This window comes from Pinus tabuliformis, chromosome 4_2, assembly GCF_031772625.1.
Source record: "Pinus tabuliformis cultivar Carrire ecotype Pingquan chromosome 4_2, CPIR1, whole genome shotgun sequence".
NCBI lineage: Eukaryota > Viridiplantae > Streptophyta > Pinopsida > Pinales > Pinaceae > Pinus > Pinus tabuliformis.
This window is the reverse complement of record NC_142304.1, coordinates 1,040,010,210-1,040,082,298: the sequence shown is the minus strand read 5'-3', so window position 1 is coordinate 1,040,082,298 and position 72,089 is coordinate 1,040,010,210.

Below are 72,089 nucleotides of genomic sequence, written 5' to 3'. Positions count from 1 at the left end.
CTCTTAGGGAATCTTGAGTCTTAGAGATCTAATTTTTCCAGTTATATATTGGTAGTTGTTTTGAGCAAATCTTCTCACTCCAAAAGGGCGAATAGTAGATCCAACAACCCAGTGGAGGGAAAGAGGGAGTTTTCAAGCAAAATCAAGATGGCCATAACTGGGCTTAGAGATCAGAATAGGTTGTAGGGAGCATCCAACTATGTCATTTGGAAGGCTAGGATGCCCTTCCTTTTGGATGAATATGGCCTGAAAGCCTATGTGGAGAATGTGGTTGTAGTACCCTAGGATGTCGATCAGCTCAAGGAGTACATAAAAGAAATGGAAAAGTCAAAGAGGATGATTTTGGATGGAGTCCAAGATCATCTAGTCTCACATGTGGCAGACAAACGTATGATGAAGGAGATGTGGGATGCTCTCTCTGAGCTATTTCAGAGTTGTTTCGAGCAGCATAGGATGTTTCTCCAAGAGAAGCTGAGGAGCATAAGGATGCAAAAGAGCGAGAGCATATATGGCTTCCTCACTAGGATTCAAGAAGTTTGATATCAACTATCAACCATTGGGGAGGCACTCCAACCCACATAGCTGGTACGGCTGGCACTGAATAATGTATCAGATGACTGGCAAGTGTTTTTCCAAAGTATCTTGGGAAAATACACATTACCGGAATGGGACAAGATGTGGTTTGATCTACAACAAAAGGAATTGAGGTGGGATTTAGTAAAGAGTTCCATTAGTGGAAACAGTAGCAAGGGCATGAAGGGTTAGAAGGAAGAAGAAAATGTGGCCTTATCATCTAAGGGTCCCAGTCAGGGGCAAGGGGAAAACAAGAATAAGAAAGACCTATCAAAGGTCAAGTGCTTTAGATGTGGTGAGTTCATTCACTATAGTACGCAGTGTCCTCTCAGGAATAAGTACAACCAGGAGAAGCGGGACTAGAAAACAACGTTCGCTAAGATAGATAAGTTTTCCTCCAGGCTGGAGGAATATTTCACGATGTTTGCAGTTATACCTCCAGGAGAGAGGTGGGGCGATCTAGATCTATAGTCCTAGAGAAACACAAACATGGGCAGGGTCCATTGAGGTGTCCTCTTCATGGATCATTACCTTGCTACGAGGGCCCATAATATTCAATAGCAGGATGGATCAATGTCAATTGACGCAGTCTTATTCCAGGGTGACAGTTGCAAACTAGTAGCGGTTAGGTGTTGAGGAGTGCAGTGCAGTGTTGGCAACAATGCAGAGTGGCACAGTGCAGAGTTAGTAGCAACGTAGATTATTCAGTGAATAGTGCAATATATAGTAGCAGTTAGGACTCAAGAGATAGATGCATCATACTGAACACAATTAATTTAGTATTTAGGATGCTTCTTAGTTGTAGTAGTTGCAGTGGCAACAACAACAGATGAGACAGAGTTGCAGTGTAGATGTAGGGTTGCCAGCAGTATGGAAGTGTCAGCAACAACAAAAATGTAGCATAAAAGTTTTCTAGTGGTTGGTGGGTTGTATCCAAACATCAACAACATGACAGAGGGTGGTACAAAGACAGAGTGTCGTGGCAGAGTGTGCAACACTAGAGAGAACACCTTCCTCGCTAAGAGGGATTGTTAATTTTTGTAGCATCGAAGGTGTTCTAGTCTCAAAACTTTTTGGAGAGGCTAAAACACAAGAGTTCTCCATAACTTAGAAATCGTTTCTAAAAATTCCAACTAGAAGTAACTCAATTAGATTATTATCCTATTTTTAATTATTTCCTAAGTCTAAACTTAGGAAAAGGGGTTAATTAATTAGAATTAATTGAGATAAGGTGTGAATCATCTAGAATTTCACACAGATTAATAAGGAATTAGTATGGGCCCTTGATTAAGTTTTAATATTGGTCGTTGGAGGTCCAATAGATGATTATAAGAAGAATTCAATGGGTAGATGGAGGATACACTTGTGAGAACCATAGAGAGTTTGATTTCCTTGGAGAGTCTGATTTTCTAGAGAGCCAACAGTGTTGGAAGAGTTCGAGCTTTAATAGGGAAGAAAAGATAGAGAGGGGCATAGAAAATGAGGCCGAAGGAAGTTTTCCAGATCTGGTGAAGTGAATTTCAGAGAAAGGCCAAAATTTCTCTAAGAAGTTGCATAGAGGCAGTGCAGAGGCTTCATTGGGTAGTTCGATTTACTGAGGAAAGAAGATGTTTTCAGTTCTAGAGGTTGGGCAGAGGTTCCAGAGTGCAAGAGAAGTGTTTTCCTAGTCAACGGTACGCAAGACATATTGATTAACAATCAGTTTAGGCAACACATGCGACATGAAACTTCAGATTGACGCAGAGCCTACATAGACCCAATTGGATGACTTGCTTTTCAGTGGAAGTCAAGTGATGGGATTACTCAGAGTGATGGTAATTTCCCTCTAGATATTTTTGCCAATATTTTTCATTGTAGGATAGTCAGATCCAACATCTAGTTGCACTCAAAATTTCTCACTATTGCATAATAATATAAAACCCTTAGTTGTTGCACTGATTTTCCCAAGTTGGGTTTTTCTGGGGATATTTGTCTAAAAATAATTGTGTCAATATTTATGAGTGTGTGTTAGCATTTTTCAGTTTCCAACGCTATTATTTTTCGTAGTTTTATTTGTGAAGGTTGCAATGTGAATTATTTGGTATTTGTCATAGCAGATAAATTGTTAAATTAATTAACAATTAGAAAAATAATTTCTAGTTGCTGCAATAATATTTCAGTAGTGAAATTTTCACATCTTTGATAGAAAAGATTGTCTTTTGTTGTTGATCCAGGTGTATGTTGGTGGCCACCCGCCTATTCCACTTGGACCCCCACCACTATCTCTTTTAGTTTTTCAGTTTCCTTAATTGTAGCACAATTTACTATTTTTGGGAGTTTTTCGGGTCCTGAATTTTCTTAGCCATTTTGAGGCCCTAAACAACGTGTTTTGGTAAAAACAAGGAAAACATGGGTAGTAAACTAATGATTTCCACTCGAAATTTGTATTCCTCGGATATATATTTCTAACAAGGTATTGTGCGTGTCAAACGAAGATTGTATGCCAAAGTTACGACCCCAGGAAGTTGATGTACCAATTTACCCAAACAGGGCCCATAATTTTGGCGCTTCATCTCCTAGGGTTAGGTTTTTGGATGTTTAGGGTTTTCCATTATTTCTCAATAATAAATAGGGCTTCAAGCCTCATTGTAACATAGTTGAGAGGCATGTAGCCACCACATCTCTTCTCAGAGATAAGCTACCATTGCCCAAGCTAGTCTTATTTACATTATGTTTGTAAGCATATTTCAGTGTTTGATATTAATGAAATGAAGTGTTATTTTTTCTACATCTCTATATTTATGGTTATATTTGTAATTTGTTGCATTCTGAATTAAGTTCAGATCAGTTGTGGGCTTAATCTGGCTAGTGTTCTATGAATTTTTGAGTGCACTAGTTTCTTCGTTCTAGGGGTATTTTTTGGTGTACTTAATGGTAAATGGGTCAAATATTTGGTCGATAAGGAGTTGTCTATATTCTTTCCTGGTGGGTTTTCTAAGAATCAATTCTTCTGTCTGGTGTTTTTGTGATGAACTGAATTGGTGGTATCTGGGTCTTGCCAAGGTCGAGTTGACTCGGTTTTTTTGTCCCTTTTCAAGTATAGGTTGTTGGTGCACTAAGATGACTATGTAAATCAATCTTAATTCCTACATTACATTATCAACCTAGGATTCGTCTGTTTATTTCAAGGATGTCGTCACTATCTGTGCAATAGAGATCAGAGGTTGTTACGTAACTAAATGAATCTAACACTTCATCAAATCGTTGCAAGAATGTATTAACAAATCCTTAATTCTCAAAGTTCAATCAAAGACAATTCAAAGAATAAATCTCAAACCATACTCAAACCATAAATCTAGATCTAATCATAACTTATTTACAAAGGAAATGAATTTCAAGCATATGCACTAAAAGAAACCATATCTAATGGGCTACTATCTGATCTAGTAGATGGAAAGAAATACTACAGCAATAGAAAAACAAGTAACTACTTCAATCTTTAACATGAATCAGAAAGAACATCAATCAATTGTAACACTTGGCTTAATCTACGCAACTCATTAAAAGAACAACATTAAAGTAACAACGTTTAAAGATCTATTTCAAATGCAAATGTAAACTGTAAAGAATAACTTGATTCTGTAAAAGAACAGTAATAAAGATTTGCAGAAAATAAGGAAATAATTATGACACAAAAGAGCAATGAATCTTCTAGTGACTGGGCCCAAAGCCTCCAGAAGTTACTACTGATAAAGCTCAGAACGCGATTAAGAGAAAATCTCTATATTTCTCATTAATTGAAATAATAAAAGTACAAAATTACTGTAATGTCAAAATATGCTTTGTTTAATGCAAATATACAATAACGAGTAAGAGTCAATGTCCTGATCCTTTTCACCCATCGGCATCATATAATCTAATGGAAAACTAATGGATGAAAGTGAATCCTGAGGATCGAGAGATCCTCAGGATTTCGTGGCTAAACAATCGGATTTCTGTTTGCCGAATTAACACTTTCTTTCCTATCTTTCACTAGCTCGCGCAACCAAGGAACAATTTTCTCCCGGTTTGGCGTTGTCGTTCTATCAACTGAACAACAATTGTCCAATTCTAATTTCCTGTGCATGAAAACAAGCAAAAGTGAGCCTTTTCGTGCTAAAAACATGAAATCTGTTAATGATTGATTTTACCTAACTTTCACAATCTTTTCTTCCAAATCCTTTCCAAGAATGAAGACAAATACATAAAAGTAAGTGATTTATCAAGTAATGTAAGGGTACAAACATACCTTTTCTGTGACCCAACATGGGTAACCCTTTCAAGGAAAATGAAGAACCTTCATGTGACTCTATGATGTTGCCCAGGCAGAGAGGGAGGAGTAGAATTGGAGGAGGTGGCAGATCTGAACAAGGTCAACATGGTGGAAATAAGTTTTCCCGTGACTCCATGGAAACCTATTTTAATGTTATTCCACCTGAGACTCGCCAAGAGATATGTGAGCTAGAGATTAAAGCAAGTGAAGAGAGACAATCTCTCTCGGTCTCATAAAGGAAGGCTGTTGAGAAAATGGCAACAATAAATTCCAATTTAATTTGTCCTTGAATTAAACTGTGAATTAAAATAGAATTCTTTTCTCATAGAAATTTGAAAATAATTAATTAAGTTTAAGTAAGTTAATTAATTTAGGAAATTCGTATTGGAAGTATTTTAGAATACATGTATATGTTCTCCCTAACTTATAGGAGTTTAGGATGAGTTATGAATGAGTTTTAATGAGTTAACTCATTTTATTGAGTTAAGTCTAGTTAAATTAGTTCCAATCAATTTTAGGAACTAATAGTGAGTAAACAGTCAGTTGGGACACTAGTGACCTAATTAGTGCTACTCTAGTTAACTGAAGATTCCACCATCAAAAACTCATGCATGTTGATTCTGAGAAAGACCCAGTTGAGACTGGAGTGCAAGGCAATGTACTATTTGTTTTAGATTTTTTTGAGTTACACTGACAGTGCATGCAATCAAGAACTGATCCTTGAGGGATTGCACTATTTTTAGAGGCTTTATTTCCCTTTAAATACAAGTTATCATTCATAGGAATTACACATTGGAATAGAGACTTGGAGAGCTTGTGAATTGGCTAAGCTTTGGCCTTGAGCTTGCTTATGAGTTGGAGATTGAATTTGCTGAGTGTTGGGATTGTTCTAGAGAGAACAAGCATTGTAATTTCATCTTTATTTTCTGGATTAATACAAAACAGATAGTGGGGTTTTGAGCTGTGGCTTTCCCCGGATATTTATTGTGTTATGTGCCTTTGATTCTCTTCCTCTATTGATTATTGTTTTCTCGATGTTTATGGGCTTCCGCTGTAAAGAGTAGAAGTAGATTCTTGTCTCTTGTTTTAGTAGATTACATGAGCTTGTGAATCTACAAGTTTTTCTACAAAGGCATGTGAGGTTTAGTTCTAGAACTTGGCCACACCAGGGGGAAGGTGCAAGTAATACTTGAACTGAGTGATGCTCCATTGGAAAATGAAAATGCTTCTAGGGTTGGTTCTGAGAGACAAGAAGGTGTAAAAGTATAACATCTTTGCCTCTATTGAATATGTGAAGAGCATGTTGAGGAACCAAAGTTTTATGTGGACAATATAGCAACCTATTTGATGCATGTGAAGAGCCACATAGCTTGTGATTTAGAGCGGGGGGGCAGAGAAACTGGATCCCTTGGGTTCTAGTACATAGGCTCCGACCAACATCTCTTCCTCGGAGAATGATTAGTATGTGTGAAAGGTGGTGGGTGAATTCTTGGTCTCTCCTATTTGTTTTGATGAGGATCGTGAAAACCTGGTGGCAGTCTTCTTATCTACAAACGTCAATGCTTAGTTTGTTAATCTTATTATTTCTAAAGCTAGTTTTTATCTTCAAAGCATTATAAGGATGATGCTCAATGACTGGTGTGAAATTTTGGGTAAAGGAGGTTCACTCCTTATGTTTTCATTCAATGTTTGTTACTCATTGACTGCCTCTCTATGATCTCTTTTGTGATGGAGGTGTTAGGCCTAAAGCCCAGATACTCGTCTATGTTTTGGGCTCCTCTTATAGTCTTTTAATGTTTATGGTGTTTTCTTGGACTATGTCAGAATTGAGGAGTATATGTCTGTTCCAATTAGTAGTTTTAGTCTCTATACAACAAAAAAAGTTGAGATGTTTTTCCTCCCTCTGTCCAACCTAGTGTCTATGATGTACTTTTTTTTTGAAGTAATATGAAGTATTTTATTATACAAAAAAAAGACTTGAAATTATCTTTGAAGTTAGATTATTCTATGCTTCCAAAACTTTCTTTTAAAAATATATCCACATATTAATCATGGATTTGGTTTGAATGCAAGGAAAAAGAAATTAATAATATTAAACAATCAATCCTTCAAATTCCATCTCATTCCATATCATTACAAGTTTTTTATGTTCTTTCCCATTAGTTGTAGTAAGTACAAATTTTATTTACGATTCATTTATCTAATTGAATTTATGTTATTTATGCATATGCATTTGTATAATTGTTCATTAAATTTTGCAAAATTATGATTCATGATCAAGTTCTTTTGTGTAAGATGTTCAAATAGTCTAGAAATGCTGCAAGATATTATTAAGAGAAATATACCACAAGTAGATGCCTGACGAAAGTGAATAACCATTTTACCATGCCAATTATAATATGCTATCTTCCAACAACTAGCCTAGGTCAATGGTTCTACAACATGAATTCAATCTCTTTTATGACACCCCAGTAGCATGTGGTTGCTTAAAATGTAAAGGGTTGAAGGACAACTTTGACCATGTCACATTATCCCATTATATTAATCATCAACTACCTAAAGTTTACTATCTAATACCTTCTAATTTGGCCATAAATTTAGTAAGTGATATAGAAAATAAATATAGGAACACTTCCATATGCTTATTTTTTGAAAAGTTGGAAGCTAGATTAACTAAGTTTCATCCTAAATAGAGAAACCCATCTCCTTTTGTTGAGTCAATTAAGAGTTCTAGTGAACCAAACTATGATACAAATACTAACCAAAACATATACACTAAGAGATCCAAAAGGTGGTATGAGTTCAAAGCTAAAATGTCCAAGTACACACCAAAACCGATTCAATTGTTGGAAGGTAGCAGTAAATTCCCTCTTTCTATTCACCTATAAAGTAAATACCAAACTAATTACTACCATGATGTGCATAGCGCTTGGTGATCTTCCATGTCTATGCCCGATGTCTTTATGTGGTAATGCTTACACTTTTCCAAATTTAAAATAGATGTTGCAATTCTCGGGTTATTTATCCTTTCGCATATATCCATTCCTCCCAAACAATAAATAGTGGTTATGAAAATTTGTGGTCCTCTTTATAGTTAGCTTGATTGCATGAATATTATTAAATATAAAAATAACTTTTCCATGTATAGTATGTTCATAAATAATTATGCTTCTAGAAACTTTAATACGAAAAACATGTTATATTAATGTTTGTAAATGCCAATTGAGTTTACCTTGGGTGATTGAATAGAATCATTTTGATCCCCCCCACCTAGGATCAAATCTTGTAGGTTGACATGTTTAAGCTTTGGAATATAGTAACTATCATTGCACTCTTAAGCGAGTATATGAAAAAAAATTGTTGATGCAACATCACCTTTTTTTATTTCAAGGTTTTTTTTGTTTGTAATATCCAATACATGTTTTCTATTAATTTCCAAAAAAAGAAAAATTACAATTGATATTATTTGAAGCATAGTGTTGAACTATTTAACATACCACAATGTTATTGTCGACAAAGTAGAAACCACACGATAAAGAATAGTGGTTATTATAGACCATACATAGAAAGAAAAAGAGGCTTAAAGAGACAAGCCAATGGCAGTTTAAACACTAATTTCATATAACGCACATTGGAGATGATGAACAGCCAAAAACTTAAGACCATTGTTAACTAAACAATTATACCCCATGAAAGGAGCTCCTGATATGATAAGATCTGAACATGATTCAATCATCCAATATAATCACCAGATGATCTGGCGGGGAGGTTGCATTGACCATGTCTATAAGAGGAGCATTTATCACTACTTCTCCATTTTGTGGTGCAACAGACTGGGTGTCAGAATCTGAGACAATGTACTATTCCATTTTTCTTAGGCAAACAACAATGTCATCCATGTCATAGCGAATATCCCTCAATATCCTTTTTAGCTCTTCCTGCCAAATACCCCTCAATATCCTCTTTGTCATCTTTAACTCTTTTTGATTTCAAGGTTAGAATTCCAACATTTTTCAACCATGGCTTTAAAATCCAAATATCATGACTAAAAAAGACATGAAAAATACCTTGAAAATGCAAAAGTGGTGATGTAACATTATTCTTTTTTCAGGGTTAAAATTTCAACTTTTTTCAACCATGGCATTAAAGATAAAATATAATGATTACGAAAAACTTTATAATTCAACACCTACCTAAATCAAAGCTTGGTTATATATATATATATATATATATATATATATATATATAAGTTAAAATTATAACTTATTTGAAATCCTAGCCTACCACAATTTAACCCCCTTTTCAATTGGGCATTAAAATTGCAACATTTTTTAAACTATGGTTTATAGAATCATTACTAGTTGGAAAAAAATCATAAAGAATCATCATTTTTCCCCACACACACATACAAAACAAAACAAAACATAGATTTTTATTTTAATTGGAAAATGAAGAATTTAAATCTAGAAATAAATAAATAGTAAAAAACATATTTTTCAACCCATTTTTTTAATCAATAAAAAATGATTAATTTTTTTTTGTTAGGCAGGTGGGACCAGTCATGGAGGATTTGGACTAGTGATCTATCACAAGATGTTCACTAGTCCAAATCCTCCATGATAGTGCACTCATTCATCATTAATAAAAATCTAAAATTTAAAGCTATTTAGAAAAACAATTTAATGTATTTAGTTTTTATTTATTTATGGTAATGTTATTTCTAGAAATTTTTAGTGCGTGGATGGTACAAGGATTTTGTCCAACGTTTCGAGCGGATAATCCACCCATCCTCAAGGACCGAGTGAAAGTATGGGTGGAGTATCCACCAAAAATGTTGGACACAATCTTCGTACCATATACATAGTAAAAACCTCTAGAAATATCATTATTATAAACCAACTTAGATCCATCTTAACTCCAGATCTACCAAGCACCGAGAGGGATCAAATCAATCTCTTCCGAGAGGGATCAAATCAATCTCTTGAGGTGCAAACCTATTTTAGAGTGAAAAGAGATATGATCCCTCTAAGCTTTTGGTACATTCGAAATTAAGATGGATCTAAGTTGCTTTAATTATTAATTACAATTATTAATTTTTTCATTTAATTTAACTTAATTTAATTGAAATTAATATTTATTTTTATGTAATTTGTCTAAGTTAAAATGTTTTAATAATAATAATATTTTATATTTTTTTGGGAAAAAGGAAAAACCTATGATAAATCTTGGATTCTAGGACATGAGGTAATAAATGTATTGTCTTGTAGTGGGTGATCTAGAAAATATTGCATGATACAATATGTTATTTTGAGGTAAAATAGAAATCAACTTACAATATTTTTTTTAAATTAATTTTTTTTAATTTTAATTTTTATGTAATTTGACTGAATCAAAATATTTAGAGGACATGATGATACATTACAACATCTCTTCCATACTAGGTTGGAGAGCACCTCCAACGTAATAAAAATACATTAAATTATGAAATTAATAAAAAGTAAAAAATAAAAATCTATATTAAGCAAAAGAGAAAAGTTAAACAAATTAAAAAAAATAGATATAACTTAAAACTTTTTCATTTTTAATTCTTGTTTTTCCATTAGTTTTTAAGGGAAAAGTATGTTTTTTTGTTTTTTAATAACTAAAAAGTGTTATATATATCAAAGAAAAAATCAAATAATAATTAAAAAAAAAAACATATAATAACACTTTTATATTTAAGGTTGATTTTATGTTTTTTGTTTTTGTTTTCAAGGATCCATTTAATTTGTAATTATAAACCAAAATGTAAAATAAAAATTAAACAAAATTGAAAATCCCTTAAAGAATAAACATTTGAAAGAAAAAAGAAGAAAAATTTTAGGGGTTGACTTTTAAGTTTTCCGTAATTATGATATTTGGTCTTTACCATGGTTGAAATATGTTGGAATTTTAACCCTAAAAAAAGGGTTATGTTACATGAGCAATTTTGCATGTTGGTGTATTTTTCATGTCTTTCGTGGTTATGATATTTGGTTTTAATGTCATGGTTGAAAAATGTTGGAATTTTAACCTTGAAACGAAAAAGGTGTTGAAGAAAGTGTAACTAGGTTGGGTCTTCATAAATGTAATTTTGATATTTGTATTTATAAAAGAAAAGAAATATTATTTCTGTTATTTATATCAATGAGTTTCTTGCTCATTGAATAGGTCTAGCACATGTTAAAGTGCTATAGTGAAGTCAAATAGTCAAAAGAAATGATGAGGACCCTTAAGGTGATGTTACACCATGTATATACTTGTATTAGAGTCAAAATAATACCTCCAAGCAAAGTCACAAGTCTCCTCCATGCAATGACATCACCAAAGAAGCAAATCTGAAGTATAAAAGTCAAGTCAGCCTCAAGTCGGCCTAAAGGAGGGACATACATATATATATAGGTTGTCCACTCCTCCAACGACAAGCATCAAACATCTCTGAAATCAACGATAAAGGAAGTCGAGAAAAGGGTGAAGAAAGACGAGGAAAGGGAGTTTCTAGTGAAGCGAAGGAGGAAACAAAACCGAGCCTTGGAAGTATGTTTTAAGGTCAAATTACAGTCACACATGCGAGAAAGAGAGGGTCTATTTGATGTCATAGCAGCCCTATACCATATTCATATATCTCTCATTGTTTGGGCTAGAAACATATGCCTATAAGGTCTCCTACTCAATGCAAAGAAGAAGCTCACTCGGGCGAAGAACAAAAATGTCACTTTCATAAGGTATCCCCTCCCACGTGCGAAGAAATAGGGCTGCAATGTTGTCACAAGAAGTCTGCAACTATACCTTAAGAAGGTGCTCTGTTGGAAAGAAAATAAGGTACCCTTCATATGTGAAGGAGCCTACTAAGAATAAAAGAAAAATATATCTTCTGGAGAAAGTATAACCAAGACTACTATCAGTTGCCGGAAGAAGAATGAAGTGCAAGAGAAAGAAGAACGAAGTGCCAGAAGAAGGAGGACGAAGTGACGGAAAAATAAGGACAAAGACTTGACTTGTTCTTGGAGGATATTCTTTTCAAGGGTCTATGGTTTGGCATTGATCAATAGAAGCTTCAATAAGAGAAATTTATGAAAGGGTTTTCCTCTCTAAGAGAGAGATGATTTTCCCTAGAAGAGAACCAATATCTTGTGTTCTTGTTTCTTGTGTTTTGGTAGTAGTTTTAAGAAGTAAACACATATACAGTAATAATAAGAAGAAGATAAAGCTAACAAGAAGAATTGAAAAAAGTGATTGACAAATTGTTATTGAGTCTAGAAGAATCCTATTATCACTAATTGCCCTAGATTCTTCAACATGGTATCAGAGCTAAGGTGACACATCAAGGAAATGGCATCTAAAGAACACTCATAAGGTGACACATCAAGTAAGGAAATCTCAAGAACATCTACAAGGTTGAAGCATTAAGCCAAGAAGACTCAAATACATCAAGGACAAGAAGGTCTACCATCTACTATCCATCAAGAAAGACTACAAAGTAACAAAAAAGAAGCCTTTCATATAACGGCACCTACAATATGATCTAATCAAAGAAGGACCTACATCAGGCTACACCATCTTCAAGGGAAAAATCACTACAAGTCAATTCCTTCTCTTCAAGAAAATCTCATCATCAAGAAAGTCTATTTGAAGGAAGCAGTTTGAATATCATCAAGATCCAAGAAGGCAAGCCATCTAGTCTTCAAGAAGAATGCAAGACTACTACATCACATACTCTATCAAGTAATTATATATATGTCCCATCCTGAACATACCTCAATGTATTTTTGCAAGGAAAGAAACAAATTGGTTGGGACCACTAACTTCCTTGCATGGAAGAAGAGGATTGTTTTACTTCTCAAGGAGAATGAACTTCTAGACTTCATCAAAGGGAATATCACTATCCCTACTAAGGAACAAACTCAAGCCTTAGAAAAGTACAATAAGGATGAGACAAGAGATCAAGGGATTCTAATAGAATCTATCAAGGACTCTCTCATTCATTATGTCTCCAAATTTGAAACATCAAAAGAAATCTATGATAAACTAATAGAGATATTCTCGGTAAGAACAACTGGAGAAGTTATACCTGTACGTAATTATTTGTACAAGATGAAGATATCAAAGGAAGAAATAAATTTCTACTTCATGAATATCTCTGAGATGAGATATCAACTTCAAGAGCTAGGAGAAGTCATGTCTGACAAAGAAATGACAAATCTAGTACTCAATTCTCTAACTGAGGATTGGGGCAACTTCACATCAGGCATATATGCCAAAAAGGAAGCTACCCCACTAAGTGAACTTTGGTATCTATGCAAAATTGAGGAGATTGGAATCAAAGCTAGGGATGATGTGGGATCAAAAGAGAAAGCATTTTCTACCATGGGCAGGAGAAAGGGAAAATTTGGCAAATTTGGTCCACGAAGAACAAGCAACAGAGATATGTCCAAAGTCCAATGCTTTGGCTGTCAAGAATATGGACACTACAAAAGGGACTGTCCCAATCTTAAGAAGGAAAACAACAAGAGAAAAGAGAATAAGCTCACATAACTCAAGAAGTGAAAGAAGAAGGAAAGAAGCAAAAGAAGGAAGATCCTCCAAATCTATACTATGACTAAGACAACTTCTTTACATAAGTCTTCTTTCAATGTTTTTAGTATCATAGGAGCATATAGAAATAATATAGAATGCATGGTTTAAAGATATCCTCTAGAATATAGGAGCATGATGTAGATATAGCTCAAGATATTCATGTAGAAAGAATATACCTATTAAAGGACCTCATCCATGATGAAATAAAATTGATCATGATTGAATCTTAGAAAGCCTCCATCATCAAAAAGGAAGAAGCATTTGCAGGATGAAGGTCTTCAAGATCCTCTAACAAAATATTCAAAAGAAGGTTCATAAATAAGAGAAGATGTCTCAATAGGAGTTCCATTAATGGGATTCAAGGAAAGGATGATATGTAGGCGAGAAAAGATGAAGCAAGAAACTTGAGGCAATCTCAATCAAGAAGGACCAACAAAAGAAGATGAGATGATAAAAAGAAGAATCAAGATGATCCAAGTGGATATTGGTGGCCACCCACCTATTCCACGTGGACCCCCACCATTGTTTCTTTCAGTTCTTAAGTTTCCTTATTTGTAGCACAATTTACTATTTTTGGAAATTTTTTTGGTCCTGAACTTCCAGAGCCGTTTTGAGGCCCTAAACAAAGATTTTTGGGAAAACTGGGATTAACATGGGTTACTCACTAATGTTGGTCATTGAAAAGTTATAGTCCTTGGATAGATATTTCTAACGAGGTATTTTGCATGTCAAATGGAGATCGTATGCCAAAGTTACGACCTCGGGAAGTTGATGTACCAATTTACCCAAACGGGGCCCCTAGTTTGGCTCTTCATCTCCTAGGGCATCTTTGTATTTATGGTTATATATGTAATTTGTTGCGTTCCTATTTAAATCTAGATCAATGGTATCAAGAGAGGTCTGCTCTTTCTCTGTTTTTCTTTGCATGTCCCCAACAAGGTCGAGGTATAAGGAGTTAGGGCTTGATCTGGTTGAACCTTTGCAACATCAGCCTTGCAAACCTCGATGACCACCCATGGGAGAAGAAAAGAAAGATGAGGGGGTAGGAGATCCTATCAAAATATTGCTCGAGGAGGCCCTCAAGAAACAAAGAAACGTCATGATGGATAACTTTGCCCAGATCCTTCAACAGTTGCCCACTGGCGGTGCATGCACATCCAACAGCCAGTCTGGAGGCTCCACTCCTTTTAAGGTACAAGTAAACTTTGACATTCCCATATTTGAGGGCCAAATAGATGCATATGTCGTAGATAAATGGTTAAATCTGCTAGAAGGATATTTTTTTGTTCATGATTTTTCCAGCCGAGAAAATATTACTTTTTCTCTTCTCAAAGTCGCCCCCCACGTCAAGGACTGGTGGGAAACCTACTGTGAGCAGAAGGATGAAAGTACGACCTCACTTTTTTCAGCCGCACCCACTTGGAATTCATTTCGGGATGCCATCAAGGAGTAGTACTACCTTGTTGGGAGCTATGAGGATAAATACATAAAGTGGACAACGCTGCGGCAGGGAAGGGACCAAGATGTGCCAGAGTTTACCAATGTTTTTCATACACTTCGCATGAAGTTGGGTTTCAAGGATTTTGAGAAAAATTTGGTACTCAAGTATTTGTTATTGCCTACACAGGTCCATCCAAGATGAGATGGAGTTCCTGGACATCTCCTCGCTCGGCACGGTGTAGTGATACACCGTCAATATCGAGCAGAAGTTTAAATAGAGGAAGCGAGACTTTGGATCTAGGAATTTGAAGCAGGGGAAAGGTACCCCCAAACCATAGAACAAAGAACACAGCCAAGGAAGGTGGCCCAGGACAACCCGTCAAAGCCACAAGCAAAGAACAACACCACGAAGCCAAAGAAGGACATGGGAAAGTGGTGTGAGTTCCATAAGAGCTCCACTCACAACACAAGTGAGGGTCGAGCCAAGCAGTCACTAGTGGTTGAGCTGAAGACTTTAGAATCAGATGCATGTTCCCACTTTGAGTCATAACCCACCAAGGGGAATGATAAAGGGAAGAATATTATTGATGCGGAGCCCAATTTCACTATTACCACCAGGAAGATCCAGAAGGAGGAATCTGAAGATCCAGAGGAGGAGGAGCGCCTCTTCCACTCCCAGATGTGGGTAAAGGGCGCGCCACTGTAGTTCATTGTCGATAGTAGGAGCCAAAAGAACCTCATTTCTACAGAGTTCATGAAGCAGTTGGGCTTACTGACCACAGTACACCCACAACCGTATACCATCGGGTGGCTTCACCAAGGATAGGACCTTCGCATGAGCTAGAAATGTCTCCTCCCATACAACATCAAGCCCTTCACGGATGAGGTATTGTGTGGCATTGCTCCCCTTGATGTTTTTGATGTATTATTAGGCCAACTATACTTTTGGAAGTGACATGTTGTGTATGAGTCAAGGCCTTGCACTGTGTTAGCTACCTATATCAATAGGTTTCATATTTCATGATTGGCAAAGAAAGGTCCAAATATGCTCTACTTTGGTGATGCAAAGATCCCATATTTCCTAGAGAAAACAATGTATGAACATAGTTCTTTGTTGACTCATTTTGTGGGTGATCCAAAAGCCTAATCTGGATCATGCCATGTTTCAATTTTCTGTTGTAGCATAGAGAAAAGAAATCTGTCCAAACTGTTCAATCTTGGCAGACCAGTAGCTTAGGTAGAGAATTAAGGTTCCCAACTGCTTAATCTGGGACCTTGGAAGCAATAAGGGTAACATTAGATAGAAAATCAAAAGGAAAAAGCCTAGGAAAAGAAAAGGGCATATAAGTGTCTGCAAGTCTAAGTGCACCCTCCATGAAGAAATAAAAAATGCTAGGCAAATAGAGGGGTAGGCAGATGGGGTTGCAGAGGTATCATTCTTTACAATTGAATGTGGGCTAAACTATTCACAAAGGAAAATCAATGGTTTGAGAAGAACTTCTTCTCCGTTATGTTGCATCAAAGCAGAGGAGCATGTCTAACTTCCAATTTTCCCTTTTAAACTCCCATTCCTAACATCCCTTCATCAGTTGAGATTCATGGAAGGATTTGTGGTTTTATGATGGTTCCTATTCCTTTAAAAGCCACATTTCTTGTCTAAATTTCTTTTCATTTTGATCTACTCCCTAAGCTAAATGTTTTTCAAATAAACTTAGTGATTTCACCCCTCATTCACCTTTCCACCCATATTAACCCCTAACTTCTACTATCTAAATCCCCTATGTTACCCTTTCCCTACTATTATAACACTATGGTGTATAAACCCCAAGCATTTTATAAATATCCCTCCCCTGGCATTATAGCCATATGCTCACGGTCAGGGATTAAATTGGCACCAGGCTAGTTTAAGAACCTTAAACCCTACCCCTTTCCCCCTTTTCAAGAAGTCATTTGACCCATTTAACCCCTTCATATGCTAAAACCTTATAAAAACCCCATTACTATACCCCTAACCCGCCTCATTTGCAAAAATACGTTGAAAACCCACTTTTTCCGCCTTATCCAAAGTATGGGCGCGATATATATTTTCATTTGAAAATAAAATGAAACTATGAAAATCCGCCGTTTTCCAAAGTTTTCACCGGGCGCAAATCCCAAAATAAATATTATTTTAATCTCACCCGCGCCCATATCGTCCGGCCACCTCGACGATCCGTCAACCGTCGGATCGGGCGCCATTGATCGGACGGCTTGTATGCATATCGGGTTGGGCCCGACGTCCGTAAGATATCACCCGAGAAACTGTCAGAGGGTGACGTCAGGCCTCTGCCACGCGTCGCCCTCACAATTTCTCGGGTCGCCCTCTGACAAAACAGCGTCCGTATCTAAGGCGGTCCGAGAAAAACCATTACCGCTTCTGGTTTACTGCCGGTCCCGCTGTGCCTACGTCATCACTACGTCATGCCCACGTCAGTGTCACCTCGCCGCTGTGTCAGCACCATTGTCCGCCACTACTCTGATTTGTATGCCACCTCACCATCCCCGTGGGCCACTCACAACTTGCCACATCACCCAGTGACGTCATGCTGACGTCATCCGACCCTGACCCCACCTGATGACGTCATGCTGACGTCATCCAAAAAATGCGCCAATATTCCAAAAATCCATATTTTAGCCAAAAATTCGCGTTTTTCTCACCTTTTGCTAAAACTACTATTGTTCTCCTTGCATGCATTTCGCGACCAGACCAGCGCCAACCTGCACAATTCAATTCAGAAACCGTGGGCGCATCTGTCATACCTGCATTGGCAACTGTTACTGGCAATTTCCAAGGTATTTCTCGAATTCATTCCCCCGCACCTGGTTTTGTCGGCATTCGTATAAAAAACTGGCCTAAGAGATTGTTAAACACTGAATTCACCAGAAAATATCCAGTGACCAATACCCATTCCCAACTGGCGGATAAAAAACCTTCTGCAGAGCCTGCATTTGGCAGAATTGACATAAATTTACAGTTAGTTCGCGCAGTCATGAACTAGATACCTCAAACTGCATAAATTCACCATAGAAACACTCTTATCAGTCTTGGTACTGGCTTCATTAGTCCTTTGAGCAGTATTTCAATTGCTGTTTCTACAATTTACCTGTTATTCCTTGCAACTCACCTCTATATTGCAAAGAAACCCCTCTGTGTTGCTCTCTCACTCAAACCAGTGGAAATACAATTCAGAAGCCTTATTAGCCATGGAAGCACCAATAGCCCTGAATATTCAGCCTCTGAATGCCCCTCAAAGGGAGTTAGAATGGAAAGCCCTGGGAGATTTAGATTATCAGATGATAGACTGCTTCCCAATGAAATCTAAATTTAATATTCACATGCTAAATGAGTTGAAAGCCCAACACCTTAGTGGAGATGATATATTAGGGATTTGGGACTCAAATTTGCCCATTTACAGCCTCCCTCAAGTCAATGCCCTTCCAGACTTGATCCATAGGTGCCAGGAGTGCTATGATCCATGCCAGAGAGCTATTCTCAGTCCTACATGCTCAGTCTTGTTCCATATCACCCCAAAATCCATAAATGAGATGCTGCATTTTCACACTGCAAGACCATTGGCCCCTCTCTCCATGATCGACTTGGTCAAGAAGGGGAGTAATTTGTCAAATGCCCAGATCACCAAAATCAATCAGTTATTCATATAGCCAAGCTCCGAAACTATAAGAACTCCTCCTATTGGATATCCTTACCTGAATGACTTGGGCAGAATGCTGGTGGATTTGATCAGCTATGTCCTGGGGTACAGGGGAGTTGAAGATGTTGATAACACCATCATGGCAATGCTGTCCATATTTTCTCCTGGGAAGCCTCCAGCTGTACACTATGACTATGCCACATATATTGCAGAAAAGATTCATGAACAGCTAATGAATCTACAAAGGGAAAGGGTGTTTAGATACACCTCCTACATCTACCATCTGTTCTTATTTTATCAACCAGACAACTTCTCCGTTCCCCTCAGGAAACTTAATGTCCAGGGAAATCCAAGGTTAGTTGTGTTCTGGTCTTCAGTTTTTCACTATGCTTCTCAATCACCATACACATACTGTGAATTCATAGACCTGTTCATTCACCCAGCTATGACATTGCTGTATGGTGTGCCTCCTCCAAGGTTGACTGATGACATGCAAAGAATTCTCCATCTCTCCAAGCTCTACAACATTGGTGATTGGTACTTTTACCAACACCACACAGTAATCAGAATATATGGCTGTGAGTTGACCGCTTATAGGCTGCCAAGATATGTCCCTATGAGACTTTTTGCCTTAGAATACTTCAGGCAGTTTGGAAATGCCGACTGCTTCCATTTCCAAAGTAAGAACAAGAAGGTGCAGCTGAAGGTAAGGAATCAGCTAGGCCCTTTTCTATACAATAAAAGAGAGGAGGGATGGAAGGAAGCAGATATGATCCTAGAGGGCCTCAAATTGGAAACCAGTTTCAAATGGATACCTTATGACCCTAATCACTTTATTTCCCTCAGGAGGATAAGATACAAATTGGGTAATTATGCACATGTAAGGATGCCTGAGGTTGAAAAGTATGCCAATTCTTTGAGCTGGAAAGAGGGCACTCTAAAAGAGCAAATTACTAGAGAGCAAATGCTAGAAAAAGAGGCTAGGAATATTCGAAAAGAGGATGACTTGGAAACTTGTGAACAGGTTTCCTTCTCATATCAAAGGCATCTGGAAGCAGCTGCCTCATCTTCAACAGCAAATCAGCAAGCAACCAAAGCCACTGAGCAAACATCTAGCAAAGGCAAGGAAAAATAAATGGAACTGGAGCAGCCACCTCATGTGGAGGTACAACAGCAACAACAACAGGAACAGCAGCAAGAAGAGGGGCAACAAGAGAAAGAGCAGCCCTTACAGCAAGAGAAAGAGCAGCCCTTACAACAAGAAAAGGCAGCTGAGGCCCCAATTCTCACTGAGCAGCAGGCTCAAGACATGGTGCCTCCCAGGCAAGAAACTACTATTGAAGCCTCAGTCCTCCAAACTCCACAAAAGGAGGATATAAGCAGGAAAAGGGACAGAGAGACTCCCCTCACAGAGTCCACCAATCAGGGAGAAAAAAGACACAGAATGAATCCCCTATCAGAGGAGGAAATGCCAATAGGACAGTCTCTGGGCATGGGCCCACCTAGTAGAGAAGCATCTGCAAGTTCCTTCCAACAGGGACAAGACAGAACAGGGGGAGGAGAAGTCAGCTCCTCAAGCCACCAAAGAGAAGGTGAACTGGGCATAAAACAACAGTTCATTGACATAAAGAGGAGAAGTGAGCCAATAAAAATACAACTATATAATCATTTGTTGAAGATGGCTCCTACTAACCAGCAAAGACTTATGTCCACCTATGATGTAAATGAGGGCAAGATGATCATGAGTCACTTCATGCCCACTGCACTGCAACCACAGTCCCCTTCAGATTACTTAAGGACCAATCTGGAAGTCCTTGCCAAGGACATCCACCCAATGGACAAAATAGAATTGCATAAGCAAACGGGTGAGATGGTGTATGCCTCCTTGGCAGACAAGACCCTGGATAATTATAGGCTAGTAAATAGCTTAAATAATACAGCTGCTCAACTTGAGTTGGAGAGAGCATCCTCTCAAGCAAAGGACAACAGGATTAGGTCCTTAGAAGATATAATCATAGAGATTGGGCATGACCCCAAGGACATCAAGGGCATACAAGAAATATTGAAATTGAGGGATGCAGACATGGCAGCTTTGAGGAGAAAAGCCAAAATCCCAGCAACAATTCACCCTCAAGCAGATGAAGTTGCCCAGCAAAGACATGATCAAGATGCTTCAGCTTTGCTAGTGTCTCTATACAAACAGCTGATCCAAACACAAGAGAAGCTGGGAGAATCAGAGGCTGCCCAGGCAGCATTACAGGCAGCATTGCAGCAAAAGGAAGGAGGTCAAACTTCTCAGCCTCCTCCTGAAATAATTAACCTTGAGGAAGCTCCTCAAACCACTGCTCCTCCAACTCAACAAATAGAGCAGGCACCACCATCCACCTCAGCAGCAGCGCGAACAACAGACCAGGCTTCAAGCCTGGACATGCAGAAACTAAGGAATGAAATCCAAGCCCTGGAAGCCCAAATGTCAGAGTTAAAAGAGGCCAGGGAAAATTTGGTCAAGTTAAATGAGAGATATGACAAATCTAAGTAGACTGTAGCAGAAAAGGACAGGGAAATAAAGGCCCTTAAAGACAGGATTAAGGAGCTGGAAAAGGAACTCACATTGGATAAAGTGACAGCTGAGCTCAAGACTGTGCTATGGGCCAACATTGGCCAATCCATCACTGACCAATGGCAATACATTGAGACAATTCATGAGCAAATAGAGCTCATAGGAAAAGCACACAGAGAAATCCAGAGATCAAGGGCCTCTCTAGGCAATATGCCTGAAGTTGCCAACAGGATGATCAATGTGCTTAATAATAGAACAAGTGCTCAGTTAGCAACTATGGGAATCTCCAACAGAACTGAGACCATCCAGCTAATAAAGAGGGTACTAACACTGAGAAACCTGGTGCAAACATTAGAAAGAAGGACCCAGGACATGCAGACCGAGGTCAATAGATTCATGGAAAAGTTTGTGGCATTACAAAATAGAGGTCTTCCAAGCTTACTGAATAGCGCAGGAAAACTACTTTCCCATGAAAACTATGCTAAGAGGGTGAACACCTTTGCCACAAATCAGATCACTGAAAGGCCCAGCACCTCAGAGGAAACAGGGCCAGTTACAGGACAAACTCTCTACAACAGGGTAGAGAATTTATTCTTTATAATGAATGAAATCAAACATCTATTTGAAGTGCCTCCCAATTTCTATAAATACACAGAGGCAGATGAGACCTTGGATGCAATTCTTAGACATCAATTGCCCACACAGGAATGGTGGACTAAGGCAATACAGATGATATTATAAACCAGAGCCTGTAAATCAAGTTTGGTTATTTATTATTCAAATTTACAAGTGATCTTGCACAGGAAAACTTGCAAAGATCAGCATGCATGAAAAGGGAAGGGCTGAGCCAACTCAGCAGAACTATTCGGCCAACAAAGCACAATTGACAGCTAACAGGTAGCAGGGCCGAAAGTTACAGCGCGACAACCATAAAGACGCATATTCCAGCATTAAAGCAGAACGTCCAGACCGACTCAGTGGCCTCCAAAGGTCAAAGTATCTCCTGACAGATATAAAGAGCATTTATTTTGTATTCAATGATGTAATAACTTTCTTATCTACTATCTTGAAAAGTTGGTGAACGCATTCATTTCTCAGATGACTCAACGCTTCAGATATTTTGTATGAGCATTTGTATATATTGCCCCTCGCATAAGTTTGCAGGGGTTGTTGTTGATTTCTCTTCAAGAGTTTCTTATGGTGTAAGTTTCCAGACTGTTAATACAAAGGCTGATGGAATTTCCAAAGCACTGTGTTCCCTGAGTTTTGTGGGGTGTTGCTAAATGTTACAGGATTCCTGCGTATTCTCATGGCACAATAAGTCTTCTATAAACTTTCGTTATGTGTTTTTGTTACCTTTTCATGGCTCATTCATGCTTCCATTTCCTATAGTTTAATAGCAGAGAAAAAGAATAGTTTCAGGATTTATTCACAGGATACCCTGAACTCAATCTATGCTGTTATGAATGTTTTCTTCAGTTGTAGACATAAGGTGTAATTCTTAAATGCTGCACTTTCAAACTATAGCTTTCTCAGTGATCGTTGTTTCAGGAATTCAAGTTTGCTCCTATACAACATATCCATTTCTCACATCTCGGCTTAGTGGAGAATTCTTAACTGCTTTTCACTGGTTGAACACACCTCATAATCACAATTTCAGAACTGTTCCTTGAGATATTTAAATGGCCCTGCAATATCAGCAAACCTACACAATACTCCAGACAACATTTAGCTACAGACTCCATTTCCCAATGGACTAATACTCTTTAAAAAACTTGCACCTTTGATGCAGAAGACATCCCTCAGCCAAAACATAAAACAGAACCCTGAGCATAATAGCTAGCCTAAAAACACTATCAAAACCAGAGACATATCATAAAGAGAGAGCCCTCTCTGATTGTAGTTTGGCTAGAAACTGCAATCCAAAGATTGGTTAGTGGTTACCCCGGCCGTATTCCCTTGGGAGTCATAGGGAACAACCTGGGTGTTAACATAATTGGCGACTCCGCTGGGGACTCCTTAACATTTTCTAATTACTGTATATCTCCTAAATCTGCAGATGAGGTCTGAATACCAGCCATGAAACCTTCAGGACTGTTTCTGTTTTACATTAACAGGTTCAGATAAATGCTGTTTCAGTCAATCTTCATGTTAGCTTTGAGAAATATACAGCCATTCCAAAATCTTGCCTAGTCCTTACAGATATAAAAATATTCCAAAAAACATACTCAAAAAGAAGTTCAGAAGCTGGCTCCTAAAAGGGAAATCAGACATACTAGGTCAAACCCTGACCCAAATCCACCAGTAGTTTTTGACAATCCTAATACAATCCCCAAAATAATTAGGAAACAACAAAGGCAGGAAAATCCTAGTGATTTGAGTCCTGAGATAGCTCACCCTGAACCAGTTCCAACTCCTATCAAGGTTCTATTTCGGTCCACTCCTGTTTCCCCCAGTTCACCATCTACATCTCAAAGCCCTCCTTTTACATCTTCACCCACAGCACATATCCCTTTGACCAACACTCTAGCTGCTGCTACGCTTGTTACCCCTGTGGTACACATCGTTCCTTCTATCCCAGTTGCTCCTCCAAATCCCCCTAACCTTGTGAATATGGCTAACAGATATGCCCCCTTGCAGCTACCAGCTATTGCTGCAGCTTTACCCCAAGACTACCAAACTAAAATTTCATATTTTGACTCCACTGGCCCTTTTTCAGCTATTCAGCATGCCAAAAGGATGCAAGACCATTTTGAGACCTATGAAATAGATGATGACAGTGTGAGAATGAGGATGTTTGTTCAAAGCCTGACTGGGGATGTAAGAACTTGGTTTAGATCACTGAATGCAAATTCCATAACAACCCCTGATGAGCTTTATCAAGCCTTCACTAACATATGGGAGAAAAAGAAAGATCCTCTGCACATACTCGGTGAATATGACACTATCAAAAGAGGTCCCCAAGAGACTGTTTTGGAGTATTGTGCAAGATTCAACAATGTATATAATGCAATCCCACAAAATTTAAGACCTCCCCCTGATTTGGCCTTGTACAAATTTCCTGATGGTTTTGACCCTGATATGGCCTATCAGTTGAAGGAGAGAGCTCCTGAAACCCTTGCAGATGCTCAAAAGGTTGCTGTCATAGTGGAAGCTAACCTGATTGCCAAGAGAAACAGAGCAAGGTTGGAAAAGAGAACCACCTTCAAAGAAGAACCCTCAGCCTTTGATCAAAAACTGGATGCAATACTCACTGGTATGAAGAGACTGGGTGATAGAGTGGAATCTGTTGAGAGAAAGTCATCATGGGAAGCACCACAAAACAACCCTCCTAGGAACCCAAATTTTAGGAGAACTCAAAATCCAAACGTTGGCAAGGCCAGTTCTGACCCAGACATAAGACCCCCTTTCCAAGAGAACTATGCTGAGACTTCCACTTCAAGTGAACCCAATGAAGATCCCCACATTAATTTAATGGGTTTGGATGGTGAAAGTCAAGTTTTTTTAACACAAGAAGATCATGAGAATGAGGAAATCAAGCTGTTCCAAACCAAATCAGGTGAGTCATTTGACTTTAAGCAAGGCTACGACACAGCTGTTTATGAAGTCCATAAACAATACAAGCTAAGGAGTAGAACTGTAAATGTAACACAGCCTGAAAAGATAAAGGATAGCCAGCAACCCAAAAGAGCCATAGTCACAGAGCCAAATAACACAACGGAATCACTTGCAAAGGAAGTAACCATTGAAGAAATCACTGAGCCATTTTCTTCAAAGCAACAACCCATGGCTACATCATCCTTGCACCCTAACCCAAGTGTCATTCCTCAAGAGATGAGCAGGGAGGGCAAGCCTCAAGATCAAGATAAGAATCAAGAGGAAGAGATATTGAACAAGGAAAGAACTGTCGTCCACAGCCAAAAGACCCAATCTGAGAAACCCTTTGACCTAGAAACTGAACTTAGCAAATTGAAGGTAGCTGTTCCTCTTTCAGAACTAGCCAAGCATGACATTTATAAACAACAAATCAAAAAATCCCTTCAACTTACTAACAACAAAGATGATGTCAATGTGCTGGATGATACCCCAGAATTGCTGTTCGGCCCAAAAGTGGATGGAAAAACAGTAGTCACAGGGATCCTACCTTTTAATGTCAGTTTACATATTCATGATAAGATATTACAAAATGCAATGTTTGACTCAGGTGCCTCTCACAACCTCATGCCAAAAGCAGTCATGGAAAGACTTAATCTAGATATTACAAGGCCATATAAGGACCTATTCTCCTTTGATTCCAGCCAAGTCAAGTGCTTAGGTCTAATAAAAGATCTGTGTGTATCTCTTGTTCAGTACCCAAATAAAACAATTCTAATGGATGTTGTAGTTGCTGATATCCCACCCAAGTATGGGATGCTATTATCAAGGTCATGGGGGGCTAAACTTCAAGGTTCCCTACAACTGGACATGTCATACGCCACCATCTCTGTTTTTGGGCAACCAAAGAGACTATACAGAGAAACACTAATGAAATACATGGTCAGCAGTGAAGAAAAACCTCAAAATTTTCCTATATATGTTGTTCATTCTGATATAGACTCATACATTCTCTTCAATGACAACACAGGTCTCACAAACAATGATGAAACCAAGGCACTCAAACAGGAGCAAGACATTAATCAACAAAATGTTACTCTAGAAATAATGGCTGGTTAATCATCAAACAAAGTTGCTGCTCTAGAAGTCAAATTGGTCCAATCAAGAGATGAGACAGTCATAAAAGACCAACCAGATGATAAACCAGAACTTCAACTTACAACTTCGGCTCATGAAGAGGTCATCAACTTTTCCCTAGAACAAAATATCCTGTGGTTCCTTGAATTTGATGGGTCAGTAAACAAATTAGGGGCAGGAGCTGGAGTTTGGATACATAATAAACAAAACAATCATGCGGAAGGCAGGGCCTATAGACTAAATTTCAGATGCACCAATAACATGGCAGAATATGAAGCTTTCTTATTAGGCCTTAAACTAGTAAAGTCTTTACAAGCCATAAAAGTTTCAATTATGGGAGATTCAGATTTAGTCATCCAACAAGTAAAGGGAAATTTTGTCACCAATGACAAAAGATTGAGGTCTTATAGATCTGTTGTTGCTGAAATACTAAACTCCTTCACTGAATTTCAGATTACCAAAATTCCTAGGGCCCATAATCTGCATGCCCATAGTTTGGCCACATTTGCAAGTTCCTGCAATCTACCTTTTGAGCCCCACCATTGCTTCACAGCTGAGGTAAAACACAGACCTTCTGTCCCAAACAATGTTAGGGACTGGCAAGTATTTGAAGATGATGCACAAATAAACAATTTCTTGACCTTGCAACAAGAATTTGTAGGACTAAATATTGACACTGACAGAGCAAGTCAATCACAAATACTTGACAGAGCAAGTCAATCACAAATACAGCTTGAACAGAATAACCACCCAATATCACCCAGGACAGCAAAACAAATACTACATCCAACCATTTTCAACAAAGAAAACATACAACAAATTCAACAAATTGGTTGTGAAGAAATGACTGATGCTGAGGCTGAAGTTATACAATTGAAAGATAACTTTCTACCAGCAGGCCTAGCCCCACTTGAGGATATTTTTTATTCAAATGATATCCCTAGAAAACCAAAAATGCAGCCCCTTAACTCTGCCATTGAAGAATGCAACATTGGAACCATGGAAAAGCCCAAGACAATAAAGTTATCTGCATCCCTTCCTCCTAATCAGAAACCCAAATACATTGACCTCTTCAAAGAATTCCAAGATGTCTTTGCATGGGGTTATGAGGACTTAAAATCCTATGACACTTCTGTCATTCAACACACAATTCCTCTCAAGCCAAATCAAAAGCCTTTTAAACAAAAATTGAGAAGAATAAACCCCATGCTCCTCCCTGCAATTGAAAAAGAGGTACAAAAAATGTTTAAAGCTGGTATCATAGCACCAATCAGGTTTTCTGATTGGATTTCAAACTTGGTGCCTACAAGAAAGAAAACTGGCGAAATAAGACTTTGTGTTGATCTTAGAAACTTAAACCAAGTATCCCTCAAAGACAATTGCCCCCTACCTAAGATGGATCACATTCTCCAAAGAGTGGTAGGAGCAGCAAGGATCTCATTACTTGATGGATTCTCGGGCTTTAATCAAATCCTAGTGCACCCTGATGATCAAGACAAAACTGCATTCACAACCCCATGGGGAACTTTCAAATATGTTAAAATGCCCTTTGGATTGAAAAATGCAGGGGTGACATTTCAAAGGGCAATGGACATTGCTTTTGCCAAAGAGATTCATGACTTTCTTGTCATTTACTTAGATGACCTTACACCTTTCTCAAAATCAGATCAAGAACACTTGAAGCACTTAGGGCAGATCTTCCTAACATGCAGGAAATATGGAATTTCCTTGAATCCAAAGAAGTCCCTGTTTGGTATGGAAGAAGGAAAGCTCCTAGGGCACATCATTTCAAAGGATGGCATCAGAATTGACCCAAATAGGATACAAGCTATCCTGCTAATGCCCCACCCTAGAAACATTAAAGAATTGCAAGCCTTCTTAGGGAAGATTAATTTCTTAAGAAGGTTTATCCCAAACTTAGCAGAACTGATCAGATTACTGAACAACATGCTAAAAAAGGATTCAAAGGTGAAATGGACAGTGGAAGCAAATCAAGCCTTTGAAGGTATAAAATTAGCCCTTACCCAAACCCCAGTCTTAACAAATCCTCAATTTGATAGAGAGTTTATCATTTTCTCTTTTGCCTCCCAAGATACTATTGCTGCTGTTTTATTACAAAAAGATGACCAAGGGAATGAGAAACCCATTGCTTTCTTTAGCAGAGCTCTTAGAGATACACCTCTGAAATATCAAATCATGGAGAAACAGGCTTATGCTTTGGTCAAGGCCATTAAAGACTTTAGGATTTACATCCTTTATTCCCATGTTATTGCTTATGTGCCAAGTCCCATTGTTAAAGACATACTCACTCAAGAAAATTTAGAGGGCAGAAGAGGAAAATGGATTGCCAACATCTTGGAATTTGATATTGAGATAAAACCAACAAAAATAATAAAAGGGCAAGGTTTGGCCAAACTAATGACAGAAGCAAACTTCCAAGCCTTAGACATAAACCAGCTGGACAATGAACCGGAGCTAGCGACTCCAAAGATCAATGTAGCCTTTGAACAATCCCCTTGGTACTCTGATATATGTTATGTATTACAAAACCTGTGTGCTCCACCAGGGTTGTCCAGAACTAAGTGTAGGTTTTTAAAAATGAAAGCTTCTAAATTCTGTGTCATGGAAGGCAATTTATTTTGGAAAAACCATGAGGGTATACTGTTAAACTGCTTGATTGAGAATGAGACTAACAATGTTACCAAAGAATTTCATGCAGGTGACTGTGGTGGACACTTGTATTGGAAGTCCACTGTGGATAAAATACTAAGGGCTGGTTACTATTGGCCCACTGTTTTCTCTGATGTTAAAAAGTTTACCACATCATGTCATAAATGTCAAGTGTTTGAGGGAAAGAGAAAGTTACTACCACTTCCTTTGAGGCCTATTGCAACAGAGAGACCTTTTCAACAATGGGGCTTGGATTTCATTGGGGAAATTCATCCCTCATCTTCAGGCCAACATAGATGGATTTTAACAGCCACAGACTACTTCACTAAGTGGATTGAAGTTGTTCCATGTAGACAAGCAAATGATTCAACAATTATTCAGTTTTTGGAGAACAACATACTGGCTAGATTTGGTTGTCCTGACAAAATAATAACAGACAATGCTGCTGCTTTCAGATCTAAGAAAATGGTGAATTTCTGCCACAAATTTCACATTACCTTGGGCCATTCAACTGCATACTATCCCCAAGGAAATGGCCTTGCTGAGTCATCAAATAAAAGCCTGGTAAACATCATAAAGAAGGTGCTAGAAGAAAACAAAAAGAATTGGCCTAAGAAGCTTGTGAATGCCTTATGGGCAGATAGACTAACAACCAAGAGATCAATTGGGACCAGCCCGTATGAGTTAGTCTATGGATTAGAAGCTAAATTCCCTTCATCACTAGGGATTCCTGTCATGAAACTTCTTCAAGAAAGTCAAGCTGAACCAAATGATATGCAGAGAAGGATAAATCAAATAATATGTTTGCAGCAAACTAGAGATCAAGTGTACAACATAGTTCAAGTTTTACAAGAAAAGCTAAAGAAAGCTTTTGACAGAAGAACTAAGGCAGAAGACTTTAATGTTGGAGACAAAGTCCTCAAGTGGGACTCAAGAAGAGAGGATAAGGGACCATTTGCTGTTCAAGCAGTGCAAGGAAACAATACTCATTTCCTCAAAAGTCTTGATGAAACTGATTTGAATGAAGGTCCTGTAAATGGCAGGATGTTGAAGCACTATTTTGACTACTATCCATGAGGGCAGTTGTGTTTCCATTGTACATATCCAGGTGTATATATTGCTTTCTTTAAAAATATGTAAAAATGTAGTTTCTCAAGTGTTATAAGGTTTTAGGCAAAGACAAATAAGTTCAGACATTTACCATGATGGGAAGAGCACAATTTTGGCATTTAAAAGCAGCATCCTTCAAGTTTGGTAAGAGCAGTCAAGGGCTAAGGCATTCTGACCTGTTGTTCTTGGTCTTTCAAATGAAAAACCATCCCCATGTGGAGCCACTGTTAGCTACCTATATCAATAGGTTTCATATTTCATGATTGGCAAAGAAAGGTCCAAATATGCTCTACTTTGGTGATGCAAAGATCCCATATTTCCTAGAGAAAACAATGTATGAACATAGTTCTTTGTTGACTCATTTTGTGGGTGATCCAAAAGCCTAATCTGGATCATGCCATGTTTCAATTTTCTGTTGTAGCATAGAGAAAAGAAATCTGTCCAAACTGTTCAATCTTGGCAGACCAGTAGCTTAGGTAGAGAATTAAGGTTCCCAACTGCTTAATCTGGGACCTTGGAAGCAATAAGGGTAACATTAGATAGAAAATCAAAAGGAAAAAGCCAAGGAAAAGAAGAGGGCATATAAGGGTCTGCAAGTCTAAGTGCACCCTCCATGAAGAAATAAAAAATGCTAGGCAAATAGAGGGGTAGGCAGATGGGGTTGCAGAGGTATCATTCTTTACAATTGAATGTGGGCTAAACTATTCACAAAGGAAAATCAATGGTTTGAGAAGAACTTCTTCTCCGTTATGTTGCATCAAAGCAGAGGAGCATGTCTAACTTCCAAGTTTCCCTTTTAAACTCCCATTCCTAACATCCCTTCATCAGTTGAGATTCATGGAAGGATTTGTGGTTTTATGATGGTTCCTATTCCTTTAAAAGCCACATTTCTTGTCTAAATTTCTTTTCATTTTGATCTACTCCCTAAGCTAAGTGTTTTTCAAATAAACTTAGTGATTTCACCCCTCATTCACCTTTCCACCCATATTAACCCCTAACTTCTACTATCTAAATCCCCTATGTTACCCTTTCCCTACTATTATAACACTATGGTGTATAAACCCCAAGCATTTTATAAATATCCCTCCCCTGGCATTATAGCCATATGCTCACGGTCAGGGATTAAATTGGCACCAGGCCAGTTTAAGAACCTTAAACCCTACCCCTTTCCCCCTTTTCAAGAAGTCATTTGACCCATTTAACCCCTTCATATGCTAAAACCTTATAAAAACCCCATTACTATACCCCTAACCCACCTCGTTTGCAAAAATACATTGAAAACCCACTTTTTCCGCCTTATCCAAAGTATGGGCGCGATATATATTTTCATTTGAAAATAAAATGAAACTATAAAAATCCGCCGTTTTCCAAAGTTTTCACCGGGCGCAAATCCCAAAATAAATATTATTTTAATCTCACCCGCGCCCATATCGTCCGGCCACCTCGACGATCCATCAATCGTCGGATCGGGCGCCATTGATCAGATGGCTTGTATGCATATCGGGTTGGGCCCGATGTCCGTAAGATATCACCCGAGAAACTGTCAGAGGGTGATGTCAGGCCTCTGCCACGCATCGCCCTCACAATTTCTCGGGTCGCCCTCTGACAAAATAGCGTCCGTATCTAAGGCGGTCCGAGAAAAACCATTACCGCTTCTGGTTTACCGCCGGTCCCACTGTGCCTACGTCATCACTATGTCATGCCCACGTCAGTGTCACCTCGCCGCTTCATCAGCACCATTGTCCGCCACTGCTCTGATTTGTATGCCACCTCACCATCCCCGTGGGCCACTCACAGCTTGCCACATCACCCAGTGACGTCATGCTGACGTCATCCGACCCTGACCCCACCTGATGACGTCATGTTGACGTCATCCAAAAAACGCGCCAATATTCCAAAAATCCATATTTTAGCCAAAAATTTGCGTTTTTCTCACCTTTTGCTAAAACTACTATTGTTCTCCTTGCATGCATTTCGCGACCAGACCAGCGCCAACCTGAACAATTCGATTCAAGAACCGTGGGCGCATCTGTCATACCTACATTCGCAACTGTTACCGGCAATTTCCAAGGTATTTCTCGAATTCATTCCCCCGCACCTGGTTTTGTCGGCATTCGTATAAAAAACTGGCCTAAGAGATTGTTAAACACTGAATTCACCAGCAAATATCCAGTGACCAATACCCATTCCCAACTGGCGGATAAAAAACCTTCTGCAGAGCCTGCATTTGGCAGAATTGACATAAATTTACAGTTAGTTCGTGCAGTCGTGAACTAGATACCTCAAACTGCATAAATTCACCATAGAAACACTCTTATCAGTCCTGGTACTGGCTTCATTAGTCCTTTGAGCAGTATTTCAATTGTTGTTTCTACAATTTACCCGTTATTCCTTGCAACTCACCTCTATATTGCAAAGAAACCCCTCTGTGTTGCTCTCTCACTCAAACCAGTGGAAATACAATTCAGAAGCCTTATTAGCCATGGAAGCACCAATAGCCCTGAATATTCAGCCTCTGAATGCCCCTCAAAGGGAGTTAGAATGGAAAGCCCTGGGAGATTTAGATTATCAGATGATAGACTGCTTCCCAATGAAATCTAAATTTAATATTCACATGCTAAATGAGTTGAAATCCCAACACCTTAGTGGAGCTGATATATTAGGGATTTGGGACTCAAATTTGCCCATTTACAGCCTCCCTCAAGTCAATGCCCTTCCAGACTTGATCCATAGGTGCCAGGAGTGCTATGATCCATGCCAGAGAGCTATTCTCAGTCCTACAGGCTCAGTCTTGTTCCATATCACCCCAGAAGCCATAAATGAGATGCTGCATTTTCACACTGCAAGACCATTGGCCCCTCTCTCCATGATCGACTTGGTCAAGAAGGGGAGAAATTTTGTTGGAAATAATACTGAGAGGGGGGGTGAATCAGTATTATCAGATCAATAAAACCTTTTCAATTTCAAACTCAGAAACATATACGCGACTTCAGTTAAGTGAATCCGCGTGTACACGCGACTGTGTCTAAAGCAACTAGCGTATATGCAGATATCTTATGATTCAGTTAATCTTATCTTCAGTAAATGCATCAGAACATTATTAAGCAATTTAACAGTAAACAGGTGCAGTATAACAGAACAGAACATCACACAAGAGCCACACACATGAACACCATGATATAAGGTGGAAACCCAATGTGGGTGAAAACCACCTGCTGCAATTCGTCTCTTTCTTCTTTAATGAGAAACTTCTTTTACAATATACTGGTGCAGTCCTTTACCAGTATGCAGGCTACAACCTGCAGAGGGCTACAACCCTCTCTTTCGTTTTCCAACTACTTCTGGAAGGGAGCTACAACTCCCTCAGCTCTTGTACTAGCTGATCCATTTACTAGTACGTAGGTGCTGACCCTACAACCTTCAGGGACCACGTTTCATCAATTTTCAGACTGGATCCAAGAGTACAAAGCAAACATTACCGCAATACAATCATCAACTTATACTTGCATCATAATTCATTAAACAACCCAATACCGAATCACTGAAACCCTGTCATCAAGAACACAGAACCCAAACCAGAATCTAGAACTCTGCAACAACCACCAGAATCAGCAACAACCTGAAATATCAACCCTTATCATGCATACGCTACTTCACTGTACCAAAACCGCGTGTATACGCGCTTTCTCCAAAGGCAACCCGCGTGCAGATCTAGAAATGATTACTTCTGCCTTTGCTGTCAGATCCGACCCTTGCCAAGCGTCCCGAACAGATAACCAGCAATACCAGATCCTCTCACTGCGTCAGACACCCACACACTTCTCTTTGCCTAGTGATCTTCTCCTTATATAGCCTTAGGCCTTGTTCAATACCAAGAGCCAAAACCATAGAAACACAATACCATCAACTTCAAAACTAGGGATCGACACGCCCGTCGAGACACAATGGTCCGAAACCATAGGCACAACTTCCAAGGACTAACCGCCATGGACCAAAGGTACTTTTCCACATACACGCGCTTTTTCTGAAGCCAACCTGCGTGTACACGCGACTTGGGCTTAACAAACCTGCGTGTATGAACTTCCTTGGTAAGCTGTACTAGGATCTGTCTTCTGATTAAGTTGCCATTACCTGTACCAACTTCTGAGCATCTGTACCAACCTCTGAGTGAGTTGCCATCAAGGACAACACTTGAATCATAATGCCAACAATCTCCCCCTTTGGACTTGATGGCAACCACTACACCAAGTCACTCTCCCCCTTTGACATCAAGGGCAAAGGGCGGACCAAGATATTCTCTTCTTTGGTATACCTTCTGCTGTCCATACTCCCCCTGAGTACTTGCTGAAATCTCCAACTGTGCTCCCCCTTTGTGTATGCCAAAGTGTACCAATCTATCCATCCTGCTCTTGCTGAATTGTGCTGTTCATGCTCCCCTTGACTGTAGGCAAGATCTGCAAAAGATGTTCTTCAAGAAGAACAAGGACTTATACATCATAGAAGACCTTCCTATCACCAAAAGACTCAACATACATTCATCATTCATCCCAGGCATAGTGGGGAAACCAACATAGGCCGTTACATGACCTTGACACCATAAAAAGAGATATCACAAGAGATACATGACATAGAGACGAAATATCTAGACCAAGACTTATGAAAGCCACCAACAACATCATGATCTGTACCATAAGCATCAGCCTGCAATCCCATTCCTAAACAGTAAGATGTATCATTTAGCTTCATAGACTTTATCAACAACTTCTAACCATAATGCCAACAATGCATTATTTGAAGAATATTCTCCCCCTGAGTGTGAGCCAACCATGTCTGAACCATTTCCTGAGTCTGTTCTGCTCCCCCTGAGCCTGAGCCAACCATGACTGAACCTGGGTCTGTTCTGCTGCCCTTTCTCCATATACGCGACTTTGCAGCCTGTAACTCGCGTATATACGCGACTTGTCTTCATTATTTCAGCGTATGCAGGATGGAATACTGAATCTCATCACGTTCAGATTCCCCTGTGTCTGTTATGTCAGCTGACTGAGTTGTCCCACACCTTTCTGTCTCTGTCTTCTTCAATTCCTGCAACTGTGATGATGTATGGTCCCCTTGTCTTGAATTTTGAAATCTGCTCCTGCATTCCCTTGCTTTATGCCCATAGTTGTTGCATGTATAACACCTTATATTTTTCATGTTCCTTCTATCACAATCAATTGCTTTGTGTCCATATGCATTGCAGGCAAAGCAATACCCTCTGAAATACTTGGGATGCGATGATCTTTCTTGAACCATTCTACTTCTGCATCTGGCTGCAACATGTCCAAGATTATGACATACATAACATTCAACATTATTCAGCGGAGGAAATAATCGTCTATCACGTCCATAGTTAGGAGTAAAGGATCTTCCTTGAGGAATTTATTTCCTTGGTTGTTCCTTGAGCATTTCAGATTTCTCATTAGAGTTTCTTGCCTCACCTTGTGAACTAGATTCACCTTCACCATATTCATGAAAACCAAGACCAGTCTTGATAGCAGGAGATCTTTGACTATTAAGAATATCATCCAAGACTTTAGAACTATCTTGAAATCGTAAGAGCTTATCCTTTTCTTCTAGTTTACCTTTCAAGATATTTACCTCAACCTGATGTTGTTCTTCCTTTTTCAGATACTGCTTCCTTAGGTCTTCTTCAACTTTTCTCCCTTCTTCCACTTGTCGCTTTAGTTTGATCACTTCATGTTCTTGATCTTCAAGATCTTCTTTTAGAGAGAGGATCTTTGATTCAAGTCTCTGAATAGTTGTGCTCTGATCTTTTGCTATATCCTGCAATCTCTCCCTTACCCTGGTTTCTGTTTCCAATAGTTCTTTTAATTTGGCAGCTTCTTCAGTTTCTGCATTCTTCTCTTCATGTGCCATGAGACTTTTAATATCCTCGCTATTATTGAATGAAGCATTCTTCTTCTTGTGCGCCATGAGACTTCTAATATCTTCACTATCATTTAATGAACTTTTAATATGGGAATAATAGCTTCTACCATCTTCTTCATATATCCTTTCTTTGTTATGAGGACATCTAGCAGCATAGTGACCAACTCTACCACATAGAAAACATTTGAAAGGCAGCTTATCTTTGAACCGTCCAGTTCCCCGTTCAAGATTCTTGACAAAATTTACCTCATCTTCTTCCTCTGACACTTCGAATGCGGCCTCTGGTGGTACCTCTTGTCGCATTTCAAAAGCAGTTAAGATCCCGTGAAGCTGTGACATGGTAACTTTCCGCACATTCTCCTTTTCTTCTATGGCAGATACTTTAGAATCAAATTTAGTAGACAGAGATCTCAAAACCTTTTGAACTAAGACAACTTCCTCAAATTCTTCACACAGATCCCTCATACAATTCACAATCTCATCCATACGCAGGAAATAATTAGCTACGCTTTCATTACTTCGCATCTTAAGAGTTTCATACCGGATTCTGAGAGTTTGAAGCTTCGCTATTTTTACCTGATCATCTCCTTCGTAGCTTGTAACGATTTTGTCCCATATTTCCTTAGCTGATTTGAGATGCATGATCTTCATAAATTCTGATTGAGTCAAAGTACTCAATAGGACATTAACTACTTTGGCATTGAGCTCATATTGCTTTTTCTCTGCTGGATCTGTAGGAGTTGCTGATGGGAATTTGTATCCTCCTTCTACGAGTCCCCAAACTTCTGCTCCAAGAGACTGTAGATATGCAGTGGTTCTTATCTTCCAGTGAGTAAAATTGTTCCCGTCAAAGACTGGTGGCCTGATGTGTGCCTCTCTTTCTGGATTAGCCATTTTGATGGATCTTTTCCTTCAAGCGATCAAGCTTCCTCTGAAGGACCTGCTCTGATACCAAATGTTGGAAATAATACTGAGAGGGGGGGTGAATCAGTATTATCAGATCAATAAAACCTTTTCAATTTCAAACTCAGAAACATATACGCGACTTCAGTTAAGTGAATCCGCGTGTACACGCGACTGTGTCTAAAGCAACTAGCGTATATGCAGATATCTTATGATTCAGTTAATCTTATCTTCAGTAAATGCATCAGAACATTATTAAGCAATTTAACAGTAAACAGGTGCAGTATAACAGAACAGAACATCACACAAGAGCCACACACATGAACACCATGATATAAGGTGGAAACCCAATGTGGGTGAAAACCACCTGCTGCAATTCGTCTCTTTCTTCTTTAATGAGAAACTTCTTTTACAATATACTGGTGCAGTCCTTTACCAGTATGCAGGCTACAACCTGCAGAGGGCTACAACCCTCTCTTTCGTTTTCCAACTACTTCTGGAAGGGAGCTACAACTCCCTCAGCTCTTGTACTAGCTGATCCATTTACTAGTACGTAGGTGCTGACCCTACAACCTTCAGGGACCACGTTTCATCAATTTTCAGACTGGATCCAAGAGTACAAAGCAAACATTACCGCAATACAATCATCAACTTATACTTGCATCATAATTCATTAAACAACCCAATACCGAATCACTGAAACCCTGTCATCAAGAACACAGAACCCAAACCAGAATCTAGAACTCTGCAACAACCACCAGAATCAGCAACAACCTGAAATATCAACCCTTATCATGCATACGCTACTTCACTGTACCAAAACCGCGTGTATACGCGCTTTCTCCAAAGGCAACCCGCGTGCAGATCTAGAAATGATTACTTCTGCCTTTGCTGTCAGATCCGACCCTTGCCAAGCGTCCCGAACAGATAACCAGCAATACCAGATCCTCTCACTGCGTCAGACACCCACACACTTCTCTTTGCCTAGTGATCTTCTCCTTATATAGCCTTAGGCCTTGTTCAATACCAAGAGCCAAAACCATAGAAACACAATACCATCAACTTCAAAACTAGGGATCGACACGCCCGTCGAGACACAATGGTCCGAAACCATAGGCACAACTTCCAAGGACTAACCGCCATGGACCAAAGGTACTTTTCCACATACACGCGCTTTTTCTGAAGCCAACCTGCGTGTACACGCGACTTGGGCTTAACAAACCTGCGTGTATGAACTTCCTTGGTAAGCTGTACTAGGATCTGTCTTCTGATTAAGTTGCCATTACCTGTACCAACTTCTGAGCATCTGTACCAACCTCTGAGTGAGTTGCCATCAAGGACAACACCTGAATCATAATGCCAACAAATTTGTCAAATGCCCAGATCACCAAAATCAATCAGTTATTCATACAGCCAAGCTCCGAAACTATAAGAACTCCTCCTATTGGATATCCTTACCTGAATGACTTGGGCAAAATGCTGGTGGATTTGATCAGCTATGTCCTGGGGTACAGGGGAGTTGAAGATGTTGATAACACCATCATGGCAATGCTGTCCATATTTTCTCCTGGGAAGCCTCCAGCTGTACACTATGACTATGCCACATATATTGCAGAAAAGATTCATGAACAACTAATGAATCTACAAAGGGAAAGGGTGTTCAGATACACCTCCTACATCTACCATCTGTTCTTATTTTATCAACCAGACAGCTTCTCCGTTCCCCTCAGGAAACTTAATGTCCAGGGAAATCCAAGGTCAGTTGTGTTCTGGTCTTCAGTTTTTCACTATGCTTCTCAATCACCATACACATACTGTGAATTCATAGACCTGTTCATTCACCCGTTCAGATTACTTAAGGACCAATCTGGAAGTCCTTGCCAAGGACATCCACCTAATGGACAAAATAGAATTGCATAAGCAAATGGGTGAGATGGTGTATGCCTCCTTGGCAGACAAGACCCTGGATAATTATAGGCTAGTAAATAGCTTAAATAATACAGCTGCTCAACTTGAGTTGGAGAGAGCATCCTCTCAAGCAAAGGACAACAGGATCAGGTCCTTAGAAGATATAATCATAGAGATTGGGCATGACCCCAAGGACATGAAGGGCATACAAGAAATATTGAAATTGAGGGATGCAGACATGGCAGCTTTGAGGAGAAAAGCCAAAATCCCAGCAACAATTCACCCTCAAGTAGATGAAGTTGCCCAGCAAAGACATGATCAAGATGCTTCAGCTTTGCTAGTGTCTCTATACAAATAGATGATCCAAACACAAGAGAAGTTGGGAGAATCAGAGGCTGCCCAGGCAGCATTACAGGCAGCATTGCAGCAAAAGGAAGGAGGTCAAACTTCTCAGCCTCCTCCTGAAATAATTAACCTTGAGGAAGCTCCTCAAACCACTGCTCCTCCAACTCAACAAACAGAGCAGGCACCACCATCCACCTCAGCAGTAGTGCCAACAATAGACCAGGCTTCAAGCCTGGACATGCAGAAACTAAGGAATGAAATCCAAGCCCTGGAAGCCCAAATGTCAGAGTTAAAAGAGGCCAGGGAAAATTTGGTCAAGTTAAATGAGAGATATGACAAATCTAAGCAGACTGTAGCAGAAAAGGACAGGGAAATAAAGGCCCTTAAAGACAGGATTAGGGAGCTGGAAAAGGAACTCACATTGGATAAAGTGACAGCTGAGCTCAAGACTGTGCTATGGGCCAACATTGGCCAATCCATCACTGACCAATGGCAATACATTGAGAAAATTCATGAGAAAATAGAGCTCATAGGAAAAGCACACAGAGAAATCCAGAGATCAAGGGCCTCTCTAGGCAATATGCCTGAAGTTGCCAACAGGATGATCAATGTGCTTAATAATAGAACAAGTGCTCAGTTAGCAACTATGGGAATCTCCAACAGAACTGAGACCATCCAGCTAATAAAGAGGGTACTAACACTGAGAAACCTAGTGCAAACATTAGAAAGAAGGACCCAGGACATGCAGACCGAGGTCAATAGATTCATGGAAAAGTTTGTGGCATTACAAAACAGAGGTCTTCCAAGCTTACTGAATAGCGCAGGAAAACTACTTTCCCATGAAAACTATGCTAAGAGGGTGAACACCTTTGCCACAAATCAGATCACTGAAAGGCCCAGCACCTCAGAGGAAACAGGGCCAGTTACAGGACAAACTCTCTACAACAGGGTAGAGAATTTATTCTTTATAATGAATGAAATCAAACATCTGTTTGAAGTGCCTCCCAATTTCTATAAATACACAGAGGCAGATGAGACCTTGGATGCAATTCTTAGACATCAATTGCCCACACAGGAATGGTGGACTAAGGCAATACAGATGATATTATAAACCAGAGCATGTAAATCAAGTTTGGTTATTTATTATTCAAATTTACAAGTGATCTTGCACAGGAAAACTTGCAAAGATCAGCATGCATGAAAAGGGAAGGGCTGAGCCAACTCAGCAGAACTATTCGGCCAACAAAGCACAATTGACAGCTAACAGGTAGCAGGGCCAAAAGTTACAGCACGACAACCATAAAGACGCATATTCCAGCATTAAAGCAGAACGTCCAGACCGACTCAGTGGCCTCCAAAGGTCAAAGTATCTCCTGACAGATATAAAGAGCATTTATTTTGTATTCAATGATGTAATAACTTTCTTATCTACTATCTTGAAAAGTTGGTGAACGCATTCATTTCTCAGATGACTCAACGCTTCAGATATTTTGTATGAGCATTTGTATATATTGCCCCTCGCATAAGTTTGCAGGGGTTGTTGTTGATTTCTCTTCAAGAGTTTCTTATGCTGTAAGTTTCCAGACTGTTAATACAAAGGCTGATGGAATTTCCAAAGCACTGTGTTCCCTGAGTTTTGTGGGGTGTTGCTAAATGTTATAGGATTCCTGCGTATTCTCATGGCACAATAAGTCTTCTATAAACTTTCGTTATGTGTTTTTGTTACCTTTTCATGGCTCATTCATGCTTCCATTTCCTATAGTTTAATAGCAGAGAAAAAGAATAGTTTCAGGATTTATTCACAGGATACCCTGAACTCAATCTATGCTGTTATGAATGTTTTCTTCAGTTGTAGACATAAGGTGTAATTCTTAAATGCTGCACTTTCAAACTATAGCTTTCTCAGTGATCGTTGTTTCAGGAATTCAAGTTTGCTCCTATACAACATATCCCTTTCTCACATCTCAGCTTAGTGGAGAATTCTTAACTGCTTTTCACTGGTTGAACACACCTCATAATCACAATTTCAGAACTGTTCCTTGAGATATTTAAATGGCCCTGCAATATCAGCAAACCTACACAATACTCCAGACAACATTTAGCTACAGACTCCATTGCCCAATGGACTAATACTCTTTAAAAAACTTGCACCTTTGATGCAGAAGACATCCCTCAACCAAAACATAAAACAGAACCCTGAGCATAATAGCTAGCCTAAAAACACTATCAAAACCAGAGACATATCATAAAGAGAGAGCCCTCTCTGATTGTAGTTTGGCTAGAAACTGCAATCCAAAGATTGGTTAGTGGTTACCCCGGCCGTATTCCCTTGGGAGTCATAGGGAACAACCTGGGTGTTAACACACTATTATTATTACTTTGGGAAATAAGTTGTATAGGATACCGAAGGTAGCACCGCCTACCTCCAACTCTTTGGTTACTGCAAAAAATGCAACAATCTCATTTCCAAAACCAGGAAATTTGTTTTCCTGATGATACACCCTCAGGGAAAGATGAAGACAGTGGCCCCGACCTGCAGACAGGGCCCCTCCGCATGACAACAACAGATGGACAAGGTTGTGGAGGAGTACGAGGACATGTTCACCTCCCCCGTAGGGGTGCCTCTGCATTGTCAGGTCAAGCAATCCATCGATCTGACCCCAAGTGCATCATTTCCGAATGGACCAATCTATCGGCGCTCCGCTCTAGAGAACGATGAAATCAAGAGGTAGATTCAGGAGCTGCTATAGAAAGGTAACATCCGGTTGAGTTCATCACCCTGCGGGAGCCCGATCGTGTTGGTACAGAATAAGGATGGGACTTGGAGACTCTGCATTGACTATCGGGCGCTGAACAAGATCACTGTTCGAAATAGGTACCCAATCCCACAGATTGATGACCTTCTGGACCAATTCAAGGGGGGAAAATATTTCAACAACATCGACTTGAAGTTCGGATATCAACAGGTACCAATCAAACCCTCTGATGTGTGGAAGGCCAAGCAGGGCCTTTTCGAATGGTTGGTTATGCCTTTCAGGTTGACAAATGCTCCTGCAACCTTCATCAAGCTGATGGATGACATATTGTGGCCATTCACAAACTCATTTGTAGTGGTATAGTTGGATGACATCTTGATCTTCAGTTAGAGTTGGGAAGAGCACCTCAACCAAATCCGACAGGTTCTCCAAACAATGCAGCAACACAAGATGTGTGCCAATTTGGAGAAATGAACTTTTGGCATGACCCAGGTTTAGTATCTGGGATACATTATTGATGATCAGGGGGTGCATGTGGATCCAGCCAAGATCCAAGTCATTCGGGATTGGCCAACCCCAACCACTCTAACAGAGCTCCGCAACTTTCTGGGTCTTGCCAATTTCTACCACAGGTTCGTGTTGGGATTCTCTCATATCACTTGGCCCTTGAGTCAATTCACCAAGGGAGGAGCGAAAGCAAAATTCTTTTGGCCTGGATTTCAATAGAAGGAATTCGTATAATTGGAACATCACCTCCGTTCTACACCAGTGCTCACTTTACTAGACTTGCAACAACCATTTGAGATTGAGACAGATTGTAGTATACCTAGGGGGGATAGTATGGGGTACAGAGGGAGGTACCCAAAGGAATAATGTAATAATGGGATGGGCCATAGTTAATTGGTAAGCCCATGGTATTAGATATATGGTATTGAGAGAACCATGGTAATGACCCATGGTATTGTATGTATGAGGCCCATATAGAGGCTAGAGACTCTCCATTGAGATATGTCAAGGATTATTTATATTGGCAAGCATATGGCTTGTGGAGTGTTCTCCTTCCTTAAGGAATGATTGTACGGTGTTGCCCTACCTCAAGGGTTTTGATTAATAAAGTGAAGCATTTTTATATTCATATATTGTTATTTCTGGGCATATTTCTATTCTCCTATATTTTCAGGTTAGATCTATTATAAGTGGTATCAGAGCACTTTCTTGGGCAAAACGGAATTTTATTTTTTATTTTTGCAGAAATTTTTTGGGGCGGAAGTTTTCAGATCAAATCTGTAACTTCTGGTGCAAAATTTGAAGAAAAAAATTGCATATCTGGATTATTTATGAAAAAATTCTCAATTTCAAAAACGAAATCGGCTGAATCGGAGCCCGGATGAGGGAGATATCACTGATTTAAAAATTAGCTATGTTGTAGAAATATTTTGACGAAAATTCGTGGACGGTGGATCTTCAATTAATTTTAGTCGTTTTGGGGGGAAATTTTGAGAAAATAATTGCAGATATGAGATCCTCTTTAAAAATTACCCAAGATAATAATAAAAAAAATCGGTCGAATTGGAGTCCAAATGAGGGAGATATCGCTTATTTAAAAATCAGCGATTTTTTAGAAATATTTGGTGACGGCGGGATAGTTGCGGTGCAAATTTGAACTCCAGAGTGCCTAGATCGGGATTTTTATCACATGAGAAGATGCAAAATGGTTATTCCATTTCCGAAAATAGGTCATAATAAATATTCTGAGCAATATTGACCGAACTGTGGCCATTGTAAATTTTTCGCCAAGTAAGTGATTTTTTTCAAAACCCTCTTCATGGCTTCTAGCCAGAATTTTTTTACAGGAAATGATAATGGTCCTACTATTGAAGAATTCATAGACAGACAAAAGTGGTTATGGCCAAAACATTGGAAAGGTTGCATATGGAGGGGTTTGCAAGATGAGGCTGCCATATGGTGGAGCTCACTTGACAGCAAGAAGTACAACCTTTCGGATGAAGAATTTGAAAAACTCCTTTTAGACAAATGGTCTCATGCTGGAAAACAAGCTAATGAGAAACATGTGGGGTTATTTTCTACTGGTATCCCCTTGTTACAAGTTCATGGATGTATTCAGAAGGAGAAGATCATTGTTTCTATAAATCCTAGTTGTAAGAAAAATCTTATAAATGTTAATTTGGAAAAAAAATTGCAAGTTCTAGAAAAAAACATGGAAAACACACAGGTTGATAATGAGGATGTTCAAGTTTATAAAGATTTGAATATTTCTATGGATAAGTATGTATTGCATTCTGATTTTTATGCTTTAGATATGGATAATGTGGATGTTGTTTTGGGATACCCTTGGATGGAATCTGTGGGTACTATCAATATTAATGTGCAGAAGAAATTCCTGAAGCTCTGGTATAAAAAGAAGAAAATTACATTACAGGATATTTCCATCAATAAACAGGTAGAGTCCAAGGAGGCTAAAGTAGAAGATGTTGCAGGTATGGACACATCAGATGAGGAATCAGTGGTCGAAGTAAGACTGGCAGATAAGAAACAATTGCATGCACCACAAAATGTACCAGATACCCATTAGTCTCCATTAGCTAGTGAATTAAAGAAAGATACATCGTTGGTTAAAAATTTAGCATATCACCACCCACATCACCCAGCAAGAAAGCAACCAACATGACGGCAAAAAATTAGCCACAAGGACAACCACCCCCACACGACAGATAGAGAGGGGCGACGATCCACCCACAACACATCAACAGAGAAGAGCCACCAGGGTCAACTTCCATCTCAAGCGAGCAAGGCACCAAATACTGGGGGGATAGTATGGGGTACAAAGGGAGGTACCCAAGGGAATAATGTAATAATGGGATGGGCCATAATTAATTGGTAAGCCCATTGTATTAGATATATGGTATTAAGGAACACTCCACAAGCCATATGCTTGTCCATACAATATTCCTTGACATCTCTCAATGGGGTGTCTCTAGCCTCTATATAGGATTCATACATACAATACCATGGGTCATTACTATGGTTCTCTCAATACCATATATCTAATACCATGGGCTTACCAATTAACTATGGCCCATCCCATTATTACATTATTCCCTTGGGTACCTCCCTCTTTACCACATACTATCCCCCCTAGGTATACTACACAAATGCCTTTGACTATGCTATTAAGGAAGTCCTTATACAACAAGGTCATCTAGAGGCATATCATAGTGAGACACTTTCAGACACAATCTAGAAGTACCAAACTTATCACAAAGAGATTTATTCCATTGTGAAGGCCTTTCGACAATGGAAGAATTACATTTTGGGGAAGGAAACAATCATCCACATAGACCATTGACCCCTGCATTTCATACAGACACAAGGGCAGTTGTAGAATGATCACCATCAAAAGTGGTCCACATACCTGCAACAGTTCCATTTGAATATCAAGTATAAGAAGGGAAGCACCAATAATGTTGCAGACTGCCTCAGCCGACCACTGATCATGGTGTTAACCACTATGCTCAACTCTTGTGAGAACGAGACTTCCGATTGACCACTTCTCTATAAAAGCGACCCAGAATTTGGCCACACATACTAGACACTCTTGGAGGGTCAGCAAGTTCTAGATTTTCACCTCTAGGATGCTTTGTTATGCCACCTGGGACACCTTTGTGTTCCTTCAAGCAAGCGTGCCAAGATGATTTTGGAAGCACACTATAGTCGGGCCACTGGGAATTTTGAGGTCGAGAAAACAGTGGCAGTACTGTAGAAGTATTTCCATTGGTCGAATCTTCGACAAGATGTTGGGAAGTACATCAGATCCTACACTGCCTGCACCATTACCAAACCGACCATCAAGAATCAAGGCCTCTATACTTTGCTGCCTACCCCTGGTCAACCTTGGGAATCCATCTCCATGGATTACATGTCAGGCCTTCCTTCTACTAAGCATGGCAATGACTGTGTTTTTGTGGTCATCAACAGATTCTCAAAGATGGCCATTATAGCGACCTGCAAGAAGAATATCACAGTAGAAGCCACTACTAAACTCTTCTTTGAACGAGTGTGGGTACACTTTGGGATCCCATAGTCTATCATCTCAATTCGAGACAACAGGTTCCTTAGTACATTTTGGTCCAGTCTCTGGTTGATGTTGGACACCAAGCCCACTAAGTCCACGAATTTCCATCCCCAAACTGATGGCCTTACATAGGTCGTCAACAGAATGATCGTACACATTCTGCGCATGTACAACTCAAAGCATCCACACACATGGGATGAGAGGCTCCCTTATATCCAACACAACTATAACCAGGCTCTCCAAAGCTCGACTGGCCACAACCCTTTTCACGCAGGCTTGGGATTCCAACCACTATGTCCCATTGATGTGGTCACGCTGTTTGTAGATACTCAGGCAGATTCATCTCATGTTCGATTCAAAGTCAATTAGGCAAACAAATTCATTGAGCACATCCAACATATCTGCCAGTAGGTCCACGACATTATGGAGAAATCAAATGCCAAGTACAAGTAGCGACATGATCAACATATTGTACCACACAAGTTTCAGGTGGGCGACGAAGTCTGGTTGCATTTGCAGAAGTAATGCCTTACCGAAGCCTATCGGAAACTTAGACCACTCCAATATGGTCCTTACACCAATACCAAGGTTGTGGGAGACAATGCATTTGAGCTTAGCATTCCCCCATTCCTTGGCCTACACCCAGTGTTCAATGTGGACCGCCTTCGACCATACTTCCCACCTTTGCTAGACACATCAGACATTGCAGAACAACTCATACCTATAAAGTTAAATCCAGATTGCATGGAACAAGCCACAACTGATCGGATCATGGACACACAGATCAATAACACCCGAAAGCAAAGGATCCAACTATATCGAGTTGTCAAAGCAGGCCAACTCGTTCACCAGGGAAAGTGGCTCACCAGGGACCAAGTTCAACAAAAGTTTCATCATCTCATGGAGGAACTCAATGCAATGGGGACCATTTCTTCCTAAGGGGGGAGGAATGATCCAGGTGGATATTGGTGGCCACCCGCCTATTCCACGTGGGCCCCCACCATTGTTTCTTTCAGTTTTGTAGTTTCATTATTTGTAGCACAATTTACCATTTTTGGCAATTTTTCGGGTCCTGAACTTCCGGAGCCTTTTTGAGGCCCTAAATGACGTTTTTTGGGAAAAAAATGGGACCAACATGGGCCATGGCTTGATGTTTGTCATTCAAAAGTTGTAGTTCTCGGATAGATCTTTCTAACGAGGTATTGTATGCGTCAAACAGAGATTGTATACCAAAGCTACGACCCCGAGAAGTTGATGTACCAATTTACCCAAACGGGGCCCATAGTTTGGTGCTTCATCTCCTAGGGTTAGGTTTTTGGATGTTTAGGGTTTTCCATTGTTTTTCAATAATAAATAGGCCTTTGAGCCTCATTGTAACACAGTTCAGAGGCATTTTGCTGCCACATCTCTTCTCAGAGATAAGCTACCATCGCCCGAGCTAGTCTTATTTCCATTCTGTTTGTAAGCATATTTAAGTATTTGATATTAATGAAATGAAGTGTTGTTTCTACTGCATCTTTGTATTTATCATTATATCTGTAATTTGTTGAGTTCTTGTCTAAATCTGGATCAGTGGTATCAGAGAGGTTTGCTCTTTCTCTGTTTTTCTTTGCATGTCCCCAACAAGGTCGAGGTATAAGGAGTTAGGGCTTGATCTGGTTGAACCTTTGCAAGATCAACCTCGCAAACCCCGACGACCACCCATGGGGGAAGAAAAGAAAGACAAGGGGGTAGGAGATCCTATCAAAATATTGCTCGAGGAGGCCCTCGAGAAACAAAGGAATGCGACGATGGATAACTTTTCCCAGATCCTTCAACGGTTGCCCACTGACGGCGCATCCACATCCAACAGCCAGTTTGGAGGCTCCACTCCTTTTAAGGTACAAGTAAACTTTGACATTCCCATATTTGAGGGCCAAATAGATGTAGATGTCGTAGATAAATGGTTAAATCTGCTAGAAGGATATTTTTATGTTCATGATTTTTCCAGCCGAGAAAATATTACTTTTTCTCTTCTCAAAGCCGCCCCCCACGTCAAGGACTGGTGGGAAACCTATTGTGAGCAGAAGGATGAAAGTACGACCTCAATTTTTTCAGCCGCACCCACTTGGAATTTGTTCTGAGATGCCATCAAGGAGCAGTACTACCCTATCAGGAGCTATGAAGATAAATACATAAAGTGGAAAATGCTGTGGCAGGGAAGGGACCAAGATGTGCCAGAGTTTACCAATGTTTCTCATACCCTTCGCACGAAGTCGGGTATCAAGGATTTTGATAGAAATTTGGTACTCAAGTACTACTGCTGCCTACACAGGTACATCCAGGATGAGATGGAGTTCCTGGACATCTCCTCGCTTGGCATAGCGTACCAATATGCCGTCAAGATCGAGCAGAAGTTTAAATCTAAGAAGTGAGACTTTGGACCTACGAATCCGAAGCAATGGAAAGGTGCCCCCAAACCGTAGAACAAAGAACAAATCCATGGCAAGGTGGCGTAGGGCAACCCACCAAAGCCACAAGCAAAGAACAACACACGAAGCTAAAGAAGGACATGGGAGAATGGTGTGAGTTCCATAAGAGCTCCACTCACAACATAAGTGAGTGTCCGGCCAAGCAGTCAATGGTGGCCGAGCTGAAGGCTTCAGAATCAGATGCATGTTCTGACTCTGAGTCAGAACCCGACAAGGGAAATGAGAAAGGGAAGAAGATTATTGATGCGGAGCCCAATGCCAATGTTGCCACCATTAAGATCTAGAAGGAGGAACCTGAAGACACAGAGGAGGAGGAGCGCATCTTCCACTCCCAGATGTGGGTAAACGGCTCCCCACTATAGTTCATTGTCGACATGGGGAGCCAAAAGAACCTCATTTCGGCAAAGGTTGTGAAGCGGCTAGACTTACCAACCACAACACACCCACAACCGTACACCATCAAGTAGCTTCACCAAGGACAAGACCTTCGCGTGAGCCAACAATGTCGCATCCCATACAACATCAAGCCCTTCACGGATGAGGTATTGTGTTACGTTTCTCCCATTGATGTTTGTGATGTATTAATAGCCCAACCATACTTGTGGAAGCATCATGCTATGTATTAGTCAAGGCCTCGTGCTATTATTGTTACTTTGGGAAATAAGTTGTACATGATACCAGAGGTAGCACTGCCTACCGCCATCTCTTTGGTTACTGCAAAAAAATGCAGTAAGCTCATTTCCAAAACCAAGAAATTTGTTTTCCAGATGATACACCCTTAGGGAAATAAGAAGACAGTGGCCACGACCTCCAAACAGGGCCCCTCCATATGACAACAACAGATGAACAAGGTTGTGGAGGAGTATGAGGATATCTTCACCTCCCCCGCAGGGGTGCCTCTACACTGTCAGGTCAAGCACTCCATCGATCTGACCCCAGATGCATTATTTCCCAATGGACCAATCTATCGGCTCTTCGTTCTAGAGAACGACGAAATCAAGAGGTAGATTCAAGAGCTGCTGCAGAAAGGTCACATCCGGCTGAGTTCATCGCCCTGCGGGAGCCAATTGTGTTGGTACAAAATAAGGATTGGACTTGGAGAATCTGTATTGACTATCAGGGGCTGAACAAGATCACTGTCCGAATAGGTACTCGATCCCACGGATTGGTGACCTTCTGGACCAACTCAAGGGGGAAAAATATTTCAGGAAGATCGACTTGAAGTCCAAATATCACCAGGTACCAATCGAACCCTCCGATGTGTGGAAGATTGCCTTCAAAGCCAAGGAGGGCCTTTTCGAATGGTTGGTTATGCCTTTCAGGTTGAAAAATACTCCTGCAACCTTCATGAGGCTAATGGATGACATCTTGCGGCCATTCACCAACTCATTTGTAGTGGTATACTTGGATGACATCCTAATCTTCAACCAGAGTTGGGAAGAGCACCTCCACAACGTCTGATAGGTTCTCCAAACACTGCGGCAACACAAGCTGTGTGCCAATTTGGAGAAATTAACTTATGGCATGACCCAGGTTCAGTATCTCGGATACATTATTGATGAACGAGGGGTTCATGTGGATCCAGCCAAGATCCAAGTCATTCAGGATTGACCAGCTCCAGCCACTCTGATAGAGCTCTGCAGCTTTCTGGGTCTTGTGAATTTCTCCTGCAGGTTCGTGTTGGGATTCTCTCATATCACTTGGCCCTTGAGTCAAGTCACCAAGGGAGGAGCGAAAGCTAAATTATTTTGGTCTGAATCTCAACGGAAGGAATTCGCAGAATTGAAACATTGTGTTTGGTCTGCACCAATGCTCACTTTACCAGACTTGCAACAACAATTTGAGATTGAGACAGATGTCTTAGACTATGCTATTACAGCAGTCCTTACTCAACAGGAGCATCCAATGGCATATCATAGTGAGAAACTTTCAGACACAGTTCAGAAGTACCCCAGTTATGACAAAGAGATTTATTCCATTGTGCAGGTCTGCCGACAATGGAAGATTTACATTTTGGTGAAGGAAACTTTCATCCACACAGACCACTAACCCCTGCATTTCATACAGATGCAAGGGAAGTTGCAAAATGATCACCATCAGAAGTGGTCTACATACCTGCAAAAATTCCATTTGAATATGAAGTATAAGAAGGGAAGCAACAATAATGTTGTAGACTGCCTCAGCCGACCATCGATCATGGCGTTAACCACTGTGCTCAACTCTTGTGGGAACGAGACTTCTGATTGGCCACTTCTCTACAAAAGCAACCCAGAATTTGGCCACACATACCAAACGCTCTTGGAGGGTCAGCAAGTTCTATATTTTCACCTCCGAGATGCCCTGTTATGCCACCTAGGACACCTTTGTGTTCCTTCAAGCGAGCGTGCCAAGATTATTTGGGAAGCGCACTACAATCAGGCCACTTGGAATTTCGGGGTCAAGAAAACAGTGGCAGTACTGCAGAAGTATTTCTATTGGTTGAATCTTTGACAAGATGTCGGGAAGTACATCAGATCCTGCACTGCCTGCGCCATTTCCAAATTGACCATTAAGAATCAAGGCCTCTATACTCTGCTTCCTACCCCTAGTCGACCTTGGGAATCCATCTCCATGGATTACATGTCGGGCCTTCCTTCTAGTAAGCATGGAAATGACTGTGTTTTTGTGGTCGCCGACAGATTCTCGAAGATGGCCATTATAGCGCCCTGCAAGAAGAAGATCACAGCAAAAGCCACAACTAAACTCTTCTTTGAATGAGTGTGGGTACACTTTGGGATCCCACAGTCTATCATATCAGATCGGGGCAACAGGTTCCTCAATACATTTTGGTCCAGTCTCTGGTCGATGCTAGACACCAAGCTCACTAAGTCCACTACTTTCCATCCCCAAACTGATGGCCAGACAGAGGTCATCAACAGGATGATCGTACACATTCTGTGCATGTACAACTCAAAGCATCCAAGCACATGGGATGAGAGCCTCTCCTATGGCCAACACAGCTATAACCGGGCTTTCCACAGCTCGACTGGCCACAACCCTTTTCATGTGGGCTTGGGATTCCAGCCACTATGTCCCATTGATGTGGCCATGTCGTTTGCAGCTACTCAGGCAGATTCAGCTCATGTCCAGTATGAAGTCGATAAGGCAAACAACTTCATTGAGCGCATCCAACATATCTATAAGTAGGTCCATGACATTATAGAGAAATCAAATGCCAAGTACAAGCAATGACATGATCAACATAGGGTACCACACAAGTTTCAGGTGGGCGACAAAGTCTGGTTGCATTTGCAGAAGGAATTCCTTACCGGAGCCTATTAGAAACTTAGAACACTCCGATATGGTCCTTACTCAAATACCAAGGTTGTGGGAGACAATTCATTTGAGCTTAGCATTCCCCCATTCTTTGGCCTACACCCAATGTTCAATGTGGACTGCCTTCGACCGTACTTCCCACCAATGTTGGACACATCAGACATTACAGAAAAGCTCACACCTACAGAGTTAAATCCAGATTGCATGCAATAAGACATAACTAATCGGATCATGGATACGCGGATCAAGAACAACAAATAACAAAGGATCTAACTATATCGAGTTGTCAAAGCAAGCCAACTCCTTCACCAGGGAAAGTGGCTCACTAGAGACCAAGTTCAACAAAAGTTTCCTCATCTCATGGAGGAACTCAATGCAATGGGGACCATTGCTTCCTAAGGGGGGAAGAATGATCCAGGTGGATATTAGTGGCCACTCGCCTATTCCACATGGATCTCCACCATTGTTTCTTTCAGTTTTTCAGTTTCCTTATTTGTAGCACAATTTACTATTTTTGGCAGTTTTTCAGTTTCCTGAACTTCTAGAGCAGTTTTGAGGTCCTAAATGACGTTTTTTGGGACAACATGGGCCAAAATGGGTCATAGTTTGATGTTGGTCATTGAAAAGTTGTAGTCCTCGTATAGATATTTCTAACGAGGTATTGTGCGCGTCAAACAGAGATCGTATGCCAAATTTACGACCCCGAGAAATTGATGTACCAATTTACCCAAATGGGGCCCATAGTTTGGTGCTTCATCTCATAGGGTTAGGTTTTTGGCTATTTAGGGTCTTCCATTGTTTGTCAATAATAAATAGGCCTTTGAGCTTCATTGTAACACAGTTCAGAGGCATGTAGCCGCCACATCTCTTCTCAAAGATAAGCTACCATCACCCGAGCTAGTCTTATTTCCATTCTATTTGTAAACATATTTTAGTAGTTGATATTAATGAAATGAAGTGTTGTTTCTACTGCATCTTTGCATTTATGGTTATATCTGTAATTTTTTGCATTCCTGTTTAAATCTATATCAGTGGTATCAGAGGGGTCTGCTCTTTCTCTATTTTTCTTTGCATGTCCCCAACGAGGTTGAGCTATAAGGAGTTAGGGCTTGATCTGGTTGAACCTTTGGAAGATCAACCTTTGCATGGGTGGTTGAACTCTAGATGTTGCTTGGGCTTCCCACATTTGGTGCATCTAGGGTAAGAGGGGACACTCATGAGTATAATGGCCATGTACACCACAACATGCACAAGGCTTGTTCATATGAATATCCTTGCTCTACTTGGGCTAGTTGCCCTGTTGTTGGTTGTTGGTGTTAGGTTGGTTCCCTTAGGGTTAATTACCTTGGTTACCCTTGTTACCCTTCCTCTTATTATTTTTCTTCAAATTTTGGGGATTGGTCGCACTCTGTTGTGCATACACTTGACCCTAAGGGGGCGGTGGTAGCTGGGGATGAGGATGCATGGGAGGCTACGACACTAATGCCTGGGGGGCTGGATCACACGACATTGCATAGGTGTAAGATGGTGAGGGGGAAATGGTTTGGTAGATAGGTTGAGTACTAGCTGGCCCTGACATTTTCTGATGTGGTTGGGTGAATGTATAATATGTTCTTTGTCCTGAATACATGTTCCTGGCAGGAGGGGGGTAAGCATTGGAGGAACTGGCGCCCCACTGCAGTTGGCCATAACCTTGCTGAGGATATGGCGAAGGATGTGAAATAGCTCCAATGATATCGTCAGCGACGTGAGATGCCCCCGGTGCATTGGCACCACCAGGACAAGGGAGGTCTAGTATAACAATATAGACATAACCGGATTGAGCATAAATCAAGTCATATCTCAGAGCAGTCTGGAGACCCTCTTCCTCTATCTGATGAAAGTGAGACACGAAATCTTTGGAAATGGGCGCTAACAGGGTCCTAAGAAACCAATCGAGGTAGAAACGATCTTTGAAGGGTGGAGCACAACACATGCTCCTCCTTCTACGCCATTCCTGAACATGATTGGAAAGATGAGTGGCAGAGGACTGACGAAATGCGGTCGAGAGCTCCGTACTGGTGTCATATTGGAGAGGTAACTGAACGTATGAAAGGAACGCTATAGCAAGCATCGCGAAAGTGGAATGAGAAGCGGCAGTTTGGTCAACATACCACTTTATAGCATCTCTAGTGAGCGTGCGTTGGAACAGCCGAAGACGAATGAGATCATCAGTGATAGAATTGGATGAAAACCACATATGGAAGGAGTAGATGTGATTGGTGGGGTACTCTCCAAAATTACCCTCAAACTTGGGAATGTCAGAGGGAAGCTTAGTCGGCATAGCTGGCCAACCAACATCGTGGTGTATAGGGTCGTTAATCAACTGGCTAAAATCCGGGAGGCTTAACCGAACCATGAAAGGTAGCATTGGAATTGTCGGAACAGTTCCTGTAATGGTTCCACTGGATGTGACTACCAGGGTAGAACCGAAGCCAACACCAAGTTGGTTTCTTGCACCTGCAGTGGTTCCTGACATGATGACAGTATGTGGTGAAGGGGGCTCGGAATCAAATGAGGAATTAGATGAACGAGAAGAAGAGTCGATATGGGGACACGGGGGAAGATTAACTGGAACCTTGTGGGGAGGAGTAATACGTCCAAGCAGAAAATGGGGATGAAGGCCTAAGAGTCTCCGTGACAAATGCGTTGGTGGCGTAATGGTTGTAAGACACAAGTGACACATAAATGTCGAAGGGAGATAAACAAGATGTTTTTGTCTCTGTGTAGGGAGATAAATTAATTAAGTTAAGTCTTAGCTTGGCGATGTAAACCAAGCACCCTTCTCTTAAGGTGTGCTTGTGTGTGTAAGTGTTTTTATTAATTAAGCCCAGATCATGTTTGAAAAAAGAAAAAGATTGCTGAAATAAACTGAAATTAAAAACATAAAATGAAAAAATGAACTCTCTAAAACCACACCCAAATTGGTTTTTGCAAATGCTGAGATGGTTGATGGCGAAATCAACTGAAAACACACAAAAAAGGCCAAGAGATCTAAGTGTCAGTGTGACTGGGATCAAATGACACTATGCTGCTGGAAAGTGGTGTAGCAACAACAACAAACCAGTGAGGAAAATTGCTACAAAAGATAGGGAGATGGGTATGAAGGCTAGGGAAAACAATGGCAGCCTAAGGAAAAGGTCCAAACAAGGTTTCAGAGGGAACTTTGGATGGAAACGACCTATCGGTGAAGATCTAAAAAAGGAAGGTACAAATATGGAAAATATGGTTGATAACTCTACAGAAACTTAGACTTCTTACTCAACTAAACTCCTCCTAGAAAGGTGGAAGCGTACTAGAAGCCCTAAGGGGCTAAATTCCACTTCGACGAGAAAAACATAGTAGATCAAGGCCTAAGCAGGTTAAGGTAGTGGTCAACCAACCCAACAGACTGCTCTCGGCAAAACCCAGAAAAATATCAGAAAAAATCCCAGAAACCCTAAAATCGCAGGTACTGACCTGTTTAGGGGGATATCACACTTTTTGGGCCAGAAAGTGCGCTCTGGACCTCCAGATCATAGGTTTTGGGCAGAAAAGTGTGATTTATGCTCCTAAATTCTCGGGCGGAAAGTCTAGGAAAAATTTGTGTCTTTGTGGCAGCTAGTTCGTGTGATCTACGGAAATAACCAGAAAACTTGCGGAAGTTAGAAATTTCACTGATCTAGGGTTAGAATGTTAGTAAAAAACATTAAGAGACTGAAAAAGAAAAACCCTAAGTTGAAAACTGAAGGTCACCTAGGTTTTTGGATCAGAATTAAAAATGCAGTCGAGTCATCAATTTGTTATGTAGTATTCTTCTTGAAGGTGCACAAAAAGAAACTACTTTAGGTTGTGGATGACAAACAACCCTAAATATATAAATAAATAGTTAAACATCAGAATGGAATAAGAAAATAAGTGTAAGTAACTCTAATAATCCAATGGAAACCAGATATATAAAGAATATATTTTATTAAACGACACCTATGAAGGGAAAATATAATGTTCCTAGTCCCCTTCTATGGGATGGGTTCTTGGTTATCCTCAATGTCTTCAACGTTTGTAGAGTCTCTCTCCTCTATAATGTGTAAAACCCAACAAACAAAATATTTGTGCTCAATGAGAACTCAAATGAAAAAGAAGTGGGTGTGTGACAATGATAATAATCAGAGCTACAATAGTGAGCGCAACAATGAAAATAATCAAAAGTGAAGAATGAATGTAAAACCCTTCTATTTATAACAAAATCTTAGGTTATTCTCGAATAATGGAAAATAATAAAATATTATTAATCAAATTCTAGAATTAACCATTTGGAATATTTTATTATGTTTGGTTGGAGGGAAAAAGTATTTAAATTGGTTAAATACTTTTATTTAGAAATATAAGTAAATAAATGATTTATTTATTATCTCAAGAAATATGGTTAAGGAATAATAAACAAATATTGATTTATTTAAGTATTCCTAAGAGATTTAGTCAAACCTAACAAGGAATAATAACTAATTAGTGATTAATTAATTATTCCTAGAGAAAAATAAGATAATTAATGATTTATCTATTTATTTCTCATAACTAGGTCAAATTTGACAAGGAATATTAGTTAAATAATGGTTTAATTAACTATTCCTAGAAGATAATTAAATAAATCATGATTTATTTAATTATTTTTCGTGGGTTTAATCAGAAATGACTTAACTAATATGGTTTATTAAGTAATTTACTATAGTGAAAGCAATTTTAATATGGTAAAATTGGCCTTACATGTTGTATTTCGATCCATCTAGTAAATCATGGCTAGATGATCAATTTTTTGTGATAACAAGAAGCATAGAAAGAAATGTGATAATGAAATTCAATTTGGCAAATTTTTTATTTCATTTTACCCTTTCATGATGTGTTTGTGATATGGACATGCTTGTGCATTTGGGGGAATAGGAATGCACCATTACACTATGCTTTTATTTTAAATATGAAAATATATACTTTGTAAATGTAATACCTAAGCATGTAGTGCATTATATGTGTGTGTGTCTGTGTGTTATAAAATTACTAGTGAGAAATAAATTTACTGAGAGAAGATTAAAAAACAAGAAGCCAAAAATTACAAATCATAAACACAATGAAAATAATGGTTACCCTAGAAAAACCCCAATCCGCAGGAAAAACTAACTAATAGAATTATATTAGTTCCTTGGCCAAAACCTGGCCAAGTCAGCCAAGTGAACTTCACCACTCACCTCCCTTGGCACATTAAAATGGAGTATTCAAGCATTTTAAAGGCTTCATTACATGCAATCGATGAGCACAAAACCATGGGAGACCAAAACCACCACTATTTTATTAGACAACTTTGAATCCTTCATCGAGATCAATTTTACCTAACAATCCACCCTTGAAACTTGACTTGGGGTTGCCATTAACCAAATTCGGCCAAGCTAGCCAAGTGAACCAACACCGCTCACCTCCAAGTTCTACCGCATGTTGTGGCTAGAACACCTCACCATAATTTTCCGAAATTATAGGGCTCTCCATATGAATTTTGTTGATATCATGCCTTGAATTGCTTTCATTGCTTTATTTTTGCGATATTTTCACTTTCCTTGGATTTTCATTTTGATAATTTCATTGCTTTCATTTTCCTACCAACTTTCCAACAGTTCAAGTTTAGTCTCATGCCGACTTAAAATTTGGAAGATATCCTTGGTCAAAGTTTGGTCAATTTCGTTGCCTAGGCATAAAATATGTAAATATCTATTTTGTTATATTATTATAATTTATAAATAAAAGTAATTTTAATATATTAATATATTATATTAAAATTAATTTAACTGTAATTAATTAAGTTAATTAATTTGTAAATATCATGTTTTAATATTTTAATTAATTTTTATTAAAACAACCACCTGATATATATATTATAACTATAATATAAAAAATATAATAAAAAACGACATATTTAAAATCATATATATAAACACTAAATAAAACAAAACATATTAATACAAAATATATATAATTAAAATATATAAAATAAGGAGGGGAATATTATTCCCCAGTTCCCCCAACCCCTAAGATGTTTCCAATCATGCCTCATATAATTTCTCCAGGGCAAGTTAACATGGGCTGACTTAGCGCGAAGGATATTCATGAGTGATGAAGCATAATTATAAATGTGAAGAAGAAGAAGAAATTATTTTAACGTCCACGAGGCTAAAGATAGCCTATGGGACAGATTTCTTCTTCATCTTCTTGATGTATTTTGCCCTTTTTATGTGAAGCTTCAAAATAACTTCTCCCAGCTTCTCGACAAACCCCTCGCTAAATAGATTATCTCAAGAGCTAGCTGCCAGCATATCTGCATAATTTTCTCTGTTGTCTTTGAAGGCCTCACATTCTAAAATGAAACGTTTTTCTGTTTCCACTTTTCCGGAAGAACAAAAAAGGCATACTCTTTCCTCCCACACTTCTTTTGGCCTTTTCCAGTGCCTTGCTTCACAACGGAGTTGATGAGAATTAGTCCTTAACTGAGCAACAAGAATTTTGGCTCTCCAAGAGATATTGGCCTCTATGTATGCTTTTGGTTGATGACTATGAGTGGGATTAAACACTTCAATACAATACTTTTTCTTTCTTCCTAGCTCCTTATCCCAAGTATGCTTGTGGAACTTTCCCATAACAAAAGATTTTACCTCTTTGTTGTTTATGGGACACGCGTTCAAGCAAATACCCCATTTACTAAACCATTTGTTATTTTGTTGCATCCAAGTATTTTTTCTCTTGCACAATCTATCACTAAAGACAACCTTAGGCCATCTACCCTCTTCCATTTGCTCAATTTCTTTTAAATACCTTATGACTCACACCATAGCAATTGCTTCAATAGGAGCAGTCCCTGTTTCACTTAACAATATAGCATAAGGAACTGCACTTTTAATCTTGAATTTATTTGTAATCAAACGCTTCTAAATTTTCTCAATTTGTCTCCACTGCATGTCGGATGTACTGCTGGCCCATAGTTCACAATCATAGAGAATCATCGGAATCACTAGAAGCCCAAAAAGAGTTTGAGTGGTTTTCCAGTCCCATAACTCTACCTTTCTACACCTATTTTGAAAAGCATAAAATGCTTTCCAACCCCCCAAAGTTCTTTTCTTTCTACAACCATTCCAGCTTAGATTTTTGTTGAAGTCAATTCCGAGATATTTGTAATCCACAACTTCTTCAAGAATGTTTCCTTCAAAGTAGAACTTATGTTGGTTATGTTTTCTTTTCTTAGAGAAAACCACTACTTTCATTTTTCTGATATTGACTTTCATTCCCACACTTCTACAAAAATGCTCAAGGGATTGTAAGTGCTCTTGCAAACCAAGAGTCGATTTAGCAAGCAAAATAAGGTCATCTACATACAAAAGAAGCCCTATAACAAACTTTCCCAAATAGATACCACCACCCCCTTGCGAATTTAACCACTCCTCAAGCTTGTTGATATATAAACCAAAAAGGGTAGGAGACAGTGGGAAACATTGCTTGACCCCAATATTGCTTCTGAAACTTTCAGAAATGTCTGTTGAAGTTCTAATTTTGACTTTCACTTCTTCATATAGCCTATGCATAGCTGCTCTCAAATGTTTAGGAACCCCAAGTTCCTCCATTCTGTGCCAAAGCTTATCCCTAGGAACCGAGTCAAACGCTTTTCTGAAATCAACAAAGCAACAAAATACTTCTTCCTTTTTCTCCCAAACTTTTTCAATGATGTGCCTTAAATTTATATAATGATCAACTATGGAATGTTTAGTTCTAAAACCTACTTTCCCTTTAGCACACTTATCTCTTTCTTCTGCCCACTTTCTAATTTTGTTTTCTAGCATGCTTCCAAATAGTTGCAAACAAAGGGTTTATCATGATGGTCCTATAATTGGAGGCATTATTCATGTCACCGCTCTTGAAAAGAGGTATTAGCATACTAGTTGTCCAATATGTGGGGAGCCCCTGTTGTATGATGTTGTTGATAATTGTTGTAATGTGAGGTGCAAGAATTTTTGAGCCCCACTTTAGATATTCTACTTGGAGTTCAACTAAGTCTTTTTCTTTTCCAACACCCAACTTCTTGATACCCATCTCTACCTCTTGCACCATGAAGAGTTCAGTATTAATGTTGACCAAGGGGGGAGGGTCACCCTTGGGATCTTGCTCATAGAGTTGTCTTGCATAGTCAAACCATTTAGAAGCTGTAATACTATTTCCAGTTTGTATCTTTTTTGGTTGGAGCTCCTTCCAAAATAATTTGGTATTATTTTTCCCAAGGAATATTATTTCTTCCCTCCTTGAAACCATGAAATCGGTCTTTCTTGCTTAATAACTACTTGGAAGCTTTGAGCTATATGTTATCCTTGTTTGACTCTTTCCACATTCTCCTTGCCTTTTTGCATTCCTCGTCAAACCAAGCATTAACCAGAAAGCAATTTGTTTCTAACTTCGTAATTTTTGCTCTTTTGCACTTTGCAAGTGCACATTGAATTAAATGTGTTAATTCATGACTATAAAGGTTGTGAAATGTGATTTTCTCCTTCTCGAAGAGCCTCTCTAGCGTCATTTTGAAGGTATTACAATTTTTTGGGGTCAAAAGAATTATGCCCTGTGGGAGGTTTTGTTGGACATGCTGAAGTGTTTAAACATAGTTTGGATTATTAATGGAGAGGGATGCTACTCTCCATGTGGCCCCTCTTCCATTTTCGCTCCTCCCATATTTTACGTACACCTTCCATCGAACATTTAAAGTGCCCCCTTTTATAAATCTTTTTTTTTTTTTTTTTACACTATAGTTTTTGTTTTATTTAGTTTCAATATTATTTAATTTATTTTTATTAAAATTTAAGAGTTTAAAAATATAATTTTTAACTTTATTAAAACATAACATTAATAAAATTAACTCAAAATTGTTATTTTCTAGCAAGAAAAAATGAGACCCAAAATTTGGCAAGTGATATCTTGAGTTTTACTTACCTAAGTGATGCAAATGAGGGCTCGTTGGAAATATACTTCAGAGGAGAAGGATACGGAAGCGGTTGTTTGACTAGATTTGGCCATTCAATACTCTCAAAAATTAGTAGAAGTTACAACTCTGAATTTGCAACACAAAAATCAATTTTCTAAGTTTTGTTTTGGGAATTTCATTGGCCATGAATTTCATGTTGTTGCAAATTTATTTTAGACTATCAATTTTTCCAAAAATTCTCCATAGGGAACAATCAAAAGAAAGGGAAAACAAAAATTTAGTTTTATTAATTTCTCAAATTAGATTTGAATTCGTTGATTTGTTTTTCATAATTTTAGAAATTTGAGTTTTCTCTTGATTTTCGATTGGTTTTAATTTTTAATTTTGGTTATTTTTTGTAGGGAGCTGGTTGGAAGATCAAACCTATGTTTTTTTTAGCAATAGAAACTGTTGGTATTATAGTGGTAACCACGAGGTTTGATCATGGGCCTCGCCAATATTAGTCCAAGAAGTTACCAATTCTATCACAGTCAAAATAAAAAAGAGAGATTTTTCTCAGCTAAAATTCACAAATCTAAAACTGCTCTTCAACAACTCTCCTTATTAGAGATTTATTTGTAAATTATAAATAATAATTTGGAGAGTGGATAAAGGGTTCTTTTGTTATGAAAATAGGAGAGCCTTAGCACTTCTGTGAGGAGGATTTTTGGTTCTAGGTTGAGAGGAATACTCAGATATGAGCTTTGGGGGTTTTCCTCTCGAGATCCAATCTCTATTGTATAAGCATATCTTGCATTATTGCAACTTTTTTATTTGCTAGTAGAGCTGATGATCTTGGGAGAATTGTTTGATATATTCATTGCAAAACAGAGCACAAAATACACAAGATTTTATTTGTATTCAAATATTATTATTTTTCAGTACATATTTTATTTTTTTGATGGTAGATTTGTGCCAAAGATTCCATGTTTTGCACTATTGTTAGATATGTGATATTTTGTTCATTGGATCAACTATTTGATCTTATAGTTACATGGATCTGGTATTGATTTCTCGATTTTCTCTACTATTTGAACCATCTTCTGAGACTATTTACTCAGAAATTGTCCATCATAAATTAATTAAATTGTCATTGGAGTTAAGCGAACTATTTCTAGATTTTAGTGACACTTTTAAATTTATAAACAAAGAATGTCATGCATTAATAGTATCAATTGTTAGAACTAATTCAACAAATTGATTTTTATCATACAACACTTGTTAAATTACCATCATATTTTAATACTTGCACTTGGTATTTAGGAACTATTTCCTATGTTCTCAGTTAGAGTAGTTTTCTTTGCTTTTCTTCATTAGTAAGTAGGCCTACATTTAGATTTAGATTTAGATTTAGATTTAGTTCTCATTTTTAGAAGCCTCCTTTCGCAAGAGAAACTACATTGGTGGCTTGGATGAACCCTTAACTCAACTTAAGGACTGCTTTCTTACAAGCATGCAGTAAGAGGGTAAGTCTAATATGTCTTCTTATTGATATTAGGCTAGAAATATAGCCAAGTCAACAAGGAAAGTGAGGGTAACTAGATATATTTGAATCAATTGAAATCACCATCCCAAATGGAAAAGGGCTTAATTGGGGCCCTGGTCGGGTGATCTAACCATTGTTGATTTCAATCATTTTAGGCCAACAACAATTATGGTGCTAAAAGGAGGGCTAACGATAAGTTGTCTTTTTAGAGTTTTGTATTCTAAAGTTTTTTATTTATTTGCAATGACACCTTATAAATTTCCCATTTGAAGTTTTATCTCTGGACATGCATCTTCCACCACTCCAATGAAACTTGTAAGACTCTTGTCGAAGACAAAGTTTGATGTTAAGAGAAAGAATTATGCATATGATTATGCTTTACAATTCATTCAAAATTTTACAAATTCTAATTTTTTTGATATTGATGAAGGTATCATATGTAGGATCTTTACACTTACTTTCATAGGTAGAGCCAAAAGATGGTGTGAATCTCTTCCAGTTGTCTCTATTCACATATGGGACCAATTTATCACAATGTTCCTTCACAAATTTGATAACTGTGATTATGAACATGTATGCATTGAACTTGAAAAATTTACGAAAGTTTGAAAATGAATATTCCATAGATTTTATTATTAAATTCCACTATATTTGTTTAAGATTTAAATCTGAAGATAAACTGTTGGTGCTAAAATATTAACAGGGTTGAGACCCTGGGTTCGAGCATAGGGGGCAACAAAGCTCTGTTGTAGTCTAGCACAACGCCAACATTTTCATGTTATCTAGGGTGGATAAGGAGTCTCACCCAAGGTGTTTCGTGACCTTAGTTATATGGGGGATGGAATTCTAGTATCAGGGTGGAGTCACATGAGGAATGCAGGAGTCAAAGAGCCCCATACTTATCAATCAGACATCTAATTGCAATAGATCATGAACATACAAAAAGATAAATACAATACAGATATGATCATATTAAAAATTTTATGAAGCCATGTAACAACCCATACACTATACAAATATCCCAACAAAATCCCTTTTCTATTAATCCATGAAAATGTATAGTATTGCATCTGGCTCGAGAGCCTCATATCAACATCACAAAACTACCATGAGAGATCAACACATAACCACATTAACAGATACAGTGCAGCTCGAACAGCTCTGAAACAACATTTCAATACTCTCCTATCTCTCGCCTTTTCCACACATCCTTCTTTATATTTTCCCACCTACTTGGACTGGCAATTATTTCTTGGAGGCTCTACCTTCTTCCTCATTAAATTGCTTATGTTGCTGGACTATCATTATTCTTATCCACTCGGCTGTGGCTTCTTTATTTCGTCATTTCTCTACAAATGATAGTTCTTAGCGGGCTCCTTTCTTATTTCTGGTAGTCTCCCTCACAACTTCCCAACATATATCTCTGCAAAATGTCATTAACCTTCCTACTTGTCATCTATGTTCTTTAGTTCCCCAAACTGAAGGAACCAACAAGCCCCGAACACAATTCATTGACTCGTTCTGGAGTCAATCTCTTGCCAGCATTGTTGATGCTTCTGATGCTCCTGGTGCTACTTCATATGTTTCTTCCCCTTAGCTATTCCCTTCAAACGAAGGATCCAACTTAAGAAAAGCTTCGATGGCCTCCTTTCTGAACTAAGTGTAGGTGTTGAGTGCTTCCTACCATGTACCTGTGAGAGTAGTTGTCTGGGCAAGGAGCGGAGTTGTAATGTCAGTCGTATGCTAGGTTGGGCATGTCATCAGTAGAGAATTCAACTACACCTTTTTCTCTTTAGTGATTCGTCATAGTGTTTCCAAGTGGCTGGAGGTACCAGAGTATCTCCTTGGTCTTGGCGAATTCATCTTCGATCCGTTGGATTTGGTTCTCAAGATCATTCACCTATGCTAGAATCTCCTTTCGCTAACTCTTGTCCTTAGTACCCATGGCTTCATTAAGCAGGTGTATGACATGGCTGTGCAGAGGATAGACAGGATGGTTCTTTTTTTCTATATAGCCAAACTAATCATGCACTTGCTGTAGAAGGGTGTGAGCTTATTCCGTGGAATTGTTGAGTGAATCTTTGAGTTCCGCGACATATGCAAGTTTCTTCTCAATCTCGGTTGTGTACTGGGTTGTAGGGTTTGACAATGCCCTTTGGGTGTCAACAAGGTTTCTCTTGAGCTTGTGATTTGTCGAGGCTTGAATGTGATCGCAGAATTCGACAAGGGTACAAGAAAAAAAAATCTTCTTGGGCATTAAGAACTACTTATGAGACTGAGGGCCATAGTACCTAGAACTTTTCAGTTATATGATCAAGTTGACTCTGGAGATGTTTCTTTTCTTGGAGTAGGTGATCATGTTCTGCAGTGAGGGTAAGGATCTGTTGTTGTTGTTGTTGCTCGTGTTCAGAGGCTAGGACATTGTGCAACACCTCTGCTCGACATGCAACTTGTTGAATCAAATTAAATAGCTGGACTGAGGACCATCCATGGAGATCATCATGACCCATTGTTGAAGGTTTGCAAAACCAACTCTACAATGACTGTCCATTGGCAACAAACTTCTCATAATGCTTCTGGGGTCATGTGGCCTGCTGTGAGGGTTCGGCTATAGGAGGATTAGTATGGATGGGAGTGGGGTGGGATGGTACTGAAGAAGGGGAATGAAAGGGAAATTATTTTGCATGGACTGTGGTGGTAAGGGCAGATGTAATTATCTGTCCCGTGACCTTGAGTGGACCCAACTCAAGCAATAAAGATAACATGTACGTTGGAGCGACTTCTGTGCCAGTAAATTCCATAATGGGTAGGACAATGGAGTCGACCTCCATTTCTATCTCTGTTCCTAGCAGTGTTCTGAAGGGTAAGGTGTCTGAGATGGTGGCAGAAGTGGATGTTGTACAAGGCGATGGATTGTGCGATCGGGGTGATGCAACAAAATTGGAAGGCGTATGTTATTCAATAATGGGTGATGTAGTACATGATTGGAGTTTTTCATCTGTAATATCAACATCTTGGGTAGAGATGGTCATGTTCTACCTCTTGGACCCGATTGGAGGTTTCTCCATTTTTCAGTTTTCAGGGTTTTCAGATTACTGGTTCTGACTGGGAATGGGGGCCCACTGCAGGGAGAAGAGTGATGAGGGGAGAACCGATCATAAAATCATATATCCTTGAACTTTGAAATTCAGAGAAAGTGGGGAATGAACTTATCAAGACTCTGATGTTCACCATGGTTTCCTAAGTAGAGTGCATTTGCATTTGGATATTCTTGATGACTGGTTCCAGCTATTCCTCAGTCATCCACTTCCTTGATGCCACAGATGTCTCTCTTGGTAGTGGTTGTGGCACCATCCCTTCAAAAAAAATTCTTCAGCCAATATGAACTTTTGGGCCCTCAATCGAAACATGTCAAGATGGACACATTTCAGTTGTATCTAGACATTGCCACGACTGATGCCAAACCATATTTCCAACGAGTAATCATCCAATAACATCTTTGGGACCCTTTCCATGGCCTTGATGAGCTCCAACATCTTCTTGTACCATCTAGTAAAGGAGGCCTCGTTGATTTCTTTGCTGCTTGGGTCTCTCGAGGTTTGCCAAGGTGTATACCAGAGAGCCAGTGGTTGGTCTTCTGCAATTAGAGCCAATTCTCAACCCTTTGGTGGGCACCATTTCCACATGGCCAGTGTAACAACAATATATCCATAAATGAAGTGGGTGGATCTCTTATATACATCCTCGCATGCCTCAAACAATTTTTGAAGTAGAAAACTGCACCAGTTCAACTGTGCGCCCTGTACACAGTTCTCCACCAATAAAATAGTATCCAATGTGCATTCATTCCTCAAGAGATGTCACATGATATTCCCAACAATAATATAACAGGCGAATTTAACATTGGGTGTGTTGATTGGTTCTATTAGCACACCCTTGCCCTCTCTCTAGGTATTGTACCTGTTATAGTAGTTATTATTCCCTATCTTCTTCGCTCGCTTGGAAGCTGTTTGGAATGTTGTGGATACAACAGACCCAATAGTTGATAGGCCTATGAGCCTCTAAAGGTGAACCACGTGTATTGGATACTCCTTGTCGACCCACAACTATCCTCCATGCATTCAGTTGATAAGAATCTTTGTACACTATATGAAAGCTTTCGTTGTCCCAAACAAAGGAAGACTCCTCAAGTTTAGCAACGTTGACCTTTGAATTCCCTTAAAATCCTCTACAACCTTGATGGATTGAATTCCATCATCCTTGACTACTAGTTCGGTGAAAACCTCTCGCATAAGTGCTATAAATTGAAAGGAGTATGAGAGGTCATTGTCAACGATCATTGCCTTATCATATTTGTCATAGAGAGGCTCTCTCTTCATGATTCTTTCATCGAATTCGACCTTTGGGACAGAGATCACAACCTTCATCATTATTTTAGAATGACACTGATATACACAAAACACAGGGGGCTTGAACTTGGGCTTGAGACAATGGGAATTGGAAATAGACTCTAGACTTGGAAAGTCTACCACCTCGGCTCTAGGTTCTGAAAAAACTTATCATTTCCATGCAGATTAAGTAGAAAATATCAACACAATGTTCTAACTAGACCGCTTAACTAATTACTATGACAACTTTCCCCACTTGGTCTCAATTATGTTAACGCTAATGACGACTGAGCTAGACTTGACTCAGATGACGCAAAACTAAAAAAGGAGGGTGGAGTTGATGGGTAATTATGGCATTGTGATGGGAGGTGCTTAGGAGTTGATGATGAGTATTATGGGAAATATTTAACACAAATTTGAATTGACACTAGAAATTATTGCCTAATTATTACGAATATGATGCCTGACATGTGTGGCTCCCTGATCACAAGAATTTGCAGTGGGGTGGAAATACCTCTGCAACTGGAAGAGACCTGATGGGAGATTTATTCTAGACTAACTTCAACTAAAATAGTTGACCAACCAATTTAACATACACAACTAATACATGACAAATAACTAACTGACTCTACCTAATCCTACCTATGGTCTCCTTTTGGAGATGTATCAATTTGGAGTGGAATTGTTTGATCCCTGGAAGGGTTTCAGGTGTGCACCATTCACCCATCCTGGAAGGAATACACCATCCAGTTGCGCAAGCTTGACAGCTCCTGATTCCTTCACTTCTGCAACAATAAAAGGTCCCAACCAATGCATCTACCAATTTCTGGGAAACTTCAATAATTTTCTATCATATAGAAGAACATGTCCTCCCATCGTAAATGATTTCTACTTAATATGCATGTCGTGCCATGACTTCTGCCTCTGCTTTTTGACCATTTGATGGAAATACTCCATGAACCTAGCCTCATTAATTTCCTAAAGTTCCTCCAACCTCTTAGGAATTGATTCTTCCTCTGTCATATGAGTTTCATATCCATTGAAGGCTGTGAATAGTGAACTCAAGAGGTACTACAACCTCTCTTACATATACTAGTTGGAAAGGAATATGTTTGTGTAGGATTTTAACAACTATGTGATAGGCCCATAGAGTAATTGGAACTCGCTCATCCCAATCATCTATGTTGGCTAAACATATCTTGGTCAGTCCCCTTTCTAAGATCTTGTTGAAAGACTCCACTATACCATTTGCTTGAGGGTGATACAGGCTGCTCCTATGGTGTTGTATCATGAAGTTCTAAAGTAATGAGGAAATTGTTTCATTCATGAAATGGGTCCCCTAATCACTAGTGAGGCTCTGGAGGCACCCAAATCAGGTGATGATATTCTCAAAAATAAATCTAGTGGTAGTAGCTGCAGTACAATATTTAACCGGTGCAGCCTCCACCCATCTAGTAAGGTACTCTGTGGCGGTGATGATATATCTGACATGGGAGTGGCATGCCGATGGATTGATAGGTCATATAAATTTGATTTCACATTTCTAAAAAACTTGTAGCACTCGTACTGGTTGCAAAGGCAGTCTATCTAGATGTGATTTCTTTGCAGCCCTTCGACAAATGTCACACCTTCTAGCATATTCCTTTGAATCTCTGAAAACTTTGGGCCACGAGAACCTTGATTGTAATACTTTCCTTGCATTGAAATTTCCTCCAACATGACCTCTCGAAACCCCTGAATGACACTCCCACAATACATCCTTTCTCTCGTGGTCGAGAACACATCTACAGAATACTTGATCAAGGCCCAATTTGTATAGTTGCCCTGCAATCAACTGATAGTCTGTAACATGGAAGACCATGTGCCTCTGTTGCATTGTTTTTTAGTCTTTCAAGAATTTACCTATAGTTAGAAAGGTTTTTATATCCTCCAAGTACTCTGGTACAACTTCAACTCAAAACAAATCAATGTCCTATAACTGATCATCAACAGATCCTCCATTTTCACCTGACTCTAGCCGAGAGAGGTGATCAGACCCCACATTCAGTCAGCATGGCTTGATAATTACTTCAAATGTGAATTCCTAGAATAACATAATCCATATGCAAATCCTATCTTCAAGTACGGGTTTTTTCACTAAATACTTCAGAGCGGAATTATTAGTGAAAAACTTGAATGGACCTCCCAACAGGTAAGTTCGAAACTTTTGAAGCGAATACACCATAGCAAGCACCTCGTGCTCAGTTGTGGTATAATTTATCTCTATAGTAGATAACTTTCTTCTAGCGAAGTAAATGGGGTGATCGAGGTTTCCCTCCCCAAGTTGAGTTAGCATGGTTCCCAAGGCAATACCTAAGGTGTCAATGTGAACATGAAATTGTTTGTTCCAAAACCAGGATTGGTGCACTCACCAATTTCTCCTTTAGAATATTAAGAGGAGCATCATATTCTTATAACCACGTGAATCATTCGACTTTCTTTAACAAATTCTCCATTCGTGCAGTAATCGAAGCATAGTTGTGGATGAACCTCTTGTAATACCCTGAGTGGCCCAAGGTAGACCTAAGTTGTTTAACACTTTTTGGCGGGTCCATGTTCACAATCTCCGTGACCTTAGATAGATCTACACACACCCCTTCCTTGCATATGATATGGCCCAAAAGCATTCCAAAGGGGACAACAAATATGCACTTCTTCAAGTTTAATGAGATATGCAACTGTCTACATCGGTCAAACATGATTCTAAGAAAACTTGAGTGTTTCTTCAATAAACTATAGACGGTCCAATTATCCATGTATACCTCTAGGAACATGTGGATATAATCTCTAAAAGAAGTAATCAAAATCCTTGAAACAATGTTAGTGCATTCTTGAGTCCAAACTACATAACATGGTATGCATAAGATCCCCATTCTGTGGTAAATATGGTTTTCTTCTTATCCTCCTCTGCAATCCTACCTTGAAGATAACCAGAGAATCCATCTGTAAAATAATAAGCTTAATTCCCTACCACATTGTTTAAAACCTCATCAATGAAAGGGATGGGAAAAGGATCCTGAACACAGGCATTATTCAGACTGCAGTAGTCGACACAGACTCATATTTCAGTAGTATCCTTCTTATTATGTATAAAAATTGGACTAACTCACTCTGATTCATCAACTGGGAATATGAGCCCAAGTCTCAACATATTGTCTATTTCTTTCTTCACCTTCTCCTTAACCCTCGGGTTCAGTCGGTATGGTCGATGCTTCACTGGGTTTTCATCTAACTTGAGCATGATCTTCATCTCTCCTAACTCCCCCTTAATCCCCTTCAGTTCCACAATAGACAACGAGAACAATTCTTCATATTATTTTAAGAGATCAAAGATCTCTTTGGTAGTATATTCATCCTAGTAGTTTCCAATCGAGGCTAACTTTGGCTTTTCATCTATCTCGATGTTGTGTTTCTGCAACTTTAAGGGAAGCAGATGTGAAGCATCAATCACATGCCCATCCTTAACACCTCGTTCCCCCTCAGTTTCATGGAATGCTAGATATTGTAGTTCCTCTAGATCATCCTCGTATGGTTCTCTGTCTACCCTTCCATAGGCTATGACCGCGTGATATCCTGACTCATATATATGTATGACAAAAAATATTTCGGTGAAAGCCACATAGGAGAAAATCTCGTCGATGCGTTTGCGAACCAACTAGTGTGGTTCATCTTCAAGAAAAGATCAGGAACCAAATCTACGCATTGAAATAAATAGATGTAGGGAAAAGCTAACTAGTCGATAGAATATAACAACTAGTTTGACTCAAGAACCATTATTAATAAAGAATATATTAATAATATAAAAACTATTCTATAGTAAGAAATAAATAATAATTTTTTATTAATAATATTTTGTTTTGATTAATGAAGGTGGAAAGGTCAAAATAATATGTTCCAAAATAAATTTATTATAAATAATATTATTAATACAATTTATTTTATTAATAATATTACTAAACCAAAGGAAGGTCTTCTAACTAGAAACACAAAGTAAAGACCCAATATTATATTTATTATTATAAATATTATCATTAACAAATAAATAAGAAAATAAATTAAAATCTTATAAAATAAAAAGGAAGGTCTTCTAATCAATATTTAATAATAAAGTCAGACCTAAAAAAATAGAGAGAGAGAGAGAGAGAGAACCTAGGAGGATAGAGATGGGATCCAACACCTGTTGATACTCCAACCATCATCTTTATTCAGATTAATAGGCCTCTTTTCAATTTCCAAGACCTCCTAAATTTAGGATGATGAAAATGGTCAATCCTAACAATGACCTTAGCCTCTTTGATGCAGATGTGATGATTTGTCTTTTCCACATGTTCTGCCAAAGCTGAGGAGCGATACCTTCCATGCTTGATGTTAGCAACGTGCTCATAAATCCTTTCATTTATTGATCGACCAATTTCACCAATATACGGATTCCCGCAGGAGCAAGGAATGATGTAAACAACTTTCCCATATTTGGGGTTCACAGGGTTCTTAATTGATCGTAGAGAGCCCTGAATAGTGCTAAGGGGCCTAAATGTCGAAGGAATCTTATGCTTTTTCAGGATCCTAGCAATCTTATCCATGGTCCCTTAACTAAAACAAAAGATGCACTCCAGAAAACTGATCCATGGGATCATTCTTATTCCTAGGACTTTTTTCATCTAGAGTGCTCTGGTCTATGCATCCTTCGATTAGTTGCCAATTTGTAAGCATAACTCGCTTAATGGCCTACAAAGCATTGGCCATCCTTTCATCACTGTCTGAGAAGGAAAATTTACTGAAAAATTGGTCTGCCAGGAAATCCTAGGGTGTGTATAAAGTCATGCACCCACAAATCCTTTGAAACTCCTTCCTGTTCCATCTGGCCTCACATTATTGCAAGTGTTGCTGAGGGTCAGAGTCCCCCTTGTACTTCACAAAATCCTATGGGTACTCCCTTGAATGTCCAAATTTGACTTTCATCACTATCTTGATCTTCTCTCATTCTCTGAGATGGTCACAGTGAACTCCCCTCCACCTTTCTAGTGTCGCTAATAAGGAGATATTCAGTAGGGGCACTTTTTGTTATTCAAGAACAATTTCATCAACTCTATTGATAAAAGTATTAATTGAATCCATATCATTGAAAACAGGGAATTCTTGTAACAGTGTCGATCCAGTTGATCCAATAGATTGTGGCGCAAATCGTGGTTTTTAATTTCGTATCCACTGATGAGCCTCATAAATGGGTAATTATATGGGCTCATTTTACCTCCTAACCTATTCAAATCAACCATTCTCTTAGCTTATTGTATGATTTTATAATTATATTTATGCTTATCGAGTGAGTTGAGTTAGTTATGATGCCATGTGGTCTAATATGTGTTTAATGCAGATTATTGATGAAATTTATGGTCAAAGTCAAGGATCCAATGGAAAAATAGCAGCAATAACTCGAACTGGACAAAGGAGACAACTTATAGGAGGGAGTCCCCCTCATTTATTAATCCTCACTTCGAAGTCCCCTTCATTCAGCTCGGAGTACAAGCAGCCAAGTCATGCATTAGAAGGCAGTCGAGCAAGTGGAGGATGACTGATGACTATCTCGAGTTTTGGGAGCCAAGCCTCCCTGATTTTAAGGAAGTTGTTGGTAGCTTCATTTGTATAAGTAGAGAGGCCTAGGGCCTCACTAGGGTCGGATTTTTGTTGGATTTTTGTTGTACTTTTGCTTATGTAAACTTTGCTCAACTTCGAGCTTATT